The 71200-nt window shown below is 46.0% G+C and overlaps 2 protein-coding genes and 1 long non-coding RNA gene across 4 annotated transcripts; 2 read left to right on the top strand and 1 right to left on the bottom strand.

The window, feature by feature from the left end:
* Positions 1 to 31078: 31078 nt before the first annotated feature.
* Positions 31079 to 36469, bottom strand: LOC310748165. The gene is made up of 2 exons (XR_014541147.1): positions 36403 to 36469; positions 31079 to 32060 (listed from the first exon to the last, which is right to left on the bottom strand). It is a non-coding gene; the product is annotated as an uncharacterized lncRNA (long non-coding RNA).
* LOC310748007 (uncharacterized protein) lies at positions 32035 to 36444 on the top strand. Of its 2 annotated transcripts, XM_083583514.1 has the most exons (7): positions 32035 to 32219; positions 32320 to 32387; positions 32644 to 32860; positions 32994 to 33061; positions 34989 to 35133; positions 35714 to 35858; positions 36401 to 36444. In XM_083583514.1, the coding sequence occupies exons 1-7, from the start codon at positions 32036 to 32038 to the stop codon at positions 36408 to 36410; spliced, it is 837 nt and encodes a 278-aa protein (XP_083439640.1). In that variant the 5' UTR covers position 32035; the 3' UTR covers positions 36411 to 36444. The 2 variants fall into 2 exon arrangements, with proteins under 2 accessions (XP_083439640.1, XP_083439641.1); XM_083583515.1 differs by lacking the exons at positions 34989 to 35133; positions 35714 to 35858; positions 36401 to 36444 and adding an exon at positions 33178 to 33471.
* A 7190-nt stretch (positions 36470 to 43659) lies between the features above and the next one.
* On the top strand, positions 43660 to 45902 carry LOC310748126 (uncharacterized protein). Its single transcript, XM_083583720.1, has 5 exons — positions 43660 to 43820; positions 43910 to 44216; positions 44321 to 44397; positions 44928 to 44984; positions 45714 to 45902. Exons 2-4 carry the CDS (start codon positions 43952 to 43954, stop codon positions 44973 to 44975), a joined length of 390 nt encoding a protein of 129 aa, XP_083439846.1. The 5' UTR covers positions 43660 to 43820; positions 43910 to 43951; the 3' UTR covers positions 44976 to 44984; positions 45714 to 45902.
* Positions 45903 to 71200: the final 25298 nt, after the last annotated feature.

Raw genomic sequence — 71200 nt, forward strand, 5'->3', positions numbered from 1 at the left:
TGTCCCTGGAAAATAGGGACACCTGGAGGTCTGTACGCTGTATTCTATCTTGTACTGGCATTTGAAGCAAGCCTATTAGGCCTATTCCTTTATTTTTTTAAAAAAGTGTAATTTCACAGCAGACCTGAAGGAGCGTCTCCACCCCCATCGTTCTGCCCGGACACTGAGGTCCAGCGCCAAGGGCCTTCTGGCGGTTCCCTCATTGCGAGAAGTGAGGTTACAGGGAACCAGGCAGAGGGCCTTCTCGGTAGTGGCGCCCGCCCTGTGGAACGCCCTCCCATCAAATGACAAAGCGATAAACAACTACCTGACATTCAGAAGACATCTTAAGGCAGGGAAGTTTTTAATGTGTGACATTTTAGTGTGTTTTTTGTCTCTGTGGAAGCCGCCCAGAGTGGCTGGGGAAACCCAGCCAGATGGGCGGGGTACAAATAATAAATTATTAAATTATTATTATCTGATAGCATTAGAATATCTGCAACTCAAAAACCAGTCCTTTGTATTTGAGGATCTAGGTTGTATCTAGGTAGCATCTTGTTGCTTAGAAGATTATAGTTTAAGTTTCCCTTGAAGATTGATTCATACTCCTTGTTACTTCACATCTTCCTTGTTGTATTACTAATTTTGTTCACCTAGAGATTCATCTTCTAGTTATTTTGACTTAAGTACCTGAAGTTAAGTAAACAAAATTAAAGATGTCCACCCATATTTCTATCTCCCTAGTAGGTTTGAGAAAATGATGTTTTCATAAGGACAGACTCTATGGAAGAGCTAGTTACTGACAATTTTCAGGAACGAGAAAGTACGGTAATATTCTGCAGTTCAGAAATATTAATTATTAATTTTGGCAGAGACCACCAAGGATCAAAAGGAAGCAAATTTAAACACGGTCTAAGTTCAAAAGGTTTGCTTTGAAACCATAATCCATTGTTGGGAACTGCTGTTCGGGATTTCTTTCAAGTGAATGTTTCTCGCTGACTCATGAGATATTAGGATGTAATTTGAGACTGTGTTTCCATAGAAGTTAGTAAGCTAAGATCTGCTCCTCATCATGACATGCAGTAATCCTAACACGCAGTAGTTAACACCAACTGTGTTAAGATCCTGGATTAAAAACATGCTCCTTTAAAGTGGTTTGTAACACTTAGCTGATAGCCCTGCTGGTTACAAGTAAGTGCTCACACAACCAGTGTTTCCCCTGGAGCTGCGTAGCATCGATTCAGAGTACTCATGGAAGGCACAGACAATCCTATGAGCTTCAGGGCATGATACCAGCTCTGCAGAAGAATTTTATTGCCAGCTTCAGCAAAGCCCTAAAATACATTGCTTAAATATATGGTTGTGCAGTTGCAGCCCATGTTTGTTTTTTCAGGAATGCAGCTGTGGTTCCTCCTCTCCTTGTCCTGTTGGCTACCCGAATCTCCTACCTGCTGGAGCAAACAGAACTCTCACTTGGGCCAAAAGAGGCTGAGAGGAGCTCGGGTGAAACAGGCGTGTGCAAAGCCACAGCTGTCTCTTCTCTTGCAGCTATGCAGTCTGCGACAGAAGAAATACAGTAGCACCAGGCTTACGTTACCCTGGGGTAACATAAACTTCGGGTTGCAAAACCGCCACCCCCAGAAGTGTTCCGCCGCGCGTGCATGCGCAGAAGCGGTCCCTCCGGCTGTGGAAACCTTATTATTCAACCGGAGCACTGAAACAGATCCCATCCACAACCAAAGGTACCACTGTAATGAGTTATAAAACCGGGCAGCTATACTTTTTTAGCAAGGTATTTGGAAGGCTTTGTTTCAACTTTTACAGTTCTGTTTTATACAGTGGTACCTCGGGTTACATACGCTTCAGGTTACATATGCTTCAGGTTACACACTCCGCTAACCCGCAAATAGTGCTTCAGCTTAAGAACTTTGCTTCAGGATGAGAACAGAAATCGTGTTCCGGCGGTGCAGCAGCAGCGGGAGGCCCCATTAGCTAAAGTGGTGCTTCAGGTTAAGAACAGTTTCAAGTTAAGAACGGACCTCCGGAACGAATTAAGTACTTAACCCAAGGTACCACTGTACGGTATATAACTCAGTTCAACTCAAGCACAGGCACAAGTGATTTCTTGATTGTAATCAAGTCAACATTTTCATTCCATGTCTCAAAACTGGATTAATATATTGACCTTGCACTATTCCACTCTGACTTGATTACGGGTTGGCACTGGAGGAGGAAGAGGGGTGCGGTGAGTGCGGCCCACCCCAGGTGTCATCTAGGGGGGGGATGACATTGCTGTGCTGCCCCCCTGGGACGCTCGCTGTGGGCGGCACCCCAGCCCAGGATGCTCGCCACAGGCAGCTAGCCCCACCCCCGGGTGCACAGCATGTGTGCCGCTCCAGGTGCCAGAGCAGCTAGCTCCGCCTCTGCAGGTTGGAATGTACCCTTCTTCTTCTTCTTCTTGGGCAATAGATCTTACTATGGGACTACATTTCCCTTAGGCACAGTCAGAACAGCTATCCTGCTGTACTTCAGTTGTCAGAGCCCTGTTTGCATAAACAGGGTATACCGAGTCAAATGTGGACAGTTGATGAGGTTGCCATTTGAGTAAGAGGGGCTATATATTGCACTTCATTGCCCCATTAATACCCTCCTTATTCAAAGTGAAATGCCTCATAAGTCTGGGATATGTACCACGCTGCTTCAGGAGTGGTCTCTCGTTCAATAGAGCACAAGGATGTTATCAGCTCCTTGCGAACCTCAGCCAGGCTATCCCAGTCCAGAAACATCCACAGCTGTCCTACCAGGTGTCGCTGGTAAAAGCCACTCATAGCCACTGAGCCTCTAGTGACTGATGGGGTGGATCTACATACAAGGGGGGAAACGCTATAAATAAGGCAGAAATTAAATTGTTATAACAAAAGAAGAAAAAACCCTATGTAAAAATCAAATAGAAAAATTGTTTGCTCTCTGGCACCATCTGGTGTTGCATATTTATAATGCATTCAAAGCGGGTTGTGGTTTTTCTTACTAATGTAGCTCAGTATGGACACAGGAGCACCCCCAGACTATGAACCTACACATTCAGTGGGAGTATGACCTGCACAAATAAGTTATCCAGACTTGTAACTGCTCACCCACAACACCTCTGACTTGCCAGGATTCAGACTCAGTTAATGCACTGTAACAATTACATATAGTATATTGTAGTGTGTGCAGTTCAATCATCTGCTGCAGCTCTTATTGACCTCTATCTCTTCAGACTGCGGGTGGGGGAACTGCACGCTTAAATGTTTCCCCATAAAAAAGAGCTGTATACACTATAGATTAGCACTACAGATTATTAGCGTGTCAAAGAGAAGACTGGGCTAGAATCCATCTCCTTGACATGCTCATTTTAGTGTAAAGGATTTCTTCTTTTAAAAATACAGCACATTCAATAATGCAATTTCTCCCCTTTGTTAGAAGTGGTACAATCTAGCAAGAACTGTAGCACATGGATTCTACTGATTGTGGACTCAAGAAAGGTAGCAATTTAAAGGTATGCTCCAAGTAATTAATTTTTGTAGTATACCTTCCTAATTTGGAGTAAGTTTTCCTTTTCTGTTGTTTCTTCAAATTATATTTTCACAGTTTGATCACCATTTGTTGAATAGATGAAGCAACTGTATACTTTACACTCAGACCTTGAAGATATAAATTCAATACTGCTGTTTTCCCACTAACATAATAAATAAGCAGGATAATGAATCTCAAATGCAGAATTGTCTGGTGAGCTCAGCGACATTTACCAAAATTTAGTATTGACAGAAGCATCAAGGGAGAAGTAATAACAATCAACATAGATCAACAAATGGGAAAATTGCAATTTTAAAAATGTTGATGCAGAAAAGGGCCTGTGGTTATAAGAGAAAATAAAATGTGCATATAAGGTCACTTGGCAAAATAGAGAATGATTCCAAAATTATATTATAGACACTACACATACCAGAGAGAGAATGAGATTTTGTATGATTCTGAGTTTAGAACACCACATGCATTTATAAGTACCTAATTCAAAGCAAAAAGACAAGCCCATGACCAAGGGATGTCTAATACATGTATGTTTGTCACATGATGACTCAACAAGTGATGACTTGTTCCGGGAATTAATGGGTGATAACAAAAGTGACACCACTTTTCTTTCTGTATAAGAACAAGCATTAAAGAGGCCTCCTAGCCTGCTCACAGGTCCTTTATAAGAGAGTCCCATGGACTGCAAGAAGGTCAAACCTCTCCATTCTTAAGGAAATCAGTCCTGAGTGCTCACTGGAAGGACAGATACTGAAGCTGAGGCTCCAATACTTTGGCCACCTCATGAGAAGAGAAGACTCCCTGGAAAAGACCCTGATGTTGGGAAAGATGGAGGGCAGAAGGAGAAGGGGACGACAGAGGACGAGGCGGTGGGACAGTGTTCTTGAAGCTACCAGCATGAGTTTGACCAAACTGCGGAAGGCAGTGGAAGACAGGAGTGCCTGGCATGCTCTGGTCCAGGGGGTCACGAAGAGTCGGACATGACTAAACGACTAAACAACAACAACAACAATTGGAATTTTTAGTTTTGGGACTGTGCTGGCAGAAATCAGCACAATGATGCCTCTTAGAGCAACAGGACTCCCTCTCCTCCAGACATGCACCCCCAGCTGCTCCAGGGGGTTGGGAGAACCCCCATAACAGTGCAGGGGAAAGAAGAAAGCAGTGCCTTCTGTCAGGCAAGCAGAAAGCCTTGCACTGCAGAACTATCTCTTCAGCAGGGAAACCAAAATGCTTGTTTACAAAGCTATTGTACTACCAACCTTACTATATGCTTGTGAAACATGGACCACTTATAAACCCCATCTCCAACTCCTTGAAAGATTCCATCAATGGTGTCTCTGAAAATTTTTACACTTCACTTGGGAAGACAGGTGAACTATTATCAGTGTACTGGAAGAAGCAAAGATCACCAGTGTCGAAGCAATGATTTTTCAACATCAACTTCATTGGACTGGTCATGTTGTGCGGATGCCTGATGATCGTCTTCCAAAGCAATTACTCTATTCCAAACTTAAAAATGGAAAGTGTAATGCTGGTGGTCAGCAAAAGAGGTCTAAAGACTGTCTCAAGGCACATTTTAAAAAATGTAGTATAAACACCAACAATTGGGAAACACTTGCCTGTGTGTGCTCCAATTGGAGAATAGCCTTTACCAAAAGTGTCATGGGCTTTGAAGAGACTTGAACTCAGGATGCAAGGGAGAAATGTGCTAAGAGGAAGGCACACTTCCACACCTTTTTTCAAATCCCGCCCAGAAACCAATGTCCCCACTGTGGAAGGATGTGTTGATCCAGAAATGGCCTCCACAGTCACTTACGGACTCATGGTTAAAACCGTGTTTGTGGAAGACAATCTTACTTGGCTACGAGTGATCGCCAAAGAAAAGAAGAATAAAATAGCAGCAGCTCATCCCCACACCACACCCCAAACTTTTTTTGACAATACTCTTGATTTCAAAAGAGGTGTGTCACATGGGGTGGAGGGTTGTGGTTCAGGACACAAAAGCTCAGAAACCCCTTTGCAAGGGAGTCCGTTGACACTTTCAGCTGTGAGCAATCAAACCTTTCTAGGCGTCTCAGAATGGGGAAATGAGATGGCAACTGGGAGGAGGCAGCCAGACCTCCAATCTATGTGCATTAGGACATCTGGAGAAAGCCTGCTGTCCTCCTCTCATTATGCTCAGTTTTTGAACACCTGAAAAATTGAAAAATCAGCTGATGACAAACACAGGTGCCTGTCTAAACCAACCACAAGAAGTCAAGCGAAAGTGCACCACAGGTTTCTTATCATGACACGCATTGAAACCCTTACAGGAATGGTGGCAGGCAAAATTGCAGTGAAAATGTGCAATGGATTATGCTAATACAGACTGGTGGTGTGCCAAATATGCCCTGAAGTGAAAAGGACTATTGAGAGGTAAGTGCACCTGGAAAAAACTTCAAGGTTACTTCAAGTCTGCTGGTACTTCCTTCCTGTCCATGGGTGGTACAGTTTGGGCTACATTTGCACGAGCATGAGAAGATGAATTGTAAACAGAGGGTGAAGTGTAGGTGAGGTCCTACGAGGCACAACACAGGAACCTTTATTGAACAAGTAACAGGGTAACCTCCTGCCAACCTAGCAGTTCGAAAGCATGTCAAGTGCAAGTAGATGAATAGGTACCACTCCAGTGGGAAGGTAAACAGCGTTTCTGTGTGCTGCTCTGGTTCACTAGAAGCGGCTTAGTCATGCTGGCCACATGACCCAGAAGCTGTCTGCGGACAAACGCCGGCTCCCTTGGCCAATAAAGCGAGATGAGCACTGCAAACCCAGAGTCGTCTGCGACTGGACCTAATGGTCAGGGGTACCTAACTGGGTAACAGGGACAAAACAACTGCTTAAATATATATTTCTGAAAACCTGGGTTACGCCCACTGTGACTGGCTGTCTAAACTTCCAAGCTGCGAATCACGACACATAGTTCAAGGGCCAATGGCAGAGGCCCAAATCTTGAAATGTTCTGTGATTGGACATCAGAACACAGGAACTCAGATTCCTTAGTCCAGACTCAAGCTCAGGCAAACACAGACCACTGAATACATAACAGAGGGAATGGCAGTAGCTTTGAATGGTGACTTAACTACTCTAAGAGTTTCTGAAGGTGTGCCACTCTCACAAAAGGATGCAGTTTCCTCATTACTCTTCAACAGGCTAAATGTTTAAAAACCCCAAGGTTGGGGGCGAGAGAAAAGACTGTTGGTGTTAGTCACACTAGCCATGTCTGAGTCTGATAAGTTTTAAGATGGAATGTGGGAAGAGCTAGCAGACATGCCGTAACTTGCAGGTTTTACATTGCACTGTAGCCTCTTGGGTAGGAAAAAACCCACTTATTCATGGGTAGGCAAACTAAGGCCCAGGGGCCGGATCCGGCCCAATCGCCTTCTAAATCTGGCCTACGGATGGTCCGGGAATCAGCGTGTTTTTACATGAGTAGAATGTGTGCTTTTATTTAAAATGCATCTCTGGATTATTTGTGGGGCATAGGAATTCGTTCATTTCCGCCCCCGCCCCCCCATATAGACCCCACAAGGTCTGAGGGACAATGGACCGCCCACCTGCTGAAAAGTTTGCTGACCCCTGCTCTTATTGGTTGAGCTTCCATCTCTGCAAAAGCAATAACCAGCTGTTATGCAGTTCTGCCTGTATCCTTGAAAAAGCCAGTCTTGAAATTTATAGTGTACTTAACAATTAAATGTTTAAACTGTTGAATACATCATTTTTGCGCTTTTGCAGACAAGGAAATGCAAATTTGGCCTAGCTCCTAGATTTCAAAGAAGTGTATAGCTACAGAAAAGTTAAGGAAGGGGACTTAGCACCACACACACAAAATCCAGGCAGGAGTATTGATCATGTCAGCAGCGGGAGGAAAAAGATAGTGATCAACAAAATGGCATTCTCATTCCTTTTGAAATAATGGTTTTCAGCAGATAAACCGGATGAAGCCAAGGACAAAGGGTACTTTCAGATGGGTACACATTGTAGGATCAGTGATGTTCTTGCACACACATTTTTCACAGTATTCACAGAACATCATTGACATCAAAAAGGAAGATAGTATTCGCCATCCCATTTAATACAGATTCACTTGGGGGTTGGGGCGGGAATGTGATGTTAAAGAACCCTGTTGCCAGTGACCTATTTGCAATATCTAAATGATCCATTTGCAATATTAAGCAATATTAATTAACCATCTGGAAGCACCTAAGGTATATAATCTATGACATCATGTACAAACATGATCCAGCACCATCTCACTGTCCCATAGCTTTGGTTTGATAATAATAATAATATAATAATAATAATAATAATAATAATAATAATAATAATAATAATTTATTATTTATACCCCGCCCATCTGGCTGAGTTTCCCCAGCCACTCTGGGCGGCTCCCAACCAAGTGTTAAAAACAATACAGCGTTACATATTAAAAACTTCCCTGAACAGGGCTGCCTTAAGATGTCTTCTGAATGTCAGGTAGTTGTTTATCTCTTTGACATCTGATGGGAGGGCGTTCCACAGGGCAGGCGCCACTACCGAGAAGGCCCTCTGCCTGGTTCCCTGTAGCCTCACTTCTCGCAATGAGGGAACCGCCAGAAGGCCCTCAGCGCTGGACCTCAGCGTCTGGGCAGAACGATGGAGGTGGAGACGCTCCTTCAGGTATACAGGACTGAGGCCGTTTAGGGCTTTAAAGGTCAGCACTAACACTTTGAATTGTGCTCGGAAACGTACTGAGATACCATTAAGTTTTCACAATTTCTAGGACTATTAGTTATTTAAGTTATCTCATTAACTCAAATTGGTATGAAAAGGTTACACATCAAATTTGGAACCTATTATTAAAGAGGACTATCCATCAATTACGGCAAAACAAAGGTGTTGTTTGCCAGAAAGGGTAAACAGCACAACTAGACTATGGATGGACATAATATAGAACAATGCCGATCATATAAATCTTTAGGGCTTAGTTTTTCTGAAAATGCCCCATGGCACACCCACTTAGAAGCAATAACACTTTCAGCTACACGCTTTTGGGGGCCCATAAAGAAATTGTATCACACAGAGGCCACCGTTCAGTTGAACCAACATTTAAGATTTTTGTAGCCAAGATTGTGTCTCACCTTTTATATGGTGCACCAATCTGGAGTAACTATTGCAGGGAGGAACTTGATGTAAATCAATGTAAGTTCCTGAGTAAGATATTGGCAGTGTCACATAGTACACCTGAAATACTACTAAGGACTGAACTATGTCTCCCCTCTATAAAAGCCTGTATACATAAATCTATATTGTTGCACTGGGGGAAAATATTGCAACCAGAACAACAACACTTAGCCAAAAGATTCTTCTGGGGGGGTTTGCAGAACAGGGAAGGCTGGGTAAAATCTTGTAGAGGTCTGGTGCAGTTATTCAATCTCCCCAACTATCTGGTCACACGATACAAGATATTGTGTTTAGCGAAGATGGAAAAAGACATATTGAATGCATAAAAAATGTAAATCCTCTATTTGGTATATTAAAATTAAAACAGACCACAAAAGGGCTATGTACTTGCGAGAACTAACTCCCCCCCCCCCCCCGTTAGACATGCTTTCACCCAGCTCAGATTCCAGACTATGAATATCTGGCTGGGAGATATGCTAGCAGACCCGCAAGAGAGTGCCTCTTTATATGTGGTTCAGGGTCCTTTGAGGATCTTGTACATTATATTGCCCATTGTACGGGCAACTGTATGACTCACCCACTTCATGATTCACCCAGAGCCAAATTTATCTCCCCTTTTCAGACCGCCTTGGAAGGACAACCAGATGTTTTAAAAAAATCAATGGCTGCATAAAGGTTAGAGCAATCTTTATGGATAGTGCAAGTACCAAACCCCACGGATGCTGACCGGAAGGAATGTTTTCTAAATTCTGGACATTGTAGATCTGTCTTGATCTGGTGCATGTAATGTCTTTCATTCTGTAGTTGTGCGATTTGTTCTTGTATTGTGGTGGCCATTGGCTATATATAATAAAACAGGCAGAGAGACAAATCCAATTAAGATGTAGAACAATTCTGAATTTGGTTTCAGTATTTGCAAATAAATTACAATGCATGTTTATTCAGAATTCAGTTTGCGTTAAATGTGACCCCTTTTACATGTACTGCTATCAAGGCAGGTATACCTGTGCATTTGGTTTTGTTGTTGCCTAAGTGCAGAACCTTGTACTTGTCTCCATTGCACTTCATTTTGCTAGTGCTACATCCAGGTTTCTCATTCTGTTACAGTAATTTTGGATTTTCTTTTTTAGTACTAAAAGTGTGAGCTATCCCTCGTGGTTCTGTGCCATCTGCGCACTTGATAAGGACCCCCTTCACTGAAATGAAAAGGGAGGGGACGACCTTCCTCAACTCAAGGATTATATTCTCTTATGGGCAACCTTCCAAGAGCTACATGAAAAGGTCCAAAAAAAGCAGCACAGCCAAAGATGAGTGAGATGGGACTAAATGGGCATTTTGGAAGGATAAAATTTGGGGCTAGGAAACCAAGACGGGCAGTGCCTACAAGAGATTCATTTTGCTTATACCAATGACATTCAAAGAACACTGTAAACTGTAGGTGAGCTTTCATTGTTGGCATCTCGAGAGACATTGGAGTGCACCTCTGGGGATGAAGTCAAATGGCTGTGTTAGGAGCAAAGTGAGCTCCCCATGGTCCAAAGCCAGGCAGTGTGTATGGAGGCCCTGAGCTGCCCAGAAGACAAGACCCCCATTTTGGCCTTGCTGAAGTGGTCCAAAGGAAAGCAGAGCAATACGTCTGGTACCAGCTTGGCTGCAGGAGTTGCTGGAAGGAGGTGTACAAGGCGCCATCCAACTGTCTTAGGGTCTCCACTCTGGATTTGTGTAGGCTTTACTCCTTAGCCTTTTCTTCTCCCAAAGATATCCCTCAAGACAACAGAGGTTTAGGATCAGAGTTTTCTCCTAGATGGGCAGCCTTCCTAGGTGGATGAGCCCCATCTGTCTCTTACTTCCCTCTACAGCACAGAGCTTAGGACTTGCCGATCAGAAGGTCGGCGGTTCGAATCCTGGTGACGGGGTGAGCTCCCGTTGCTCGGTCCCAGCTCCTGCCAACCTAGCAGTTCAAAAGCATGTCAAAGTGCAAGTAGATAAATGGATACCGCTCCGGCGGGAAGGTAAACGGTGTTTCCGTGCACTGCTCTGGTTTGCCAGAAACAGCTTAGTCATGCTGGCCACATGACCCAGAAGCTGTACGCCGGCTCCCTCAGCCAATAAAGCGAGATGAGCGCCGCAACCCAAGAGTCAGTCACGACTGGACCTAATGGTCAGGGATCCCTTTACCTTTACAGCACATGCAGAAACCGCCTTTTTGACCGTTGGACCCACTATTGGTCTTGCCTGTTCAATCCACCAGAGCTTGTTGTGGCGATCACACAGGGTCCCCGGACGTTTCACCATCTATTGATCCCTGTGGCACCACTTTATTTCTCGCTGTCACCACCCAGGCCCTACCTGGTATAATACTCAGTCCAGTCAGGGTTAAATTGGAACATAAACTTTTGTTTATTTATTGCAGTTTAACAAGCATGTGGTTTCATAAACAGTATCAGTCAATTACATTCATGGGGTGCCTATCCAGACCTATAACTTCCGCTACCTGCTCTCACTCACTAAACCACCTCTCAGATATTTACTTGCCCCTAACTGTTCCTGACTCAGCTTATTTCGCTACACTAACTCAACCTACCCACAGACTCTATCCCAATTCATTCCCACTCCAACCAACCAGCCAACTCCCAACGAACTCCCCTTTTGCCCCTCCCAGAGCTGGTTTTATAGTCCCTCTGACTCCACCCCCTGGGTCCTGATTGGGTAACCTGTTTAACTATTTCACCTCCAGCACTCTCATATGTTAACGTCACAGGTAGGGGAAGATCCTAACTCATCCAGGGTTTGGGAGCAACCCTTACCAGGTTCAGCTGGCCAATCGAAATTGTTTCTTGGGGTGTGGCCGCTGTCCCATGCAGACAGCTTCTAGAAGCCACAGGTGAGAGCTGAGTGCAGGGAGGGGACCAAAGGTGAACAAGCCACCTCAGAAGAAAGTTTCCCCCTCCAGAGGTACTAATCCTGCCCTAACACCCCATACACTCTGTGTTTTGGTAACGCAAGGTATATTCAGTGGTTTAGAAATACTTCTGTAAAAGGCCTGATTGCTGCTCCTTTTCCTCCAAGATCCGCTTCTCTTCAGTCACTTCATCATGCCATTCAGGATCAATTCTGGGTCCAATTTTTTTCAAGTGGGATTTTAGGTATTAGGAGAGTGTCACTGGGCCCTGCTTTGAAAATAGACATCTCAGTTCTCCTGCTGTGTTTGCTGACTTCTATTTCTGGGTGATAGTAAGACATTATCCTGTGAAAATCTTCTGCTCAACTGACATTACCTCTTAATTATATCTCCATTAAAACTAAATTAGAAAGCAGTCAGGAATGTTAAGCCAATTGAATTGCTCATTTGTCTGAATATCCCAATGCTTCTTTTTTTGGGAGGGGGGATGTTGGCTGATGCAATAGAATGGTTAAAGACTTAAACCCTGTTATGAGTCTGGAGTTGACCTTTCTGTTTTCATTTTTAATTCAACAAGGAGATTTTAATATTAAGTAGGGCTTGGTGGTTGTTGTTTTTCCCCTCATTAAAAGGAGCAGCAGCAAATCATTCTATAGATAAGCCCCAGTATGACCAAGGAAGGCAAAGTAGGCCATAGAATTTTTAAGGCCCTTTGGCAACAAGTCCTGTTCCTCAATTCATGCTGAGCAGAGTCACAGCCAATGAGGGGAAGAGAAGAATAGGAATTGCATAAAACCCCCTATGATCCCATGCCATTGAAGGGGACTCCTGGGTAGCCCTCACTTCTTGCAGGTCCTTCCCATCAGAAGTAAATGACAGTATCACTGGCTTGGGCAGATTTACACCAAGAGGAGAGCAAAATGATCTCACCGCTCTTCAATAAATGCTCCCCTGAGCAAATCTAGATCCTGGTGTCAGGATGCTGTCAGCAGCTCCCAGCTGGTTGCCCAGGAAAGTATAAAGACAAGGGAAAGTTTCTTACAGTCCTTTTTTATTTCAGTCTTTACAGAAGGAGACTATAGATCCCAGCCTCTTGGATAATGGTGTTGTCCCAAGTGAATCTCCACCCCCGTCTCTCCGACTTCCTCATTCATCATTCTCATCACCTCCTCTATGGGTGCCGCTAATTGCCCTATGTCTTTGAGCTCTTTGCTCTCCTACTTTTAAGTCCCGCCGGGTTCTGTGAGATGGAGAGTCTGGGATGCTTTCTAATGACAACATGTCAGCCAGCTGTTGCTCTGGCTCTCCCATTATTCCCCAACTTTCCCCCTCATCTGCCTCTGAGCCGTGACCTCCCTCATTTTTAAAAAAATAATATTTATTACTTTTAAAGCTTACAAAAAAGGAAAAGAAGAGAAAAAGACAGAAGAAAAAAAACAAAAAAGAGAGAACAATACAATACAATATATAAACAATACAAACCACAGCACATTAAACTAAACACATTAAACTAAACAAAACCCTAACCCTAACCCTAACCCTAACCCTAACCCTAACCCTAACCCTAAACAAAACAAAACAAAACAAAACAAAACAAAACAAAACAAAACAATTTAAAAACATACATCACACCTTTTCCATACTCTATCTTTCATTCCCTTGTTTCATCGACCTCCTCTCACCTCCCTTTTTGTATTCCACTTCTATTAATTGTTTCAGCAAATCCTTTCCATCTTTCTCTATTTTCTGTCATATTATAAATATCTTAACATATTTTTAACCTTATTTTCCATTAAAACTAAAATACTTATATATGCTTAACTCCTTATAACATTTCTACTAAGGCCATAAAATTTCATTCCAACATTTTTCTATCACTCATTAATTTTACAGTATTTCTATATATAAACTTTAAATTTTCCAATCTTCTTCCACCATCTCTTCTCCCTGGTCTCGGATTCTGCCAGTCCTTTCCGTCAATTCCATATAAGATCAACCTGGAGATCTTATGTCCGAGGCTCTTAACTCTCTTCCAAGTCCCTTCTGCAGGTCTTCTTCATATTCTTTAGTGCTAAAGAGCAGATCTCGGGAAGACTCCAACCTAACAATGCTTTTATTCCTTCTCGACAGGTCAGCCAAATTTCCATAGTTAAAGCTAAGATCCATAAAGTGTTTCAGGACATGTTTCAAAATTCCTCCAAATCCAAAGGCCCCCAGAACTTCAATCTCCTCCTGACCCAAGTCCATGTCCCAAAAGTCAGTTAATCCCTGCACAGGGGGATCTTTCCAACTTTCCTTCTCCAGTCCAAGCCGGGCTCCGATCCTCAAAATCTGACTTTTTCTAGATTCAATCATAAAAGGCCTCAACTTATAGTTCTCAATTTGCTTCTGTAAGGCTAAGGATCCCGCTTGTATTACTTTTGGTTCAACAACCTCCCTCAAGCCCCTGTTGTAAATCTATACTGTCTTCCTCTTTCTCCTCCCTGGGTCAGGATGGGGAGGCGATCTCCACGATTCCTCCTCTGCCCAGTCCCTGACACCTCATAATCAACCAACCCTGACAACCTCTAGGGACAGCAATAGAGAAAAAGTGTCCTCTTGTGATATGAGTGCTCACACACCATCATGCACAACAACAGCAACCCCATTGTCTAAATTTGTTTCTTTTCCCTTCTTTTGTCAATAAATGTGGGGGATAGCTAGTTAATGGGAAAAGGTCAAGGACAAATTAAAAGGTAAAGGTAAAGGGACCCCTGACAGTTAAGTCCAGTCGCAAACGACTCTGGGGTTGTGGCGCTCATCTTGCTTTACAGGCCGAGGGAGCTGGCATTTGTCCGCTCCGCAGACAGTTTTTCCGGGTCATGTGGCCAGCATGACTAAGCCGCTTCTGGTGCAACAGAACACCAAAACCAGAGCAGCGCATGGAAACACCATTTACCTTATCTCCAGAGCAGTATCTATTTATCTACTTGCACTTTTGGGGGTACTTTTGAACTGCTAGGTTGGCAGGATCTGGGACAGAGCAATGGGAGCTCACTCCATCACAGGGATTCGAACCGCTGACCTTCTGATTGGCAAGCCCAAGAGGCTCAGTGGTTTAGACCACAGCACCACCCACGTCCCTATACAGTATAAGGGCAAATTAGCTGGGCTCAGTACATTGTAACCTGGCCTTTCAAGTCAAATTTATGGAAACTTGTCCTATCAGTGGCTTTAAGTTATGATAGCTAAATGGACTCTGCAGAGTGGGCAACCCAGTCATTAGAAACAGACAGATGAGTTAGTGACAGTGTGTAGAACGACAAGGTGAACTGTCAGCCTGGTGCCTAGATGCAGATGTGACATTTTGGACAATGCTGAGGATGAGTTGATGGTCATGGGACACATGGCTACCAGTTACACTGGAAATTGTCATTGTGTGGTGCTGGGGGGAAATTGTGGTTGCTAGGTAGGAAGTTGAAATCCAGGAGAGCTTAGAAACGTTACCTGTACCATGTGTAGGACCTGTGAGACAGGTGGAGCAAGGAAGTTTCAATGTGTGGATGAGATGGTGGTATCAAGAGCAAAGGTTTGGCATTAGGGAATATTTTGGGATAAGCCTGGCCTATACAAGAGAATCAAGCTCTACAATGTAGGTAGTGTTGCTGATAATATAAAAAGTGGCACTGCAGCTTTTAAACTGGCGTCTGAGGAAACAGAGACAGGAACTGTTGGGTATCCACTTCAGTAGGAATCATAAAAAAAAGTTTCTGATCATCCAAACTGGGGTGAGGTAGAATGGGAGCACAGAGTAGGACATGAGACTCAAAGGACCGTACAGAAAAACACACAGCAGAGATACTTGTTTATAAGCTAATGCTTGAAGTCTCCAAGCCAAGATGGAGGGGGCTGGAGTGCTTGGGATACATGGGTATAATGGGAATAATAGAAAACTGGTGAAATAGAGAGAACTATGTTACTCTGTACAGCAAAGAGAAGAGGAAATGAAACAAGCAAGAGATCTCAAAAGGGGCTGCTTTAGTCCTGGGACATACTATCATCCCCTAACCAAAATGCTCAGGGAGATCTGGAATGGAAGATGAAATAAAGCAATCACCTAGTGTTATAAGGATGAGTAACTTCAATTACCCTAATATAAAATAAATAGATTTTCTGGTCACAACAAAGAATTAAAATGCTTAGGTATTCAAAACAGTGTGCGCTAGAGCAGTTGGCCATGGAAACTGACCAGAGGGAAGCTGAATACATCCCTGAAAACCTAGAGAACATAAAAGATTTTTTGTGGAATGGGGTTGCAATAAATGTGAGTTGCGAGAGCTTGAGACTCTTAATCTCAGGATTGTGGGTTCAAACCCCATGTTGGGCAAAATATTCCTGCGTTGCAAGGGGTTGGACTAGATGACCGCTGTTGCCCCTTCCAACTCTACAATTCTATGATTCTGTGACACACAGCTCTACTTCTCCTTTAGATCTGCCAGTGTGGTAGTGGATCTTTAGGCACCAGGCAAAAACATTCCTCTTCTCCCAGCCTTTGGCTAATCAAACCATCTCTGACCTTTTGTTTGTTACTATATTATGTATTTTTGTGTTTTTATATTGCAAACCACCCTGTGGTCCTCGGATGAAGGGTGGTATAGAAATTTAATAAATAACAATAAAAAATAATATGTGAACAATTGCCAAGAGAGCCCAACACAATCGGATCTGATTTCAAAAACCCCTAATCTTTTTTTTTTTTTTTTTAACAAATTGAGGGGTTTGATGAAAAGGAATTTGAAAGGGAAATTCAAAAGAGTCAAATCTCCCCAGAATACTCAAGAGTTACTCAATAATAGAAACTACACTCACAAAATGAAGGACTCCCAGCATGAAATGTGGTCACACCTCACAAGGACCAGTGGCGTAGCATGGGGGGTGCAGGGGGGGCCGGCCGCACCGGGCGCAACATCTGGGGGTTAGGGTTAGGGGGCGCAAATCCACGGGTTAGGGGTTCAAATTACTTGCCTTACCCCGGGTTCTGACAACCCACGCTATGCCACTGACAAGGACTGGGGAACTGGGTTTAGCAAGAGCCTCACAAACCTGATCAAGAGGCCTTTAAACTAAACCCTGCAGGGTGAGGTAGCCGAAGGCCGGAGCAAAGTACTGAGCAAAGTCAAGGAGGAGGCAGCTAAAGACAGTGGCGTAGCGTGGGGGGTGCAGGGGGGGCCGGCCGCACCGGGCGCAACATCTGGGGTTAGGGCAAATCCACGGGTTAGGGGGCGCAAATTACTTGCCTTGCCCCGGGTGCTGACAACCCACGCTACGCCACTGGCTAAAGAAGCTTCTTCTTCTCACTAGTCCCCATTTTCTCTATGCAGATTCACAGTACAAACCAGGTGAACTTGAAATTCTGATAAAGCATGTTCTCCTTCATGGGGAGCATGTGTTGCGGTGGGGTCTAACAGGACACCCCCTCTTGGTTGCTGGGTGGGACCGTTTGGATGGCCATGACTGTGATGGGGCCAGTTTGGGTTGTTGGGGAGATTTTGATGCTACCATTTAGAGGGTTGGCCCGAAGGTTATATATTCTTGGCACGCAGCTTTTTTCAGTCTCTTTTGCTGCGTGCATCGGATCGCCCGCCCACCCTCCCTAATTTAGGGCTGTTGCGTTTGACCTTGCTATGCCTGTCATGGGGTCGCCTGCTTTTGGGGCAGGGGCCTGGTAGGAATTTTGTCCATTTGGCTGATTGGCTGGGGCCATTTGGTTTTTGCCTACTGCGTAGCAAATCGTCACAACTTGTAAGGTTGCGGTTAGGCATTGGTTATAAAAAATGGTGGTGGAGGGGTAAGGGTTGGCTGTGCCTGCCCCTCCAATGCTGCTGCTGCAAGGGAATTCCGTTAAAGGAATCCAGGGGTTTGCCATACATTTGTCCGTATCCCCGGCAAGGGGCTAGGGCCGCACGAGCCCCTGGGAGCATGCGGGGAGGGGTGATGGTATGGTGCCCAGCTCCATTCTCTCCCCGATATTGTTTTCCCTTACTGGCTTTCACTGGAATCCGGAAGTCAGTTCTGTCCCTGGGCGGGGACAGATAGTCGTAACCAATGCCTAAGCAACCACTCACATTATGTATTTTAATAAAGTTGTGGCCAAAATTATGCCAAAAACCTTAAACAAAAATTCTGTGTGAATTGTGATTTATTTAGGGGGTGGCTTGGGGACCTCGACACACAAGGGAGATGAACTGCACTGATTGGTATCTAGGGCTGGATTGAAAGAACGAGCCCCACTAACAGAAGCCACAGCAAGGACTTCTGCAAGCAAAATGGGTGACTTCCTCCCTTCTCCTGCCCCCTCCTCCACCCTGTGTGCCTTCTGCTCCCCCAATTTGGTTCAAATGGGAGTGGGGGGTGGGAGAACTCCCAGAACAGCCTGTTGGGGGAGGAGGGGATGATCACCTTTGTCTGGCAATCTTGCGTTGCCTGTGTCGACAGAAGGATTCCATCTCATGTTCTTCATTTCTTCCACTCCAGCTATTATGATTCTTTGAACTGTATCCTTCCTTTCTTCTTTTAAACACAACCTGTAAGCTTTTCCTGCTCATTTTCTCATGTGCGATACCTGATGTTACAGCCAACCAAGCCGCTTTTTCGGTTAGGTTGCTGGATAATCATTCTTGGTGCTCAGCTGGTGTCTTTCTACAGAGGCTAATTGGTGGGAGGGGATTGCTTAAGGCAGGGTGCTCAGACTAGGAAGGCCAGCAGGACATGGGAAAGGTGAGGCGTCCCAGCCGCTGTCACTGAAGGAAGAGAGCAGGTGTCTGCGTGTAATTAGAGAGAGCTGGAAAGCTGGCTGAAGGCACATTTTAGTGCAGGGATGAAGATCTGCTGCCTTGCAAGACTGCACTGCTGTTTTCCTTCAGCTGCATTCTACTTGTAGATGTGTGAATCAAGGGAATGTCACCAAAAGTGCTATACGTCTCACAGTGTTCTCTCTGCCAAAGGAAACGTGGGCCTGGATAACACTGCCCCTGGGGCCTTTCTTGTGCAACAACAGCCAGAGGTGTACCTAGGCTCCCTTGCATCCATGGAGCTGTATCAGTGCACCCAATCCCTTGTGTGGGAATGTTCAGGGATGCAGGAGAGGATATATTGTTTGATTATATCCTTTCCAACTTGTGTTAACAATTTAGCAGAGTAATATTCCCCTTTTTAAACTTGCACAGTGGATGCGTTTGCTCAGGCTCGCTAAAGCCTCTAAAATACTTTTTGTTGGTAATTCCCCATTTAAGGTAAAGGGACCCCTGACCATTAGGTCCAGTTGTGACCGACTCTGGGGTTGCGGCGCTCATCTCGCTTTATTGGCCAAGGGAGCCGGCGTACAGCTTCCGGGTCATGTGGCTAGCATGACTAAGCCGCTTCTGGCAAACCAAGCAGCACACAGAAACGCCATTTACCTTCCTGCTGGAGCAGTACCTATTTATCTACTTGCACTTTGACATGCTTTCAAACTGCTAGGTTGGCAAGAGCAGGGACCGAGCAACGGTGCTCACCCCATTGCGGGGATTTGAACCGCCAACCTTCTGATTGGCAAGTCCTAGGCTCTGTGGTTTAATCCACAGCGCCTCCCTAATTCCCCATTTAGTCCCTCATAAAAAGATAGACACGACACAGTCTTCTATAAAAGTATAAAAAGAGTTTACTCACACATTCTGTTCACAATTGGATCCCAGTAGGCAGACTTAAGTTACAAAAGTAATATACACCTGGATACTATCCCATAAGGAGACAGCTCCTTTGTCCTCTCTTGGCTGGAAGCCAAGACAACATCTTAGGCTAAGCAGATGTTACTCCTTTGACAAATGTGGTCAGAGAGAGAGAGATGGCTGACCAGTCCTGCTCTTTTGTTACCTGGGCAGGTGAGGTCACGCCCACCTCTAGTCACATGCAGAGGAAGTCTGTCCCAGCCTAGGAGAAACAGGAAGTTCTGCCTGGCTAGTCCAGACATCCCCTTTTATGTCCACTCTAGGGATGTTGTACTTGACTGTTCTTGTGCTTCACATGCCACACCTTACACCCTTGGCAACAAGATGTTTTGTCCCCCATCCCTTGTGTCCTCGCCAGAGGAGCCTGTGCTCCTTGTACAGCCACCCAGAGCAATGGGGAGTATGTGGACCGGTGGGCAGATTCCAAGCCAGAGTGGAGAGGCGGGGGCCAACCTGACCAAACCCTAGGTACACCTCTGACTACAGCATCCCTGACAGAGGCCAGCCAATCTCTGCTTCAAGACACCCAGTGACAACAGAGCCCGACACCTCCCAAGGCAGTCTGCTCCACCGTCAAACAGCTCTTACTGTTATGATGTTTCTCCTAATGTTTTAGCTGAAATCTTCTTTCTGGGATTAAAGGACATCGAGGCCATTAAGTTTACAGATAAAACAGTTTGATTTTAAGGTGGAGACTGATGGTGAAGACAGTATAAATGTAAGAAACTGCAGAAAGGGGGGGGGGAGTAGATGTATGATATGGAATAATTCAAATTTATGTTTTGTGCTTGCTGTAAAATGAAAAGCATAAATAAAATTTTGAAAGAGAAAGAGACTGAAGGCGAAGAACCATAAATGGAACAATACCCAAAGTGTTTAATTGCAAAGGAGATATGCCTTGGGACAAAATAAACCCTAACCACTTTTGTTTTGGTAGTGTCCACAACGACCATCATCTCGCTCTTCAGGCCGAGGGAGCCAACGTTTGTCCACAGAAGGCTTTCCGGGTCATATGGCTGGCATGACTAAACCGCTTCTGGTGCAACGGGACACCATGACGGAAGCCAGAGCGCACAGAAATGCCATTGTTATATATTATATTATTCTCACTCTCCCATCTGACTGGGTTGCCCCAGCCACTCTGGGCAGCTTCCAACATATATAACAACATAATAAAACATTAAACATTAAAAACTTCCCTATACAGGGCTGCCTTCAGATGTCTTCTAAAGATTGTATAGTTACTTATCTACTTGGCTTGGGGTCACATAACTCTATACCCTCCAACATTCCTCTGATGAAAATAGGGACATCCTAAGGGAAAGTGGGACATTCCGGGATCAAATCAGAAATCAGGACAGCATCTGTAAGTCTGGGACCTGTCCCTGGAAAATAGGGACACTTGGAGGGTCTGTCATCAGTTGGCAACACAGTGGAAGCACGAGTGCTAAGGCCCAAGCAAAATGTGACGCTAAAAATCAGGCTGCTTCAAAGTTCTGTGATTCTTTTTATCGGCTTCAAGTAGAATCCGACTTCATTCTGCAATTTTGACTTCATACAAAACGTTCTGGCAATTGTCCCAGATAACAAAACAAGCCCCCAGCAAGGCCACCCCACCCCACAACCTGTGCAAGCCTAACTAAAAATGCACCCTAATGTGTTCAGCAATTCTTACTCACTCTCTCAAATGCTGTTTCGAAGCACTACTAATCTGCAAAGAGCGGGAATATATCTGGCCTGCCAGATGTACTTCAGGGACTCAGTTGTATATTAAAAGATTAAAGCCCCGGACCAGATTTCTTCTTCTTCTAGATTTAACGTCATATGGTGTGATTGATATATATCAGCAAAAAAAAAAAAAAAAAAAAAGCCTTTTCTGTCTAATGGCTCCCCTCACCCACCCCCCGCATGGTAGATTTGGTTCTGTTCTCTCTGTGAGAATTCCTTGAGATTCTAGAGATTGAGATAAAAACTATTAGTACATTAGAGCTGCGGTTTTGATAAATGTCTACATTATCAGCTCTCATGAGGCAGCAGCTGAAACCATGAATTTTTCATAGCACAGCCAGTACAGTCACCCATAGATTACATTACTCTGTTCACGAGGAAAAAAATAGATTGGGCACAAGCTATTTATAGATTTCAAACATATATGTTCCTTTCCAAAGTTGAAGTTTTTGAAACGGACTGTCGTATACAATTCTTGGTATACTGGATTACGCTTGTCCCACGGCCAAGTCTTCATTTATTTGGTTTATATCAGCCGTTTCATCTCCAAGAGAACTGCATTCAAGATGGCCATTCTCTGAATGGGGATTAGCAAGACTTTGTGGATGTAGTCCAGGGAATGAACGGATGTATTTGCTTTTCCGGAATCCTCCAGAAGGTTTGCCAGGTTTGACCTCTGCAGTTTTGAAAGGGCAGGGGGGGAATGAAACCACGAGCCTTTGTTTTCCAAGGTATCATTTGAAGCTGACGTTATGGGGACTATGCTTTCGTCTAGGGAACACTTTTGTTATACAGTGGTACCTTGGGTTAAGAACTTAATTTGTTCTGGAGGTCCGTTCTTAACCTGAAACTGTTCTTAACCTGAAGCACCACTTTAGCTAATGGGGCCTCCTGCTACTGCTGCGCAATTTCTGTTCTCATCCTGAAGCAAAGTTCTTAACCTGAAGCACTAGTTCTGGGTTAGCGGAGTCTGTAACCTGAAGCATATGTAACCTGAAGCGTATGTAACCCGAGGTACTACTGTAAATGCAAACTATGTTCTCCACATGTAAAAGGTTCCAGTCAACAAACAGGCTGGGGTGCCATGAAGATTGAGCCCTCCACGCCTACCAAAATTTTAATAAATCCCCATGGGCTGCCTCTCTCCCTCTCTCTCTCTCTCTCTCTCTCTCTCTCTCTCTCTCTGTTGCTCCATTCATTCTGCCATCTGCCCACTCTTTCCTTCTTATTTTATAATTTTTTATTTAATTTTCAAAAATATAAACAAACAACAAAACCAATTCTGAATCCAAATGTCGAGATTGCCCTGAATATCCTGGCTTCCCTCCCATCCCTCCATGGGCCTTATTAATCCTATTTTCAACTGCATATCACTATTTCTCCAATTTGTTTAAATCTAAGTTATCCATGCACACTGTTACATTACAAGTATGTTTAAAATCCTGCCAATGTTTTAACCTGCTTAAAATAGTCTTGTGTATACATTATAAATTTTTCCCATTCTTTTTTAAAAAATCTTGTCTTCTTGATTCTTGAGCTTCTCAGTTAATTTTGCCAACTCTTTCCTTCTTAAGGCTGCATAAAAGGTAAAGGGACCCCTGACCATTAGGTCCAGTCATGACCGACTCTGAGGTTGCGGCGCTCATCTCACTTTATTGGCCGAGGGAGCCGGCGTACAGCTTCCGGGTCATGTGGCCAGCAGGACTAAGCCGCTTCTGGCGAACCAGAGCAGCACACGAAAACGCCGTTTATCTTCCCGCTGGAGTGGTACCTATTTATCTACTTGCACTTTGACGTGCTTTTGAACTGCTAGGTTGGCAGGAGCAGGGACGGAGCAACGGGAGCTCACCCTGTCGCGGGGATTCGAACCGCCGACCTTCTGCTCAGCAAGCCCAAGAGGCTCAGTGGTTTAGAAGAGTTTGGATTTGATATCCTGCTTTATCACTACCCAAAGGAGTCTCAAAGCGGCTAACAATCTCCTTTCCCTTCCTCCCCCACAACAAACACTCTGTGAGGTGAGTGGGGCTGAGAGACTTCAGAGAAGCTTTTGTGGGATGTGAACCACATACAGTAGCAGTCAAGTACAGCATTCCTAGAATGTACATGCTAGGACAGAGGTTGGCAACCTAAGGCCCATGGGCCAGAAGTGGCCCATGAGGGTCGCTTAACTGGCCCATGAGCCGCCCCCGAACTGAGCCGCCCACTCAGCGAGTCCCCGCACGCTGCGCTAAACCAGCACAGCGCGGGGACTCTCTTCCGCGGCTCCGGAAATCGCTTCTGCGCATGCCCAGTTGCCAAAAATTGCTTCTGCGCAAGCGCGATTTTCAGCATCTGGACATGTGCAGAAGCAATTTCTGGCGTCACAGACATGCACAGACGCGATTTCCAGCATCATGCTGCGCCGGCCCGACCCATGGAGGATCTGTGCAGGAATGATCCGGCCCATGCCCAGTAAGCCTTGCCAGCCCCTGTGCTAGGAGATGCTTTGTACCAGCCAGGAGAAAACTTCCTGTTTCCTCCTGAGCATGTGACTAGAGGGTGTGTGTGGCCTAATCTGGGGAAGAGGAGCACACCATCTTCTTTTCTTCCCCTCTTCTCCATTTTGTTTTTCTCTATGTGTGAGCAGAAGTGACTGCCTGTCTGCAGTCACTTGGGACTAACTCCCTTATGGCATAGTTCCACATGTAAACCCAAGTCTGCCTTCAGGGATCTAACTGTGAACTGAATGACTGTGAGTAATAAACTACTTTTATATTCACTTTAATAAGATTGTCGTGTATATTCTTTTTAAGGAGGGACAAGAAGGGATCTTACCAGGAATCTTATAGAGAGAGGTTCAGATGAACCTACAACAAGCAAACCACTGTGCGTTTAAAGGGGAATGTTTAAACTCTGCTAAGACATAGAACTTGCTAACGCAAGTTAGGAAGGATATCATTAAACAATATAACCTCTCCTGTCTCCCATAACATTCCCACAGCTTTAACCCACAGGGCTTCCCTTAATTTCTGATCAGTTGACTGGCACTTACAGTAAACCGCAATATGGACAGAGATTGGCAGCACTAGGGAGGTGGTAGATATGCTGTATTACAAAGTCTTCAGCAGACACTGATGGAAGCAGATACATTTCTTTCCGGAACAGGTGAATCCTTTCAAATAAGGGTTTCTAGCGCTACAGATGCAGAAGATGAAAATGCCCAAGTGCTGGCACTGGGAATTTCGTATCAGCTCCATATGCCAGTGCATTCCATAATCAGACATCTAAATGCTGGCATCCACACTCAAAGTGTACTCCAGTTTAAAGCTCCCAACATTTTAGGCTATTAAGAGGCCTTAGAGCAGAAAATTGATTCCTGTGCAACAAAGGTCCTGAATAATTAGAACGAAGAAAATGTTGCAGCATGACACGGTTCCGTTTGGGGTGCCAGCCAGCCAGCCATGCCCCTTTCCAAAATACTCCATTGCACATGTCTCCATTTTTCCACCCTGCCCTTCCCATTCAGCCTTCTGTCACCTGCTAGTGCTTAGCTGCTGAGTTCACCAAGAAGGAAATATATGGCACTGAAATGCATTTGTGAACAAATGGTAAAGTCAAATGGGATGTTATCTGTGCAAGCCCCAGGGAAATTAGAGGGAGCTGTGCCAGATTGCAAGTCTCATTAAAATAAAGCAATGGAAAATAGCCATGACTGGCTTTGCCAGACTGGTCTAAGTTTGCGATTCCTACATGGGGGTAAATCCTATTCAAGATGCATCAGCAGACATTGTAGAAAACGGCAACTCAAGCCCACTTGTTCTTGCTGTTCTTTTTCAGTGACAGGCTGTGTACAGACTACAGTTTAGTGTACATTTGGTGTGCTCCATGTGCTGTTTTTCTTTTTCTAGTGTTGTGCACACAACACCAGCCCCAATTCAGACATACCCATTTCTTCCATTGAGTTAATGTATTTTTTCACAAACCAGTTTTGATGCAGAAAGAGATTTTAAAGCTGAATAAATTATGGTGAGATCTCAGTGGGTGTACCACAGTGGAGAATCCCATTTCCTTTCTGCCCTTTGGGACCATCGCTTAGCTTCTGATTGTTCATTCACCTTCTGCTTTATTGATGACCTGCCGGTGACACATTTTTAAAATCCACATTTTGAGACTGCCTGATAGATCAAAAACCTTGTATCTCAGAATAAAATGATGCGCGCACACAGGTAAACCTAAACAAATACCTGCCCGCAATACTGGGCTACATGGACCAATGTTCAGGACTCAGCAGATGGCCATTTCCTATGTTCCAGACAGAGGGTATTAGTAGTGGCTTCTGCCCTGTGGAAGGAAACAAACAACTATCAGACTTGTAGAAGACATCTGAAGGCAGCCCTGTATAGGGAAGTTTTTAATGTTTGATGTCTTACTGTGTTTTCGTTCATTGGAAGCCACCCAGAGTGGCTGGGAAAACCCATCCTATAAATGGGTGGTGTAATGGCTTTAGGGGTTGCTTGTGTGTAAATAGCCGCTGCTCTGGGCTAGGTTGGCTGGTTAAACCATTTCTCGCTGGACAGCCATCCACTCCGTGGCTGTTCAGTCGCTGGCAGAATCCGTCAGTGGGTGTTTCTTAAACCTTTTCCAACATAAAAGTTGTTTGACGCCCAGTCTCCTCCTACTCTCCCTGCGCGGAAGTCTTCTGCGCAGGGAGGGCGTGGGTAGCGGAGGACCTGTGCTCTCCCCGCTGGTGTCCAGTGAAGAGTCCCGGAGCCTGCTCTCTGCTTCCCCCATTGGCCCCCCTCTATCCCTGGTGTTGCGCTGATTTTCTTCCCCAACAGGAGACTTGCCTCTCTCCCTGCTTGGCCCCTCTCCAGCATCGTTGTGGGGCCTCGCCTCCTCCTCTAGTTCCGATGGCAGTTCCCTGACAGGTGGCAAACAAACAGAATGGACAATGTGACATTTTGTGCCACCTCTCTGTAAAAGTGCTTGAAAACCATGGGAGCACTTTCACGAGAGTCCTTCACCTCTTTGGTCTTGAGAGGAAAATTCTGTTTCCTTTGTAACTTTGAAATAGTCACGAGGTTTGAGATTCAGTTCCGGATCCCAGGGGACAACATGTTTGTGCTGCGTAGTAATATTATGAGTTCTGTGTCTATAGCAGGGGTCAGCAAACTTTTTCAGCAGGGGCCACTGTCCCTCAGACCTTGTGGGGGGGCAGACTATATTGGGGGGGGGGGGGGATGAACGAATTCCTTTGCCCCACAAATAACCCAGAGATGCATTTTAAATAAAAGGACACATTCCACTCATGTAAAAACATGCTGATTCCTGGACTGTCCGCGGGCCAGATTTAGAAGGCGAGTGGGCTGGATCCGGCCCCCGGGCCTTAGTTTGCCTACCCATGGTCTATAGAAATCCATCTATTAGAAAAGCATAGACGTAGCCAAGGGGGAGCAGGAAAGGGCAGCTGCCCCACTAAATCAATAAAAATACATAAAAATATATAGCTAACTGATGTTCTGCCCCCCCCCCCAAGGCCTGCTACCCCTAACAAAAATCCTGGCTACGCCCATGTAGGGCAGTGATGACTCCTGAGCACAATCTGGCTCTGGGTGTGAGATGCTATCTGCAGACTCCCCCCACCTTCAGCAACCCCAGAGGAGAATGATTGACTGCTCCCCACATAAAATGGGGGGGCGCCTTTTGCGTGGTCACGCACAGCCCCCCGGATCACAGTGAGGCTCCTGGCAGTTTGGGCTGGCTTCATCCCCCCCAGGCTGGATACCTGGAGGTCTCCACCTACCTCAGCCAATCACCCAATCCCGCCTGGGGAGGCATTGCCAGGGGATTGGCCAGGTAGGGGGCGGGACCGCCCTGCCCACACAACAGAAGGTGAATCTTACCTGCGAAGTGTCAGTTGGCTCCAGAGCTCCTCCCACCCTGCCCTCCCTCAGTTAAGCCTTCTTTTGCAGGTTAACCTCTTCTCCACAGGTACGCAGGCATTGCTACATCAGGTTTGCTGTTGAAGGGTGGAAAGGAATTTTCCTGCATAGGCAGGTTTTGCCTTTCCCGTAGCAAAGCGTCACAACTTGGGTGGTTTCAGGCCTTGGGCAGAATCCTATGTTCCTAAAAGGTGGGGGCGTGAAGCGGTGACCCCCCCCCCCTGTGGCTGTGATCCCAGGGTTCCCCATGAAAGGGGTCTTGAGGGGAGGCATTGGCCATACGCCGAGAGGTTGTCCTTGCTCTCCTCTCCAATGGCGGGGAAAGGGGGGTGGGCTCTCTGCTTGAACATCTGTTCTCCAGAGCCAGCCCAACCCCCACACATTCTGGATAACCCTGATGTCTCCCAGATCCCCGGCTATGGACCGGGAAGGATAAACACCTAACGCCTGAGCCAAGATCTCCCTACACCTGAAACTTAATAAAGTTGTGGCCAATTTTAATCCCATAGCATGTTGTCTTGAGTCATTATTCTGCTCGGAGGTTGCCTGGGGTTGGGGGGACTCCACCTGTCCACGCAAATGTCAATGAGCAGCATCTTAGGCAATGCATTTGGATTATAGGATGTGTTGCATCGGGCTGGGGCCTTATTGCATTTCTAACTCAAATCACCAAACAACAGAAGTAATTGCTGACCAGAGTTGTATGTTAAAAAACAACAACAAGCACCATTTATTGCATTTTTAAATAAGTGTGAGACAGTTCAGACCTCTGAGTTTTGCAGGCAGATTTTTCACCTTGTTACTTATTTATACAACACATGTTGCTTTAAAAAAAGTGTGGGGGGTTGTATTTAGCTTTGCATTTCTCCTCAGCCTACATATTTAGTCCTTCGTCAGCTTGTGGGGGTGGGGTGGGGATACATTATGGAACTGTAAATCACTGCAAAAACCATCTCTTGTAACTGTCAAACTATATAATGGGAAAAGTCATAACTCTTAAGTAAGATGTTTCCCAACCTCCCTCTGCTGCCTTAAATGAAGATATAATTAACCAGTGATGTATTTTGAGTCAATTTGCTGTTTAGGAACTTCTCTGTCAAGAGCCCAGTGATTCACTGCTGTATCTTATGCATGTCTTGAAGTTGCCCGTTAAATCATCCCAAAATGAAATGCTTCTCTAGTGTATGTTGTAAGCTAATTGCTATATTAACAAAGCCATTAGTAGGGAATCCAACCAAATTTCCGAGCGATTTCAGTCATAGGCCTTATTAAAGAATAGTGCTTGCTTCCTTGATTGGAAATAAATGATCAGTCACTTTCACTGAATAACTGTTTCCTTATACTAATGAAAAGTCAGTAGAATTAGGATCATTTTCCCTGAGTCAAGTCCTACTTCAGAGGGACTTAAGATGCTGTCTTAATTAGAGGAAACTATGGCCAAGTCTGAGTCCTGCCCACACGAAGAAGGGGAAGAGGCACAAGGAATGGCAGCCAGGAACTACAGAGATGTCCTCTGATCCTTCATCCCAGGAACTGGAGCTGGAGCCTGATCCCGGATCTGAGACCGGGGTTTGATGCAAATGCAGCATGTCGCATTTTGGGATGTTTTTGGAGCACCACCACCTGGCAGGCACATTAGGATTTTGAAACAGCCTGCCTTGCTGTTACATTTCTTAAATAAAAAAAGACAAATTTCTAGTCCCCACAAGAAAATATGGTATATTTGGAGCTGCAGCTGATCATGGGTCAAGGGAAAGTGGGCCGTGTTTCCTGCACTGCAAGATTGCAGAGTCCCCTCCCCACATGAGACAGTCTCTGCCCCTCTCTCTCTGTGCCAACTCTAGGATGCATGGAATCAGACTGTGGGCCTTGGGTTCCTCATCCCAGCTGTCAACTGCCTGGCCATGGTTCTCCAAAGGGTAGCAGGTAGCAGTTGCTCACAGCCTGGCCTAGATATACCAAGGATTGAGCCATAGCTCAGCACACATGGAAGGCCACAGGGTCAGTCCTCAGCATCTCCAGGTGAGGCTTGGGAAACTCTGAACTGAACCCCTGGTGAGCTGCTGCCAGCCAGGCCAGAGGAAGACAGTCTGGAGCTCCCGGGACCCGGGATCTGGCTCCTGAGGCAACTGTCTATGCAGCCCAGTGGGTGAGGTCTTCTGCCAGGCAAAGGGCCAGGCGCTTTCCTGCATATTCACCTCTGGCAACTGAACACTCCGTGGCCGAGCTTCAATCTGTCTCTCTGTGCTCCTGTGTTGGGTTAGCACAGCGGGAGTGCAAGTGCTTCTTGCATCCTTAGAATCAAAGAATTGTGGAGTTGGAAAGGACCTTGAGGATCATCTAGTCCAACCCCTGCAATGCAGGAAGATGCAGCTGTGCCAGACGGGGATCGAACCTGCAAGCTGGGCCGTCTCATCCCCACACCTGAAGCCAAGCAGGGAGTTGAATCAAGGCCCTTCTGGGTGCCCGGAAGATGCTCTGCCACTGAGCCACAGCCCCTCCCAAACAGAAACACAGGAAGGGGATTTATATCCTAGATTGCGCCATCTACCTCAAAGTAGAAGACAGCCTCCAGATTAGGAGACCACCCTTTTCCCCCAGATGTTGCCCAATTGATTTTTTTGTTTCCTATATATTATATATATTATATTGTATTGTATTACACATTGAATTCCCTAAAACGATGCTCATCTTAAGTCTGCATTATACCTCCTGCAGTCCTGCATCAATTTTGAGCTTTTCCATCATGCCCCCTTTCCCTCCCCACTGCATCCCACCCTGTTACTGTCCTTCTCCAGGTTACTCAGAGTAATATTCCTGGGTATTTCCAATTCTTATTCACCACGTTGTGACATTGTAGGTGGTGCTGATAAAGATATCCCCGAATGGCAGCTTTCTTTCTTTCCCAGAAATGGACCAGGGCTCCTGCCCACCCATTCCTGCATCCACACAGCTGCAAGACGTCCAGGAATCAGCATCCCAGAAGGTGCCCGCTTCTTCTTGCACTGCTTCCCAATCAGCATCCCTCTCTTTACACACGAGGTGTCGGCTGCAGCAGGCAAGGGCGGCCCTTCCCTGGGCACACAGCAGCAAGCCATCTTAGCTGCATTGACGGGGGGGGGGGAGAGACTCTTTTCCCGACCAGAAGGGGAAAAGCAGGGGGAAAGTTGGGCAATAATAATAATAATAATAATAATAATAATAATAATAATAATAATAATTTTTTAAGGTGCTGGATTGGAGTTGCGGAGAATTCTGGCTGAAGAAAAGCACTTCTGCTCCCTGCAATCATCCTGTTAGAAGAAGCACTTCAGCTTCCTGTTCCTGGTTCCTAGAAATGGGCATGAGGAAGCTGCAGGTTCCTCATCCCTGGTCTAAAAAGCAGGTGTCTCCCCCCCCCCCCATGATCCTGGGAACTGTAGTTTGTTGGGGGCTCTGGGAACAGCTCCCATTAGCAGAGATCCATAGAGTCCTAGGAACTCAGTCATGAGGAGGAACCAGGAAGGTCGGAGGAGCTCAGATGCCCCGTTCTTGAGTTGGGGAGGGACCCCTTGTGTTCAAAATAGAAAACCATTGGGTGTTGAGTGTCCCAGGATTGTGCCTTGCCTTCAAGGGGGACGCCTGGGAGGTGGGGTTTGGTTCTGCTCAAGCTCTAACAGAAGACCATATATTGGAGGACAGGAAGGGATTCCCCTCAGATCAGATTGGCTCAGGCATATCTGAGAAGAGCCAGCAAATGTAGCAACAGCTAGACTGGGAGCAGCTGGCAGGACCACAGAACACCGGTCCTAAAGGATCTACGGTGGCTCCCAGTACGTTTGCTAGAACAATTCAAAGTGTGGATTCTGTATACCTGAAGAAGGGTTGCCAGCTGCTCCTTAAAAAACAGAATTTTAAAATCCCATCCTTGACAGAAACTTAAAAGGATAGGGATCAGGCTGCAAAACCTTGTTTTGAGCGTGTCCAGCCATGAAGCTAGCTGCCTTCCCTCACTTTTCCCCACTTAAGAAAGAATCAGGCATGAACATGGGAACTTTAAAAATAAGCTTTATTTACTTTATAAATCATGCACCAGTTCACATCAATAGTGGCATTAAAAACTGTGCAGGCAAAATAGTGTTATACATTTGCCGGAGACCCCCCCCCAAACCCCAGAAATATACAAAATGTAGATTTTTTATTAATTGGGATATCAATGAAAGTACAGGCTGCACAACTATGCCAGACAAGGAATTCCTGGGCTGACTTTTGCAAACTTGGCTGGCCCGTCTAGCAAAGGGCAAATCTGTTAACACACCTGCGCTTGCTGGGCACACGACCCAAGGGGAAGTGGGGATGAGCCCCAAAGGTGTGGTGGGTACACAGTCTATCATTTCAAGGGAAAGGTCTCTAGCAGGCTTTAGCTTACACGGGGCAGAAACGTAGTGAGATTTATTTTGCATTATTTCTCTGCACCATCACTGCGTGTGACCCTTTAAAAAGAGGTTCCTTAAACTCTTTAATTTGAGGCAAGGAGGCAACAGCGAAAGGCTGAGGATCCAGGGTGGTCCCCTGAGTCCTGCTGAAAGACAGAAACCAGGATCTGTCAGTTTAGACCTCTGGGTTCCCTGGCATTTCCCATATGTATCCTCTGTGACAACACTGGGCCTCCACTACCACGGGCTATTCCTGGTCTCAGTTCACATGTGACGCTACAGTTCCCAGATAGACGCAGAGTACAACTGCGAGCATTAAAACCTCAGGAGCCACCAGCAATTTCATGTTCTGCGAGTTTGCCCAGCAGCATGGTGTGGCGATGCAATAATTGGGGAATCTGCAGACAGTGAGAGCCCATTCACATGAGAGCCCATACTGTATCCTGCTTCCTCCACAGGGCCAGGCCTCCAGGGATGAGGCTCCAGATCCGGCACCCGGGATGAAGAACCGAACAACATCCCGGCGGTTCCCAGCTGACGTCCCTCGCACCTCTTCCCCACTGCCCCTTCTCCATGTGGGCATGGCTCCTTCCCGGCCCTGTTTGGCGCAGAAGCAGCAGCCAAGGTTTCCACCCATCAAAAACACTTATTCCGGAGCCGGGGGAGAATTTGGCTGCTGCTTCTGTGCCACGCCGGTCGGGACGGAGCCCAGACACCCGAACGGAGGAGTTCAGGGTGGGGCAGCTGATAAGATTAGGTAGAAGGAAATGCCCCTTCCCAGGTCCCCCTCCTGCCCCATACTGGGGTTAGCGTGGCTGGGAGCCAGGCGCTTGCTGATGTCTCAGTTTTCTTTGCAGGGAGGGAGCCTTTCCCCAACATATACTTTGTTCTGGTCAAATCCCTGGAGAGATGTGACGACCCTCAGGTACTGGGGCAGAGGGAACAAAGGGGTCCTTCCATAGTTTTTGGCCCATCAGAGGCCCATTCTCATATGATGTCCTGCTTCCTCCACAGGGCCACACCCCCAGGGATGAGGCTCCAGCGCCTGCTCTTGGGACGAAGAATGAGAGACCATCATGGCGGTCCTTGTGGAACTTCTTTTGGGGGGTCATCAAAAAGGGGCAGTAGTTTTTCATCCGCCCAAGCCCCTTCTCATCAGATGCTTCCTGCTTCCTCCACAGGACCACGCCTCCAGGGATGAGGCTCCAGCGCCTGCTCCCGGGACGAAGAACAACAGACCATCGTGGTGGTTCCCGGCCCCTGATCCTCGCCTGCCTCACCCTCCATCCGTTCCCCATGCGGGCATGGCTCCTCCTCCAAGCAATCAGAATAACAGAGTTTGTTTCTTCCTCAGGCGAGAGGCCCGCCAAAACGAGGGGGGAAAGGCTCCCACTTCAGGTAAGTGGAAATGCCAACTGAGTGCCCCATATTTTAGGAATGCTTCCTTCCTGTGTCCCCCCTCCCTCATGCGTCAGACTGGTGCTATCATCTAGGATCCAGTCGCTTGCTGATTCCTCTGTTTTCTCTGCAGGGTGGGAGCCTTTCCCCAACGTTTACTTCGTACTGGCGAAATCCCTGGAGGGACGTGGCGAACATCATGTACTGGGACAGAAGGAAGGGGTCTTTGTGGAACTTCTTTTGGGGGGGGTCATCAAAAATGGGGCAGTAGTATTTCATCTGCCCCAGCCCCTTCTCATCAGATGCTTCCTCCACAGGACCACGCCTCCAGGGATGAGGCTCTAGCGCCTGCTCCCAGGACGAAGAACAACAGTGGTTCCCGGCCCCTGATCCTCGCCTGCCTCACCCTCCGTCCGTTCTCCGTGCGGGCATGGCTCCTTCCCGGCCCTACTTGGTGCAGAAGTAGCAGCCAAGGTTTCCACCCATCAAGAACACCTCAAGAGTTATTCCAGAGCCGGGGGAGACTTTCGCTGCTGCCTCTGTGCCAGGCCGGAAGGGACGGAGCCCAGACGCCCGAACGGAGGAGGACAGGTTGGGGCAGCTGATAAGATCAGGGGGCCCTATGTCTACACCGCAAGAGGGTCCTGCTCTGTGCCTAACAGGAGAAGGAGAGATGTGGAAGAGTGAGCAAGGGAGGGAGCTGGGAAGGCAGACGGGGGGGGGGATATTAAGGGTGATGTGCCCCTGAAGGAAATCATTGAGGACGGCCCACGGAACCCTGTCCCCTAGACAGTACCATGTCCTTGTTCCTTCGCAGGGCTGTGGTTTGGGCAAACCGCAACCAGCCCAACAGCAGCCCAGAGGTGCAGGGAAACCCACCAAAATCCGGAGGTATGTTGTGACCTTCTGTGGCAGGGGAAGTGATTCCCAGTGATCTTGCCAGCTGGAGGAGGAAGGCCTGATTTAGAGATCCCTATAGTTTTATGGAGAGGGTTTCTGTGTGGTCCACCTGGCCAGGACAAGGAGTGGGATCCTCTGCCAAGGCTGCGCTGGGGCAGTTTTAGGCTGGCACGACTGGGGCGCTCACGCTGGGCACCACACTGCAGAGGGGGCTAAAACAATGCAGAACAAGAGGGAGGGGTGCCAAATTGTAGGGTGGTACAGGCAAAGCCATAGCTAGGGGGTGGTGAGGTGGGCCTCCAACAGGGGCGCAGGTGAGGGGTGGGGCACAAAATCAGCTCAAAAATATATCCATAAATATGTCTAAATATATAGATGATAATAATAAATATTATCATCTATATATTTATCTGGAACTCCTCCAAGCAATCAGAATAACAGAGCTTGTATCTTCCTTAGGCAAGAGGCCCGCCAGAATGAGGGGGGAAAGGCTCCCACTTCAGGTAAGTGGAAATGCCAACTGAGTGCCCCATATTTTAGGAATGCTTCCTTCCTGTGTCCCCCCTCCCTCATGCGTCAGACTGGTGCTATCATCTGGGATCCAGGCGCTTGCTGATTCCTCTGTTTTCTCTGCAGGGAGGGAGCCTTTCCCTAACATTTACATCGTACTGGCGAAATCCCTGGAGGGACGTGGCGAACATCATGTACTGGGACAGAAGGAAGGGGTCTTTGTGGAACTTCTTTTGGGGGGGTCATCAAAAATGGGGCAGTAGTATTTCATCTGCCCCAGCCCCTTCTCATCAGATGCTTCCTCCACAGGACCACGCCTCCAGGGATGAGGCTCCAGCGCCTGCTCCCGGGACGAAGAACAACAGACCATCACGGCGGTTCCCGGCCCCTGATCCTCGCCTGCCTCACCCTCCATCCGTTCCCCGTGCAGGCATGGCTCCTTCCCGGCCCTACTTGGTGCAGAAGTAGCAGCCAAGGTTTCGCCCCATCAAGAACACCTCAAGAGTTATTCCAGAGCCGGGGGAGACTTTCGCTGCTGCCTCTGTGCCAGGCCGGCCGGGATGGATCCCAGATGCCCATACGGAGGAGTTCAGGGTGGGGCAGCTGATAAGATGAGGTAGGAGGAAATGCCCCTTCCCAGGTCCCCCCCCCCCCGCCCCAGACTGGGCTATTGTGCCTGGGAGCCAGGCGCCTGCTGATGTCTCCGTTTGTTTTGCAGCGAGGAGAAGGTTCAGCCTGGGAGCTGCTGCATCACGGGAGGGACTGGAGCCCAGACAAAGGCCTCTCACCCCAGAGGTACTGGGACAGGGGGCAGTACAAAGTTCCCCGTAGGGAGGCAAAGTGTGGAAAGGCTCAGAGTTCAGGTAGGGGGAAATGCCAATTGAGTGCTGGAGTGGGTGGGGGGAGCAGGCCTGCCTCGCCCCAGCCCCTCACCCCCTCCTTCCAAGCCAGGGGTCAGGCCATTATGTGCCCAGGCAGGAGTAGCGATCGTTGGCAGCCAATGGGGACGTGGGCATGGGCACAGAGCCAGGCCTCCACAGGGCCAGGCCTCCAGGGATGAGGCTCCAGCTCCCGGGATGAAGGGCGAGAGAACATCCTGGCGGTTCCCGGCTGGCAACCCTCGCATCTCTTTCCCACTGCCCCTTCTCCATGCGGGCATGGCTTCTTCCCGGCCCTACTTGGCGCAGAAAGAGGAGCCAAGGTTTCCCCCCATCAAGAACACCTCAAGAGTTATTCTGGAGCCGGGGGAGACTTGGGCTGCTGCCTCTGTGCCAGGCCGGTCGGGACGGAGCCCAGATGCCCGTACGGAGGAGGTCAGGTTGGGGCAGCTGATAAGATCAGGTAGGAGGAAATGCCCCTTCCCAAGTCCCCCCCCCCCCGCCCCAGACTGGGCTAGTGTGGCTGGGAGCCAGGCACCTGCTGATGACTCTGTTTGTTTTGCAGCGAGGGAGAAGTTCAGCCGGGGAGCTGCTGCATCCTGGGAGGGACTGGAGCCCAGACAAAGGCCTCTCACCCCAGAGCTAATGGGACAGAGGGAAGGACAAAGACCCCCGTACGAACGCAAAGTCCAGAAGGACTCAGAGTTCAGGTAGGGGGAAATGCCAATTGAGTGCTGGAGTGGGGGGGGGAGCAGGCCTTTCTCTCCCCAGCCCCTCGCCCCCTCCTTCCAAGCCAGGGGTCAGGCCATTATGTGCCCAGGCAGGAGCAGAGATCATTGGCAGCCAGTGGTGACGTGGTCATGGGCAGCCTGGCAGGGGTGCTTGTTCTGTCCCCCTCCTTCCCTGGGTCAGCTGGCCAGACACCCTCGCCAGCACTCAGGTTGTCCCTACAGAAGTTTGGGGGCTGCTCCCCCCGGGGGCCCTATGTCTCCACCGCAGGAAGGCCCTGCCTCCACTGGCTTGCCTGCCCATGGGCTGCTGCTGAGGTGCTCTGTTCTACGCAGGAGAAGGAGGGAGGCAGCAGACTGAGGAAGGGAGGGAGCTGGGAAGGCAGACAGGAGGAGGGAGAGAAAATATTGAGTGGGCTGTGGCCCAGAAGAACATTATTGGGGACGGCCCATGGGACCCCTGCCCTCTAGAGTGGATGCCTATCTTAAAGAATACAATGTCCTTCTTCCTTCCCACATCTCAGACATCTTTGACGCAGAAGCACCAGCCAAAGTTTCCTCCCATTAAAACAGCATCTCAACTGATTTCAGAGAGCGAGGAGACTTTGGCTGCTGCGTCTGAGCTAGGCTTGCTGGGATGGAACTGAGACGCCCATACGGAGGCCAAGTGGGGAGAGCTTATAAGATCAGGTAGGAGGAAATGCCCCTTCCCAAGTCCCCCCCCCTCCTGCCCCAGACTGGTGCTAGTGTGACTGGGAGCTAGGCACCTGCTGGTGTCTCAGTTTTCTTTGCAGGGAGGGAGCCTTTTCCCAACATTGACCTTGTCCTGGCCAAATCCCTGAAGAGAAGTGACGACCCTCAGGTACTGGGAGGGAGGGAAGGAAGGAAGGGGTCCTTCTGAAACAGGTTTGGGGAGTTGTAGGAACACTGTCCCCTGCGGCTGTTGCCAAAGCCACCCTTATAAAAAGAACTGGTAAGAGGAAGGAAAGATTTACATGGGGCTGGGAGAACACCCTACAAGTTGAACGTGCGTGTTCATGCTGTGGCTGCGTTTCTGAAAAAGGCTTATGCTAATAAGACGGGTTTGGGAACTGGAGGCCCTCTTACAGGTATTTCTTGACTACCGCTCCCTTTGTCCTTAACCGCTGTCCTTTTTCTCCTGCTTTTCAGACAAACACCCAGGTGGCCACGCTGCAAGTTCTGCACCTTCCAAACCAAGGCTTAGTCCCAGAACCATTTTCATTTGTTGCTTTGAAATATTTTTCATTAAAGATTTTCTTGGTTTACGAAAGTACGTGAATTATCTCTTTTTTCAAGTTGAGTTTGCTCTGTGATAGCCCATTCACAAGTTCAGGGATTCTTCCCTCGAAGCAGCCCTTAGCCTAGAGTTCTGCCATGCTTCAAGGATACCTCCTTTCTTCCAGGATCTCCTTTCTCCACCGCTGTGGCTCCTGCAGAAGCACTCTGTGTAAAAAGAACAGATAACAGGAAGGAAAAAATTGCATGGAGCTGGGAGAACACCCTACAAGTTGAGTGTCAACAGAGAATGGGAGAAGAACCTTCTTGCATGAGAGCAGAAAGGAGATGCTCTCGTCCGGAAGTAGGTGGGCCAAGTTTTCTTGGGGAGCAATGTCAGGGCAGGGGCATTGGGCATCCATTCCCCACGTCTGCCAGGAGGATACCAAGTCCTTCTTCCTCCACAGGGCCACGCTTCCAGAGAATGGTCTCCGTTGCCAGCACCCAAGCTGATGGACACAGAGCAAAACTCCATCTTCCGTGGCATTCCAGTTTTGACTTTCTGGATTGTATTGTCCTTCCAAGTTGCTGGAGGAATCCATGCTTCTCAGTGCCTTGCATGTCTTCTGGGATGCCACGCATGCTGTCTGAATGTGCCAGTCCCTGACAAGAGGAGAAGGGCATCACTGGCTTAGGTTAAAGCTCAATGAAGAAATTGTAGGAACTGGTTGCCTGTGATATGCCAATGATTAAATAATATAATGTGATAAAGATTGTTAAAGAGTAAAACTAACAAGCAGTTTTCTTTCCTTCTCTGACTGCAACTGGGAGCTCTGCTTAAGAAGGGTGAAGCCAGCTGGTTCTCATCAGCGCTTTCTCCTTGGAGTCTTTGAAGCTGCAGGTGAAGTCACTCCCCCTTCTCCCCCTTCAGGCTGCTGTTCAGCAGGTGAAGCTGATTTCTGCCCCATGACACTATCCCCCTCCCAAGGTGCGCCTCCACCTGCCAGATGGGTGCAGCCTTTTGGGGAGCACAATTGTGGAAGTGTTGGATCAACCGGACGTTGGGGGAGCATGGACATGCAAGGCATCTTCCCCTGAGGATTTTCTATGAAGTCCATGTCAATGAAAATGACCATAGTCCTCCAATTTCTCTCATCTTCTTTGGCGATCACACGTAGCCGAGTAAGATTGTCTTCCATGAACACAGTCTTAAGAGTGAGTCCATAAGTGACTGTGGAGGCCAATTCTGGATCCACACATCCTTCCACAGTGGGGACATAGGTTTCTGGGTGGGAGTTGATCACGGTGAGGGTTTCCCAAGCTCTTAGCTCGTTTCTCCCTTTCGTCCTGAGTTCGAGTGTCTTCAGAGTCCATGACACTGTTGCTAAAGGCTGTTCTCCAATTGGAGCGTTCGCAGGCCAGCATTTCCCGATTGCTTACACAAGATTTCTTTTAGATTTGCCTTGAGAGAGTCTTTAAACTTCTTTCGTTGACCACCAGCATTACATTTCTAACTTGCTTGGGAAGGTGATAATCAGGCATAGCCCAGGTCTGTTAAGCTGCTTTCCAGGTTCTTGGAGAGGGTGGTGTGAGGCATCTGGGCATTAGGAAAACAAGCCTGGCTCTGTGGCCCTCCTAAATAGGGAAATTCTGTTTCTGGGCAGCTGGCAGAGCCCCTCTTTGCTGGGCATGGGACTGCCACATCCCATGGCCTCCACAGGAGACTCACAGTCCCTCTCTCTGCGTCTCTGTGCCTTTTTGGCCATTGTCAAATGAGGGCGATGGCGACTCTCATACTGATCCTAAGCTGAAGAGCTGCCCAGCCAGCTGACCTCCTCCCTCCAGAACCCACCGCTCTCAACTGACTCTCAACTGCCTCCCCACCAACATTCAAACTCCCTTTCGAAGCCTCCTCCAATCGTCACTCTCCCCCAGAATTCCACTCTCTCTCTTCCACCCTCCCTCCCTGCTTGACATTCCCTTGGGAATCCGAATAGAATTACCTTTGTTACAATATTGCACACAATATTGTTATAGATTGAGGGGGGACATCCCAAACCCTAGAAATTAATAAATGGTAGGATTTGGGATTATTTGGGATGTGAAGCAAGAAATGCAAGCTGCAGAGGAATTCATGGGCTAGCCTGTGCAAAAGGACCTGACCAAACTAGGACCATTAAGGATCAGTTGCCCAGAGGTGTGGACAAAGACAGTGGATTTGGAAGGGGGCCAGTATACAGTGGTACCTCAGGTTAAGAACTTAATTCATTCTGGAGTTCCGTTCTTAACCTAAAACTGTTCTTAACCTGAGGTACCACTTTAGCTAATGGGGCCTCCCGCTGCTGCTGTGCCACTGCCACACGATTTCTGTTTTCATCCGGAAGCAAAGTTCTTAACCCAAGATACTATTTCTGGGTTAGCGGAGTCTGTAACCTGAAGCGTCTGCAACCTGAAGTACCACTGTACCTGTGTGTGAGGTGACAGGAAAACTGAGGCTTGTCTGGAATCCAACTTGGGAAGGCTGGTTGCCCTGTTGTGGGGGACAAGTCCCTCTTGAAAGGACTTTGCTGTAAGATCTGGACTCCCTCCATGCAAACTGAAGGTGTAAACAGGTGAATAAACTGTATTTCTTAAAGGTAAGACAGTCTCCGCCATGTCTCAGTTCTCCAAAGGTGAGAGCCTGGAACCCCATGGACTCTTGCCAGTAGAGAGAGGGGAGGCACCTTTTGGAACAAAATTTTATAAGCCTGCTCTGACAAGTCATCCTGTTAGAAGCACTTGAGCTTCCCATTCCTGGTTCCTAGGAAATTGGGGAAAGTGTGCAGCAGGTACTCCCAGTTCTAAAAAGCAGGTGTCTTCCCCCAAACGATTCTGGGAATAGTAGTTTGTCAGGGGTTCTGGGAATTGTAGTTCTGCGAGAGGAAAGCCGCAATGCCCAGGATCATTTGGGGGACGTTGTGTGCTTTAAATTCTCATTGGATGCACTTTTAATCATAGGATCATAGAACTGTAGAGTTGGGAGGGAACCTGAGGGTCATCTAGACCAACCCGCCTCCCAAGGGATTTCTTCCCACTGTCAAGCAGCTCTTGCTGTCAGAAAGTTCTTCCTGAGGTTGAGTCAGAATCTCCTTTCTTGTAACTTGAATCCATGGCTTCAGGTCCTGAGGGCCTCTGGAGCAGAAGAAAACAAGCTTTCTCCTTCCTCCCTGTGACGGCCCCTGAGATATTGAGAGGGCTGCATGGCGTGGCTCTCATTTCCATGTCCTGAGGGACAGAGAGCAAAACATTTATCTCTCCCCTTTCTCCACCCCATGGAGAATTGCAAGGGGTCAGTGCATCTGGTTGGTAAGGAGAGGGTCAGAGTTTGGAGCCCAGCCAGGGCTGGCTATGGGCAGGATCCTGGCATTGTTAGGGGTTGGACTAGATGACCCTTGGGGTCCCTCCCAAATCTACCATACTATGATTCCACCAAGCAGCTAAAGGAACGGGGAGGGGAGCAAGATGCAGAACCAGGACAGGCACAACCACACACCCCAAGAGCACCCTCTGGCCTGACCCACGGGGGCCTCATCCCAGCACACTTTGACCTCCCTGATTTTATTTGTATTAATTCAGCTGCCTGGCAACCCAGCAGCCTGGCCCCTCTTTGCCAGCTGATGTCACAAAGTGCTGCTTTGCATGCAAGCCTTACAGTGACCTGCAAGAGGGATGCCTGTCAGATGATGGTGAGAGACTTGCTGAGACAAGTGATAATGAGAAGGAACTCTGAAGGTAGGAGGTGCTCCGAGGCCCAGAGGAGATGAGTGGCGTATAAATATTATTATTGTTGTTGCTGTTATTGTTATTAGTGTCACCTGTCACTGTGCACGGTGACTTGGCTCCCTGGCTTGACTTGTCCACAGCTGTTGAAAGCTTCGCAGGTCTTCTTCAGCTGTGGTCCATTCTCCAAAGGAACACGGACTCTGGGTGAGTGCCTGACCCCACCCCACCCCCGGCATCTTGCAGAGTGTGGGGATGACACCCAACCTTTGTAACAGTTCTGATATTTACTTGATAACCAACGCCAGGCACATGAGGAAGAGGCATGTCCAACACAGGTCAAAGGAAGAGAGAGGGGAACAATTTGCTCTTTTTTCTCCAGGAGAGCAGGGAAAGGGACCTCACACAGAGCCCTCTCTGCCAGGTGTATTTCTAAGGTCTGAGTCCCTGTCTCTCAGCAATGCAGCTCTGCAGACTTAGCTCCTTTTCATGCTGCTGGAGCCCCAAATGGATGGTTTGTGCACAGCCTTTGGTTTTAAGGGAAAGGCTTCTAGCAGGCTTTAGCTCAGGGCAGGAGCGTAGTGAGATTTATTTTATATTATATCTTCACTGCATGTGACCCTTGAGAAAGAGGTTCCTGCCCCAAGGGGCTTACAATTTTTAATTTGACATAGGGAGGGAACAGGGAAGGGTTGAGGTCCAGGGTGGATCCTGAGTCCTCCTGCGAGACATAAGCCAGGGTCTGTAACCTCTGGATTCCACCTGAGAGAGGGGGGAAGAGAGAGGGGGGAATTCTGGTAGAGACGGAAGGTTGGAGGAGGATTTGAAAGGGAGTTTGAATGTTGGAGGGAGGCAGTTGAGAGTCGGTTGAGAGCAGTGGGTTCTAGAAGGGGGGTTCTTGGTGGGGGACGTGAAGCTGGGCTGGGCTTAGGGCCAGTAGGACAGTCGATATCCCCAGGGGCATGTGGCAAAGAGGGGTTCTGCCAGCTTCCCGGGAACAGAGTTCCCTTAATTCAGGTGAGCCACAGAGCCAGGGCTTGGCTTGTACTGCGAATGGCCAGATTCCTCACACCACCCCCTCCAAACACCTGGAAAACAGCTTGACAGACCCAGGCTATGCCTGATTATCGTCTTCCAAAGCAACTACTCTGTTCCGAACTTATATACTTTATCAAGCATTGGCAAATACTGTTATGGATTTTTAGGGGACACCTCTAAACCCTAGAAATAAATAAATGGTGGGACTGTGATGATTTGGAAATTTAAGGAAAAGGCGTCTAGTGGACTTCAACTTGGATGGGGCAGGGGCCTAGAGAGATTAATTATGTATTCTTTCTTTGCACCATTGTTGCGTGTGACTCTTGAAAAAGAGGTTCCTGCCCCGAGGGGCTTACAATCTTTAATTTGACACAGGGAGGGAACAGTTTAAGTTTGAGGTCCTGGGTGGAGCCTAAGTCCTGCTGCGAAACATAAGCCAGGGTCTCTGAGTTTATGTCCCCGACATTTCCCATCTGTAACCTCCTCCTCTGTTTTTATTTTCCTTTCTGTCTCCTAGGTCCTAAGAGGCTTCTGTGGCGCCGGGAACAGATGGAGGAAGGGGAGGCGGTCACACTTAAAAATGGCATTTTGGAAGTCGTGGTATGTTTATTCCATGGGGAATCCATTCTCCACATGTTCCAGGAGGTTGTGGTGTCAACCTGAGCAAACATTCTGGTGAAATCCCTGGACAGGCGTGACGACGTTCAGGTACTGGGGCAGAGGGAAGGAAGCGGTCCTTCTGAAACATGTTGGGGGAGTTGTGGGAACACTCTCCCCATCTGTGGCTTCCAGCAAGTGCTTTTCAGCAGCATTGCTGCCTCCAACCGGGTTGCCTTGCACAACCCTCTGACCATGTAATTGTCTCACCCTCTTTGAAAGCCACCTCATCCAAGATGCTCTTGTGGGGCATCTGATTCTCCTGGGCTTCCTTGTTCCTGCAAGATCGGCCGTGTGATCTTGCTCACTCATCTAAAGAATGGAAAAGGGAGCAGAAAGCAGGCAGGTATCCTGGAAAAGAGACTTTGGCATTGCCACCCAGCCCTGAACCCCATGTGTTTTGACCCTGTGAGATTCTGGTTTGAGGTGTGAGCCCCAGAACATAACCCCCATGTCAGTGGCAGGCTTCCTGTTGAGAGCATCCACCACACCGGACATTCAAAGGCCTCTTCTACCACTTTCATGGACTTGGCTTCCACCAAGGAATCCTGGGAACTGTCCTTTGTCAAGGACCTACCATTCCCGACAGCTCCCATTCCCAGCACCCGGAACACACTACAGGATTTCCAGGATTCTCCATGATGGTGAAAGTGGAGAGAGAAGCCTTTGAATATTTGGTGTTGCTGAGACAGCTGAATGTGCGTCTGAGCTGACGTTCTGTCTGTAGTTTTGGGCCAGTCACAGCCCTTTCCCATACTGTATCCTGCTTACTCCACAGGGGCGAGCCTCCAGGGATGAGGCTCCAGCTCCAGCTCCCAGGATGAAGGACCAGAGGACATCCCTGCGATTCCTGGCTGCCATCCCTCGTGCCTCTGCCCCACTGACCCTTTTCTGTGTGGGCAGGGCTCAGTCTCAGCCATCTTTGACGCCGAAGTAGCAGCCATAGTTTCCTCTAATTAAGACAGCATCTCAAGTTATTTCAGAGAGGGAGGAGACTTTGGCTGCTGCTTCTGAGTGAGGCCGGTCAGGACGGAGCCCAGATGCCTGTACGGAGGACAGGTTGGGGCAGCTGATAAGATCAGGTAGGAGGAAATGCCCCTTCCCAGGTCCCCCACCCTACTGCCCCAGACTGGGGCTAGCGTGGCTGGGAGCTGGGCAGCTGCTGATGTCTCAGTTTTCTTTGCAGGGAGGGAGCCTTTCCCCAACATATACTTTGTTCTGGTCAAATCCCTGGAGAGATGTGACGACCCTCAGGTACTGGGGCAGAGGGAACAAAGGGGTCCTTCCATAGTTTTTGGCCCACCAGAGGCCCATTCTCATATGATGTCCTGCTTCCTCCACAGGGCCACACCTCCAGGGATGAGGCTCCAGCGCCTGCTCCTGGGATGAAGAATGAGAGACCATCGTGGCGGTTCCCGGCCCCTGACCCTCGCCTGCCTCCCCCTCTGTCCATTCTCTGTGTGGGCATGGCTCCTTCCTGGCCCTACTTGACGCAGAAGGACGAGCCAAGGTTTCCACCCATCAAGAACACCTCAAGAGTTATTCCGGAGCCGGGGGAGATTTTGGCTGCTGCTTCTGTGCCAGGCCGGCCGGGACGGATCCCAGACGCCCGTACGGAGGAGTTCAGGGTGGGGCAGCTTAGAAGATCAGGTAGGAGGAAATGCCCCTTCCCAGGTCTCCCCCCCTCCTGCCCCAGACTGGGCCTAGCGTAGCTGGGAGCCAGGCGCCTGCTGATATCTCTGTTTGCTTTGCAGTGAGGGAAAGACTCAGCTTGGGAGCCTTCCAATTCCAGGAGGGACTGGAGCCCAGACGAAGTCTTCTTGTCTCAGAGGTAATGGGACAGGGGGAAGGAGGGGGGGCTTAGGAAACACACAAGAAGGGCCAGCAGGATCAGGCCAAGGGCCCCTCTGGTCCAGCCTCCTCTTCTCCAAGGGGCCACCCAGATGTGTGTGGGAAAGCCGCAAGCAGGATTCGAGCGCAAGAGCCCTCTGCCCACCTCGGACTTCCTGCAACGGCTTTTCTGAAGCATTGTTGTCTCCATTAAGACTAGCAGCCTTTGACTGCCCTCTCCTCCGTTAAGTCGTCTAACCCTCATTTAAAGCCCTGCAGCCAGAGATGCTCTTCTGCTGCATCTCCTGGTCACCTGACTGTTTCTGCAAAAAGGCTGCTCTTGTGAGCTCTGCAGTGGGATCTGCTTTAAGTCCCTGGGGAGGGTGTGACAGCTGAATGGGCGTCTGAGGGGATGTTCTGTCCCTGGTGTTCGGCCTGTGATAGCCCATTCACATCTTTAGGGATTCTTCCCTCAAAGCAGCCCTTAGCATCGAGTTCTCTCCTGCTTCAAAGATTCCTTATTTCTTGCAGGAACTCCGGTCTGCACTGCTGTGGCTGCTGCCCAAGCCTCCCTTTTGAAATCAACAGGTAAGAGGAAAGAAAGATTTGCATGGGGTGGGGAGAACACACTACAAGTTGAGCGTACGTGTTCAAGCTGCAATTAATCCAGAATGCAGCAGCCAGACTGGGGACTGGGAGCGGCCGCCAGGACCACATAACACTGGTCTTGAGAGATCTGCATTGGCTCCCAGTACATTTCCAAGCACAATTCAAAGTGTTGGTGCTGACCTTTAAAGCCCTAAACGGCCTCAGTCCAGTATACCTGAAGGAGCGTCTCCACCCCCATTGTTCAGCCCAGGCACTGAGGTCCAGCGCCAAGGGCCTTCTGGCGGTTCCCTCATTGCAAGAAGTGAGGTTACAGGGAACCAGACAGAGGGCCTTCTCGGTAGTGGCGCCCACCCTGTGGAACACCCTCCCTTCAGATGCGAAGGAAATAAGCAGCTATCCTATCTTTAAAAGACATCTGAAGGCAGCCCTGTTTAGGGAAGTTTTTAATATTTAATGCTGTACTGTTTTTAACACTTGATTGGGAGCCGCCCAGAGTGGCTGGGGAAACTCAGCCAGATGGGCGGGGTATAAATATTAAGTTGTTATTGTTATTATTATTATTATTATTATTATTATTATTAGAGGCATTTCTTTAAAAAAGGCTTACACTAGTAAGATGGGTTTGGGAACTGGGGCCCTTCCTACAGGGGTTGCTTGACTACAACTCCCATTGTCCTTGACCAATGTCCTTTCCCCCCTGCTTTTCAGCCAAACACCCAGGTGGCCACGCTGCAGGTGGAAGTTCTGCGCCTTCTGAGGTCCATCTTTCAGCCTGCAGGGGAGATGTGAAGGGCCTTGCCTGGATGAGGACATGGTGCAGCTCTTTCGTCTCAGAACCTCTTTCGTCAGTTTGTTTGTTTTACCTAATTTTTATTAAAGATATTCTTGATTTCCAAAGTATGTGTATTTCTCTTTTTTCAAGTTGTGTTTTCTACAGTTCAGTTGCATTTGTTGTGAAACATTCGTGTTGTGTATAGTATAAGACTGGGATAGAAAAGTGGGGAGAGAGGAGATGAGGTGGGAAAACATATATTCTTTTACTTAGTGTATGTGTGGGTTTTTGTGTCAGCATCAACTGGGTAGCTTCTCTTTTTATTCGCTTATTATATTTCCTTGGTAGTGGGGGGTTAGGGCATGGTTGGTTGTCTTTTAGTTAACTGCAGTGAGATTTCCTTGCCTATGGGGGGGGGGATTGTTGGGTCAATATAGCCATATTGGTTCATATACTGTTGATAGATTTCTTGTTGTTTTCTTGCCCCAGAACCTCTTTTGAAATTCTGGCATCAGAATTTTAGAAATGCTTAGGTGGGGCATTGCCAAAAAAGGTTGGGAACAACTTCTAGAGAGCTTTCTGTCTAAGCTCAGAGACTCTGTAGCTGTAGCTGTTTTCCTCAGTGGATGCTAAACACAGAACCAGCTCTCTACACCTCTCTCTCTTAAAGCATCTCCCCATTTATCTGCTCACTCCCTCAGAAACGGCTCCTTTTATTCTCCTTCCCGAAGTGCTGGCTCCACCCTCCTCTGGTCAGCTGCCTTGGTAGCCAATCAGAGGGAGGTTCCAGCCCTCCGAAGCACTGCATCCCCAGACTCCAGTCTGGCTCAGCTGTCCATCACACCTGGCAAGTGAATCAGTCAACCATTCTGGGCTATTAAACAGCAAGCTGCCTAACAAAGGTTGGATAAGTGACAATATAACCTCATTTAAATAAATAAAACAAGTTTAAAGCACATACTTATGGAAGAGTTACACATATATGTAACACTGCTGCTTTTATGTCTTCAAAGGCTATGTGGTCCTCGTTCATAAACCGGCAGTGTTTTTAAATGTCAGCTCAGAGGGTCAGAGCCGTCTTGTGTGTATGTGTTGATACCTACCAGGCTCTATTGCACATTCTGATATCAGTGACATCTTGCCTCACCCTTGGGGAAACGGGGTTCTTTGGTCATATATCAAAGCTGTCATTATATAGCCTGTGCTGGCAGGCCTCTCCCAGAGACTCTTGAACCATATCTGTTAAATGCATTAAGAGTCTAAACAAATTCTCAAGCTTTTGGATAAGCACACAGTAAGTAGGTGAGGCAAATAGACTTATGTCACTCCAGCCGCGATTCACATTTCATAAACAGCACCAGAAAATCATTTGGACATTTCTGTTTGAAGTAATTCCTGGACCACGTGCCTTGTCTACAGCCCTCTCTTGGATTGCTGGAGAGGAATTAAGCAAGCATGGGAGTCCTGGTCTGTGGTGCTTCTAAGTTATGCAGTTTGTAGACAAGAGAATTGTGCAGGGGGGGCGGAGGGGCAGATAATAGCTAGGGAGACGACTAGCACTGGATGGAAGATGAATGACCTTCAAGGAAGACAGCAACACAGAAGAACAATAAATAAATAGAGGGCAGGCATAGCAAGTGAACCTCTGGAGATTGCAACCCACCAGGCTGGATGCTGCTCACTGGCTGCTCAACAAAACTGCCCACCCAAGGGTGTTATCAAGCAGTGCGCAGACCACAATACATGGTTGGTGGGCCACACTCAGCTTGATGGGTCACAAGTTGTGCTTTTTGTAAAGCTTTTTTTTTAAAAAAATCATTTTATAATGTATATAAACTAGATAGAGCAATTATAACAACATCTGGAAATTAAAGGATGAAAAGCAAAACGATAAAATAGGCATGTAGAACGAGTACACTCGTACATGGGTTAAAATAGCAAAGTCCAAGTAAAGACTGTCAACGTTATCAGATTATAAAGTGTAGTTCTAGATTTGCCGGGTTTGTGAGGAGAATGTCTTGAAAATGATAGTTCCACTGTATATGTCCTAAAATAATGCAAAATTATATAAAAAGTAAGTTGTGGAAGATGTTTGACACCAGTGTGTGTGTGTGTGTGAGAGAGAGAGAGAGAGAATATCCCATCTGAATATTTGGAGTTAATTGCAATGACCCCCCAATCCCAAACATGCCATTTCTGGATGCACCAGGCCACCTGACCAGTATTGGCGATTTCATTATCTCCAAAGTGTCAGACAGCAATGACAGGCTGCAGACGGGCAATTTTAATTTTGAAATTCGCTTACTGATGATAAATTCTGCATGTTCAAAGGTTACGCAGAGTTTCGTTTAATATTCATGAGCCCAACAGCAAGATGATCCTGGTATTTCAAAGGTGATTGTCAATGTGAGCCCGTGAACCTAAACGTACTGGGTCCCACCCATTGGAGGTGAACGCTGTAACCTTGAATTCCTAATGCATAATCTCACTGGGAGGAAGGTGGCAGAGGCTTGCCCCCTTAAATTAAATCTACTTTCTCAATCCCATGGTTCTAGAAGTGACACTGACATTCCCAGGACACCATCCGCTGGTAAGAAACCCCCGCTTGAAACTTGGCCATTACTTTGGATTTTATTATTCTGTGCAAAGGCAGAATTATCATTAATGTGGCTATTATTAATCTAACCAATAATTTATTTAATAGCATCAGACTGCATGCCTCATTCATGCTGTATGTAACCACAGGGATTATAAAAGTTGTAGTTAATTTAGCTTTAAATAGCTGATCTGGAGTCTCATTCCTTTTTTACCTTCATAATAAATTACAGCATTCCTCATCAAAATGCCCCATCGCCTGGGTGACATGGGTCCTATTTTACAAAAGACAGTCTTCTGTTTGATCGGCTGTCACTCCTCTGAACAGCTGTTCTGTCCAAGTCCAGTTTAAAAGTGAAGGACCCTAAGGAAGGAGAGCAACAGTAACGACTGGCCTGTTTGCTTAATAATAATAATAATAATAATAATAATAATAATAATAATAATAATATATTTATACCTGGCCCATCTGGCTGGGTTTCCCCAGCCACTCTGGGCGGCTTCCAACAAAATATTAAAGTACAATAGTCCGTCAAACATTAAAAGCTTCCCTAAACAGGGCTGCCTTCAGATGTCTTCTAAAAGTCTGGTAGTTGTTTTTCTCTTTGACATCTGGTGGGAGGGCGTTCCACAGGGCGGGTGCCACTACCAAGAAGGCCCTCTGCCTGGTTCCCTGTAACTTCACTTCTCTCAGTGAGGGAACTGCCAGAAGGCCCTTGGTGCTGGACCTCAGTGTCTGGGCAGAACAATGGGGGTGGAAACGCTCCTTCAGGTATACTAGACCGAGGCTGTTTAGGGCTTTAAAGGTTAGCACCAACACTTTGAATTGTGCTCAGAAACATACTGGGAGCCAATGTAGGTCTTTCAAGACCGCTCCCAGTTACCAGTCAAGCTGCCGCATTCTGGATGAGTTGTAGTTTCCGGGTCACCTTCAGAGGTTAGCCCCACATAGAGCGCATTGTAGTAGTCTAAGCGGGAGATAACTAGAGCATGCACCACTCTGGCAAGACAGTCTTTGGGCAGGGAGGGTCTCAGCCTGCGTACCAGATGGAGCTGGTAAATCGGGTCCTCCCTTAAAGAGGGCACATATTGTGGTGAGACCTGGAAACCGACACCCTGTGTTGTGGGTGGGTATGATTGGTCAGCCACAACACCCGACTGGTAGGTCCCTCATAGCGGGGTACAATCTGGCCAATGGGACGCAGTCCAAATGGTTCGAGGGACCTATTTATGCCCATGCACATGACCCAGAGCTTCCTCTTTCGGCGCGTGCATTCGGAACACCCGCCCACCTCTCCCTACTTTTAGGGCTTTGCACTTGACTTTGCTATGCCATCGTGTGTCATGTCTCGTTGGCACGGGGAACGGCAGGAATTTTCCCCACTTGGCTGATTGGCTGTTGCCATTTGGGTTTCGCCTGCAGTGTAGCAAATCGTCACAACTTGTAAGGTTGCGGATAGGCTCTGGTTCATGTGATAGGGATGGGAGAACACTCTCGCCATCCCTATGTGAAGGGTATTCCGTTAAAGGAATCCAGGGACTTGATGGTTTGGTCAACCCCTGAGAGGGGGTTGTGCCCATGCCCCAGGGGACATTTGGGTGGCAGAGTTATCCTGTTCCCGGCTTTCCGCTTATCCAGGTGTTCACCCTTGGCTGACCTATGCTGGAACCCTGGGTCAGCGCTACCTGCATGGCAGGGAGCTAGTCGAACCAGAGCCTATGCAACCAGTCACTTTCTGTAATCAATAAAGTTGTGGCCTAAATTCTGCCAAAAACCAAACCTAAAATTTGAGTCAAGTGTGAATTTATTTAGGGGGGAGGTTTCTGGGTCTGAACACACAAACAGCTGCCCCGGACACAGAATTGACTATGGTGAGATGTATGGTGTTTTCAATAAACGAGAGTAGTGCTCTCTACTTTTGCATTTATACATATAGATTAACATATGCAAATTTAATGCAAATCTGTGTTCTCCTTTGTTTTGTGATACATTTTCCTTTTTGGGGGTGATGCACAAACGGTTGCCCAAAAACCTGTCTTATACATTACCTTGAATGGTAGGCTGTCTCCAGTAATAAGACATTCTTTGGGCCATATTGTTAATATGATTAGCTTCTGCTCATCTAGCCAGTAACATGCTGGTGGCAGTGGCAGACCTTGGGGTCTCAAATTTCAGCAGTGCCCTGTGCCATGCCTAAATGTGGTGTGCCCCTTCACCTTCCATTCCACATCATAGACGCGGTACAAGGATGGAAGACTGAAGAAACCCCAACTAAAGAATCATGGCAGGAAAAATTGATGGACTATGCAGAACTGGCAAAACTGACATATAAGCTACGGGACAAGGATAACTGTGACTTTAAGGATGAATGGGAACCCTTTACAAAGTATCTGAAGACGCAACAAAGCAAACTGGACTCCTTGGCAGGTTTTGAATGAACATTCACAAACTTTTTATTGATAATAATCCGCTAAATAGTTTGAGGATCTATACAACTTTGTAACATGCAGAAAACAGCATTCTTAGAGAAACCAAAGACTGGAACTGAGGGAAGTCGGGGGGTGGGGTGGGAATGGATGGGTTTTGTGTGGGAGGGGGGAGGGAGGAAAAATGGGGGGGGGGGAAACAAGGATGATATGTTTTTGGATAATATGTATTGTTATAATTTTGAATAAAAAAAATTAAAAATAGATGCAGTGCCTCCAGGGGAACGTCTGGGGCTCTGCGCTGAGTGCAACTGAACTGCTCAGAAGTCCCCTAAATTTACCTCTGCTGGTCATGACCACAGCAGTGGGATATTTCCAATACACAACCATGTGCGCTACATATTCATGCCATAAACTGCAATAACAGAAGCAGAAGATATACCTATTACCAAAACCACAAACAATTCCTAATCAGGTTCCTTCAAGCATGAAAATGTCTGTCAGTCCGTGACTAATCTCCAAGACAGTAGCGCATGTTGAATTTTTCAACTTTCGAATTCCCAAAATGAGGGGTGCTAAAAAGTTGTAACATGACTTGGGAATTCAAAAGATATTTTGGTTAAATTAGTATAATATTACTTTTGCCTGACAAGTAAAATGTGCATAAAATTGCATAGATATCATCAGTGCTTTTTTTTTTTCTAAAAAAATGTTTAGGGTACTCTCATTCTGATTCAAGAAAATCACCATTTTATAGTTCAAATTGGGGGAAAATAAATACAGTAAATGGACCAAAGTACAAAGATTCACAAAATGTTTAGGGTTATGCATACCCCTGCATCCCTCCAGAAAAAAACACTGGATGTCATTAAAAATGATTGCTAAGTACTTTAAGTTATATTATATAAACATATTATTTTTATTTATGTATTTTTTGTTATTATTTAGCATCGCTTGACATTTTCAGAAGGTAAAATTATTATTATTTTTTGTTTTCCAAAAGCAGTTTATGTGCTTCTTCAGCAAACATAGACTTAGCAAGTTAAATGTTGCCCAATCACAAAAATAAAGGCAGATTTGAATTCCTGCCACCCAAGACCCCTCACTGAAGGAATTTGCAGAAAAATTCACCCCCTAAAATTACAAGCCCTCAACTAGGGAATCTGTTCTGGCGCAAGCAAATGAGAATCAAAAGGGCCAGAGGCAGATAATGACATCAAAGACATGCTGGAGTTTGTGATGGTCCGGTTCCAGAGCAGACAGCCTAGGAAAGCAAAGGGAGGAGACTGAGTCTGTGTGGATAGGTTGGGAAAGAAGCTGCAAAGCTTGGACCTCTGACTTTCATATAAAGTCTTTAAAACAGCAGGGTGCATTGAAATGGGCTTGTGAAGCCAGCTGACTATTTTCAGGCTGGAATTTCAATTGCTGAGAGACTAAAACACTGGTGGCACAGGTGATAAGCTACTAGGGAATGAATTGCTACTGAAGGTGCTGGTTCGAGTCTCTCTCTCTGCTAAGTTGTGGGTGAACATATCAGACGACACAGCAATTCTTCAGACAGCTTTTGTTTATTCACAGAACAGAACTGAACTGAAGGGTTCAGCCAACCTGCTTATATAGAGCTCAACTACAAAGCAACAGTAACAACTTTCTGTAACTATCCAATCACTGAACTTTCAATTCCTTATTTGCAAATGCGGACCTGAGTGAAAACTATCTACAGTATCCCCCTGCTGGCCCCACACACACTTACTTTGCCATATCTAAGGCCGGTATGATGTCAAGTCATCATTTGACAGAAAGACTGCTGAATTCATATAGCAGAAAAGTGGCACAACGTGGAATACCCATAGTGCCTTTGGTCCCATGGATCAATTTAAACTGATGGAATTTAAACTGCCAAGAAAGAAAAAAAAGACCAATTTTAATAATTGATTTAAATTAAGTTTGCCATTTTGTAAGGCATATGCTTCTGAAAAATATGCATAGCATTTTGTTTTTATTACAAAAACATATTGGTTTGCAACTAAACAGAGTCTGTATACTTCCTAGGGATGAATTACAAACACTCTGATCAGGCAGACCTCATGTTTTTGCACTACAGTTTGGCATCTGCTCAGAGACAAGGGAGGGTGGTGTGAAATTAATGAATTTCAGTTTAGTTTCTTCATATGCCTGCAAGGATAAGTAAGAACACTTTCAATTTCTGCACGCATATTACTTCCTGCATTAGGGATAACCACAGATGGAAATCAGATACACATACAGATGGGAATGTGTATTTGAGTGTGGATGCTGCATTGCTTTGGAATTCACTTTTGAACATAGATTCAAATATGCATCTCCTTCTACATTCTGCCACAGCTTGTTGTTGTTTAGTCGTATCCGACTCTTCATGACCCCATGGACCAGAGCACATCAAGCACTCCTGTCTTCCACTGCCTCCTGCAGTTTGGTCAAATTCATGCTGGTAGCTTCAAGAACACTGTCCAACCATCTCTGTCATCCCCTTCTCCTTGTGCCCTCCATCTTTCCCAACATCAGGGTTTTTTCCACGGAGTCTTCTCTTCTCATGAGGTGGCCAAAGTGTTGGAGCCTCAGCTTCAGGATCTGTCCTTCCACTGAGCACTCAGGGCTGATTTCCTTAAGAATTGATAGGTTTGATCTTCTTGTAGTCCATGGGACTCTCAAGAGTCTCCTGCAGCACCATAATTCAAAAGCATCAATTCTTCGGTGATCAGCCTTCTTTATGGTCCAGCTTTCACTTCCATGCATCACTACTGGGAAAATCACTACGTTCTGCCACAGCTAGTAGTGCATAAATGCCTAGAGTGGGAACTGGGAGTAAATTAGTAACAGTAGTTACCAGAACCAGACCAAAACATTTTGGCACCTGAGGCGAATTGCAAAGATACCCCTCGCCACCGGCAAATAAGGGGGGGGGGAGCAAAGATCTATGTTGGGAATGGGGGCAGGAATCAAAACAACCTTACCCAATGGTTGAAGTGGGGATCAAAGGCCATCATGGTCTAGGAAGGGGGGAAGGGCCCATTCTGAATCTTTCTAGGTGGATGCAGAGCCCAAGCGACCTCAGAGGGTCTCCTACCATTTCCTCCCTTAGAGGAGGAAGACTGAAAGCACCTCCTTTTCGCAAAGATGCCACTTTAGAGGCAGGGCTGCCAAGAAGGGGACAGTTCTGGCCTCCAAGGAGCATGCTGTAGCCACCACTGGACATTGATTGGGAAACAGCAAATTCTTACTACCTTCATCAAGCTCCAATATTTTTAAGTAAAAACCAAGACCACTGTACTGGCACAAAACTGATACAGGTTTGTAGTGCTGATCTGTTATACCTCAAAGTTGGCTTGTATTGTACAGTGGTACCTCTGGTTGTGTGGGACGCAGGTGGCGCTGTGGTCTAAACCACTGAGCCTAGGGCTTGCCAGTCAGAAGGCCGGCGGTTCAAATCCCCACGACGGGGTGAGCACCCGTTGCTCGGTCCCTGCTCCTGCCCACCTAGCAGTTCGAAAGCACATCAAAGTGCAAGTAGATAAATAGGTACCACTCTGGCAGGAAGGTAAACTGTGTTTCTGTGAGCTGCTCTGGTTTGCCAGAAGTGGCTTAGTCATGCTGGCCACATGACCTGGAAGCTGTCTGCGGTCAAACGCCGGCTCCCTCGGCTAGTAAAGCGAGATGAGCGCTGCAACCCCAGAGTTGTCTGAGACTGGACTTAACTGTCAGGGGTCCTTTACCTTTACCTTTTTTTTTTTTGAAATAATTTTTATTAGTTTACAACAAAAACAAAAACACATACTAATTTCACATCCAATTTTTCACAAATTATTTCTTTTCTGGACTTCCTTCAGCTTTTCCGTAAATCATCCATGGTCATTATTTAAGTTACGCATTCCTTAGGTTTATATTGTCATTATTTATATCTTTCTTTTCCATTCCCTTTAAACAATACTTCTCAATTTTTCACAGTGCTTCTTTAAATCCCTCTAGCGTTATCTGTCCCTCACTTATACTTTCCAGATATTCCACAAATTTCCCCCAGTCCTCAATGAACTTTTGGTCTCTTAAATATCTAATCTTCCCAGTCAATTTATCCAACTCAGCATAGTCTAACAGCTTCATTCTCCATTCTTCCACCGTCGGTATTTCCTGTTGTTTCCATTTTTGGGCCAGTAACACTCTTGCCGCTGTCACTGCATATTGGAAAAATTTACAATCCTTTCTCTTTATCTCATTTCCTAATATTCCTAACAGAAAGACCTCTGGTTTCTTTATAAATGTATATTTTAGAATCTTCTTCAATTCATTATATATCCTTTCCCAGAAGCCTTTCACTTTCTTACATTCCCACCACATATGGTAAAAAGAGCCTTCTTTATCTTTACATTTCCAACACTTGTTACATGTCTTATACATTTTCGCTAATTTTACCGGTGTTATATACCATCTATAAAACATTTTCATAACGTTTTCTTTTAACGTCATACATGCTGTAAATTTTAAATTTTCTTTCCATAGTTTTTCACAACCTAGAGCAGGCATAGGCAAACTCGACCCTCCAGGTGTTTCGGGACTACAACTCCCATCATCCGTAGCTAGCAGGACCAGTGGTCAGGGATGATGGGAGTTGTAGTCCCAAAACATCTGGAGGGCCAAGTTTGCCTATGCCTGACCTAGAGCCTCTGCTTCTAGGTCTGTTTGGAGTATTTCATATTTTCAAAGGTGCTGAGCATCTTAGAAACAGAAGACAGCACAATGTGTCTTATGAAGTTATTTGGATGTATCTTTGATGTTTTGCTTTGTTTTGAAGAAACTTCTGCAAGTAAAGATTTACTTAAGGGCCTTGACAATGTTTTATTTCCAAGAGGAGTAAGCTTCTATGCATCCAGTCACTTCAAACTGCACAATATTAACACCTGGAATAGTCCTGTGCCCTGGAGAACAGCCCTACATACATAAATGCAGAAAATGTTTTTTTCCCCCTTACCCAGTACTTCTTTTGATTCAGGAAAAGTTGTATATCTGGTGGCCTATAGCATTCTGCTCCGTGTTTATGTGTTATACCGTGTTTATTTGTTATATATTGAAAATCAATAAAATCTCTTACAAAGAAAACCCATCCTGCTGAAATGCTGTCATTTTTTATAGCAGCAATGTTCTGATTTATTTTTGTCCCTCCAGACAGCAATGATGTGGTTGCATGAGGGAAGCATCACTGAATAAATCCACCTCTTATGTACCATTATGGAATCAAGAACATGCAGCAGAATATAAGGGGTTGGCAGAGCAAATTTTGTGAATTTATAAATATGGCAAAATTGTCCGCAACTATAAGAGGAAAATCAAACCAAAATTTAAAAAAGAATGGAGTTGTGTAAAGGAATATATGGAAAAACATTGTTTCGGTATTGAAATATTGATATGAAGTCAAAAATATTGCAAGGAGAAGTGACAGAGTAATAACAGGCATAACAGAAATAGTGGTACAGTGGTACCTCAGGTTACATACGCTTCAGGTTACATACGCTTCAGGTTACAGACTCCGCTAACCCAGAAATAGTGCTTCAGGTTAAGAACTTTGCTTCAGGATGAGAACAGAAATCGTGCTCCAGTGGCGGCAGCGGGAGGCCCCATTAGCTAAAGTGGTGCTTCAAGTTAAGAACAGTTTCAGGTTAAGAACGAACCTCCAGAACAAATTAAGTACTTAACCCGAGGTACCACTGTATAAGATAGTATAAGAACACGAGACAAGTAAAATTTAAAAGGAAAAGTCACATACGGGTAGAGGGAAATAGTTTTTTTTTTTAATATGTCATCTTGATTTGTATTGATTATACTGGTCAACAACAAATTTGTTGTCTGCGTTTTTTCAGTTGATTTAGGACGAATCTGATGCACTGAATCCAAAAATCACGTTGGTTTTGCTCAATCAGGTCAAGTTTTTGAGTTATGGCCACATGTCTTTTTTTACGTTTTTGTTCACATGTACACTTGTGTGGAGCATTTTAGAAGAAGTTGGTGGGGGTAAAATGCCATGTCGAATAATTGTTTTGATTGGAAATGATTATTTTAATGACAAGAAGTATTCAGGTCCGATAGTTCTGGGTGATTATGTCGAAAAGGGATCAGTTTGAAGTCATAAAACCTCGAAATCTTCCATAAATTGGTGCGGCAAAGCATAAAGTTGCTTACCATGCTTATTTTGGTATTAAACTTGGTGACCAGGATAAAGCTTGGGCGTCACACATGGTGTGCAAGGCATGCACCGAGACTCTACGCGGGTGGACCAATGGCAAGAGGAGTCTGAACTTTGGAATTCCCATGGTTTGGAGGGAGCCGACAAACCATGTCACTGACTGCTACTTCTGCACTGTTGATGTGATTGGGATCAACAGAAAGAACCTGAGCAGCCTCAAGTATCCTGATCTTCAATCAGCACATTGTCCTGTAGCTCATTGTGATGAAATTCCAGTGCCTATCTTCAGAGAACTTCCTGACATTAGTGACGAAGATGCCTCCAGTGTTGAAGGACATGAAGAAGAAGAAGTGGTTCTTGAAGATGATGCTCCACATCCATTTTCCCAAAAGGAGTTGAATGATCTAGTTCACGCCCTCAGCTTGTCAAAGGACTCTGCCGAACTGTTGGCATCTAGATTGAAGGGAAAAAACCTCCTCTCTGACAGTGCTCGCATCAGCTTCTTCCGCAATAGGCATCAAAAGTACCTCCGTTTTTTCTCGGAAGAGAAGGACTTGGTGTACTGTGCAGATATTGCGCAGCTTCTGCTCAAGCTTGGAGTGCCACAGTACAAACCCAAAGATTGGAGACTGTTCATTGACAGCAGCAAGCGATCACTGAAATGTGTTCTGCTACACAACGGCAACCGGTTTGCCTCTATACCCCTGGCTCACTCGACTACACTGAAGGAGAACTATGAAGCGGTGAAGTATGTGCTGGAGAAAATTGGTTATGATCAGCATAAGTGGTTTATTTGTGTTGACCTGAAGATGGTGAACTTTTTGTTGTGACAACAGTCTGGCTTCACCAAGTACCCATGTTTTCTGTGCATGTGGGATAGTAGGGACCGTGCTCAGCGTTACATGAAGAAGGACTGGCCTGTGCAGGAGGAACTGGTGCCTTGCAAAGAAAGGAACGTCATCAACGACCCTCTGGTGGACAGAGACAGAATACTCTTCCCACCGCTGCACATCAAGCTCTGCTTAATCAAGCAGTTCACCAAGGCTCTGGACAAGGATGGTGACTGCTTCACTTACTTGTGCCAGGCTTTTCCAGGATTGACCATGGAGAAGTTGAAAGCTGGCATCTTTGACGGTCCTCAGATCCGTCAGCTCATCAGAGATCCAGAGTTCGGAAACTCAATGAACAAAGTGGAACTGGAAGCGTGGAAGGCATTTGTTCTGGTAGTGAAGAACTTTCTTGGCAACAATAAGGCCAGAAACTACACAGAACTTGTCAACAACATGCTGACTGCTTTCAGAAACCTGGGCTGCAACATGAGCGTCAAGATGCACTACCTATTTTCACATCTGGACCGGTTTCCTGAGAACCTGGGTTCAATGAGTGACGAGCAGGGGGAGAGATTCCATCAGGACATGAAAGAGATGGAGACCAGGTATCAGGGCCGCTGGGACGCAGTCATGATGGCTGACTACTGTTGGACTCTGAAGAGAGACCTCCCTGCCGCTGAGCATTCCAGGAGTTCCAAGAAACGGAAGTTCAAGCCCTGAAGTTTGAAAAATGGTGAAGCAACATGCAATTTACGTGTACTTACCTTTATCAATGCCCACCATTCAGTTTACAGTAATCAATGTTTCTATCAGGTAATCAATATATGTTGTTGGAAAAACATTTTTTTCTCTTAAAAACATATTTAGGATGATATGTGTTGACAAAAATCAGCTGATAATGCCACAAAAATGTAATCGATTTTGTCACAAGATCTGATTTTTTTCAAATCAACATAGCACAAAAACCTGACCTGATGGAGAGAAACGGATGCCATTTCCTGATTCAGCAGTGCAAAAATACCCTAAATCAATTGTAGAAATCTAGACAACATTCAAAAAGTAAAAAATTGTTGCCCAGTGATATATTCTACCTGATATGTTGAAATTTGATATTTATTTTTATTTCTGCAAAATAAATAAAAAACAACAACATGCAGCAGAATACACTCCCAATAAAGCAGCAGTCTGTAGGGATCCACACACTCAGCAATTTGTGATTCCAACAATCCACAGGATACATATACAAAAAACCCAACAATTTGCTTCTGGGCATGGCAGTCGGGCATACTTTGTGTGTTGTACTCCACTGGGGAGGAGGAGCTACGGTCAGAACACATGCACAGGGCTCCAGGTTCAATCACCAATTAAAATAATGTTGGGTAGCAAGAATGGAGGACCTCAAAGAGCCACTGCCGATCCAAGTAAGCAATATTGGGCTAGATAGTTCAGCAATCCAGTTTAGAAGAAGGCAGAAGGTTATCATCTACTTACTGCACCACACCACCTACCCACCCTGCCTGTGAACTCAGCAGTTTTGAAATGCTGAGCCAAGCTGTGCCACTTCAAATGCAAGTAGAAAAGATGAAACAACACCTCTGTGTACAGTGATGCTGCTTGCATTTTGTAAGCAATTGTGACACCTGTGCTGTCATTTTCATTTTTTAGCTATTAAAGTTGAAAGTAGAATTTTGAGTTGGGACCAGATGTCTCTGCAGCATCCCATAAACATCAAGGATCAATTCCAAAAGGCAAGTTTAATCCAGGAATATTAGATCAATCATTTTTAGTGGGGAGATAGTGAGGATCAGGTAGAAATGATAATTGTGGACAAGGCATCCAAATACAGTGGCACCTTGGTTCTCAAACTTAACCCGTTCCGGAAGTCTGTTCCAAAACCAAAGCGTTCCAAAACCAAGGTATGCTTTCCCATAGAAAGTAATGCAAAATGGATTAATCCGTTCCAGACTTTTAAAAACAACCCCTGAAACAGCAATTTAACATGAATTTTACTATCTGACAAGACCATTGATCCTTAAAATGAAAGCAATAATCAATGCACTGCACTATAAAATAAATAAAACAGTATTGTAGATGATGAAAATTAAAATTAAAAAAAATTCTTACCTGCACTGATGATAGTCATTGTTTGGAAATGGGGGGCTTTTATCCATTTCCACAGTCACACAATCAATCAATCAATCAATCAGTAGCTGAACTGGGATCTACACAGTCACAAAAACAAATTGACTGAAAAAGCCTCAAAACAAAAAATGCAAAATAAATAGCAAAAACAAAAGCACCAAATATCAGCTCCAAATATCAGCTTCAGAACACTGCAATCAGAAAATGAAGGCTTGAATTACAATGTGGGGGACGCAAATTAGCAGCGCAACAGGAAACACAGGGGGACTCAAAATGGAGCATGTTCGGCTTCCGAAAAAAGTTCGAAAACCTGAACACCTACTTCTGGTTTTGCAGCGTTCGGGTTCCAAGTCGTTTGTGAACTAAGCTGTTCGAAAACCGAGGTACCACTGTAATTGAGGAATGTTAAAACCTCTCAAACAAATCAAGCAACTCTTCACCTCTTCTAGAAATCAAAAACATCAAACCTCCATTCTGGATTCTACTGAGGAAGCATTTTTTTTTTTAACAGAACCCCAGTAATGGCTGGAGAATGGGGTCTCCAATTTACAGCAGCACATTTGGTGATAGGTCAGAAAGTGTCTAACGTTCTCCGTGGTTATTGTTCTTCTGACTTGGCCATCAGTTTCTGAGACTGAAATTAAAGACTTGAAATCATTCCTATTGGTAGGGAAGACCCCAGGAGAAGATATGATTCCCCTTAGTTTTTCCAATTAGACCTAACTGGTGAAATTATTCCCATCTATAAACTCAACTGATACTTTCCTCTAAGGATTGTCATTGAACTATCAGTTTCTTTAAAAGGCAATCCTTCTAATACAGGCAATTGTAGACCCATTCATCTCTGGAATGTGGCTTCTAAATTATATACATGGTTCTTCTTCAAAACTGCAATCCTGGGATTAGGAAAATGCCATTATTAATGAAGAGAAGTCTAGATTTTGAAAGAACTGCAGCACAATTGATCACCATTTAATTTCCAAGTATCTCAGGGGCCCAAATAAACATTTAATTGCAAAGCTCAATTATTTTACTTCAGTCTTTTATCCAATAAACAGAGAGATCAGTTATGGTGTACATTGGCTGCAACTAATATTGACAAATGATTGTTTTGGCTCACACAGGTATCACATCATAATACTACCATTAAAGTAAGGACTGGCCCTACTGATGTTTTAACACAAGTAATTCAGCTAATAATCGGGTTTAAACAGAATTGTATATTGTAAAACACAGTTATATGTCCTATTTCCTACACTCCCTGGCATTGAGGGAATGAAAGCTATAAGTCTTATTTAATGACACCCTCGTATTGTTATCCTTAAACAAATTGGATTTTAAAAGGCTGTGGCTTAAATCTGGTTTCCTATGCAGAAAGGCGAAGCTGGCTATGACAGAGATTATGTTTTTTAATAACCAATCCCAGAAATGAAAATAGCTGCATGATGGTCAGGTAATTTGAGTAAGTTCAAGCGTTTAGATATTTGGGACACAGATTTTAGGAAAGGTTGTCTTGGAAACAACAACTACCAGCTATTAACACATCAGCTGCTAGGACAGTTTGTCATCCTAACCCTAAACCCTTAACAATTTACGTTGGTTGGAACAATTGTGGATTGGGAGTTGGGCAGAGAGATGTCAAAACAAATGGCAAAATATGATTTAATTATTGAGGGACTTTGGGGATTAGGGCATCATTGCACCTTGGGGGAATGAGGTTTTTGACTATGACGTGCAGAAAGATGGTAAAGCTTTTTAAAACATGTTTTGTTGTGGTGGCATAATATTAAGAAACATCACGTCATTACTCTGACTCACCAACTTCTCATGCATTGTGCGTGGCCTTTACAGAACTTAAATCACACACAATTCCATCTGTGTAGCTTGAAAGAGGAAAAATGTGTTTGGATATAGCCAAATTGAAGATATAACTTAGGGCTTATCCTCACTTTCCTTTCTGCTCTTTCCATGAATGGTTCTCATTTTAAAGCACCCTGTCCCCCCCCCCTTTTTTTATTCCATAATTTGGGACAGAGCGCTGCAAAAGCTTAGTGTGGATAAGCTTGACGCTTTACTTATCATTTTGCACATTATGTGGGGAGCCAAGAAAAAATTGGGCAGGGGTGTGAATGGAGGTTGAGGTTGACGCAATGAAGAGCAATGGATAACATGACTCTCATCACATTAATTCAGAAGTAATTTGCAACACATGGGGGTGAAACTTAATCTTTGCAAATTTCTTCAGTGAGAGGTCTTAAAAATATGTTTTCAGTTGTGAGAAATTCCAATTTGCTATCATTTTTGTGATTGGACAACATTTAGCTTGCTGTCTACATTTGAGGAAGAAGCACATAAAACTTCAAGTACATGACAATTGTTTTTAATGATATCTATGCAATTTTACGGGACACGGGTGGCGCTGTGGGTTAAACCACAGAGCCTAAGACTTGCCGATCAGAAGGTCGGCGGTTCGAATCCCCGTGACGGGGTGAGCTCCTATTGCTTGGTCCCTGCTCCTGCCAACCTAGCAGTTCAAAAGCACGTCAAAGTGCAAGTAGATAAATAGGTACCGCTCCAGCGGGAAGGTAAACAGCGTTTCCGTGTGCTGCTCTGGTTCGCCAGAAGCGGCTTAGTCATGCTGGCCACATGACCCAGAAGGTGTACGCCGGCTCCCTCGGCCAATAAAGTGAGATGAGCACCGCAACCCCAGAGTCGGTCACGACTGGACCTAATGGTCAGGGGTCCCTTTACCCTTTACTTATGCAGTTTTATGCACATTTTACTTGCCAAGCAAAACTAAAATTATATTAATTTAACCAAAATATCTTTTGAATTCCCAAGTCACATTACAACTTTTTAGCACCCTTTCCTTTTGGAATTTGAAAGTTGAAAAAAAAATTTTTTTTTAAAGAATATTTTTTTATTAACCGACCAATCACATCAAATCAAACCAAATCACATAAATTCCAAATTACACAGCCGAATTTTAAATTTTTGTTGGGGGTACCCATATTTCAAGTTCTGAAGGGATCCAATCAACTTCTTGCTTCTTACTGCTGTTTTAATGTCCACAAATCTAACCTTATGATGTTCACAGTACTATCCAGTCCTTTCTTATTATTTTTCCACATCTCTTGTTGCTATTTTCATATATTTTTCCTTTCTCTTTGTGACCTCTGATAGTCTCCGCAAGCTGGTTAGAACAGTTTGTAATCCTGCGTGGATTTTTTTTTTTTTATCCAGTAGCCATATCCAGACGTCTTCTTTCGAATTAGGGGGTGATTTATGGGCACAGCAGGCAAGGGCAGTGTTCCCCATTTCCTTGGGGCAACAAGGGAGGCTGCCTACTCCCATAACAGCCTCTTAATTACCCCGGGTGGGTCGGAGAGATGGTATTGTCGGCCATCTTCCAATGCGCCCCCTAGTGGCCCCCGAAAGTTGAAAAATTCAACACGCCCTGTCATGAAGGGAAAAGAGAATGCTGGGTGCTTTCCTAGTTCATGAGATTCAAATGCAAATTCTGATAGGGCTACCCAGAGGTTCTCCAAATAAATTCATTCTGAAAGACACCTCAGAGTTCTGTGGCAGACTTGTAGGGATTGCTTTGCAAACAAATCAATTGAGGTTCCCTGAAAGGAAGAGATCTGAAATCCCCAGCCGTAAGCTTTTCAACAGCGACACATGATATTATCTTACAAAATGTTCAGCTGTGTTGCAAAACTATAAGCCAGTGGTTTTTCAAGATGAGTTCCAGGGAGCCTCAGAGCTCTTGGAAACTCATCGAGAGCTCAGGACTGAGAAGATCAGTAATGGGAGACAATCTTCCCCGAAAGACATAGGATCTAGGTCAGAATTATCTACTCCGACTGGCAGTGATTCTCAGAGGTGCTAAGACAAAATCTCCTCCAATTTCTCAAAAGTTTTCTTCTCCTAAGAAAGCAGCTTCTATTTTTGTGCCTTACTCTTTGGGCACGTTAGACTTCTTTAAGATCTATGGTAGGGTTTTGAGCTTAGATAATTGTTTGTGAATGCAAATTCTTTTATTGTTAATTGATGAATGGGGAGAACTGTTTGATGCACCACTTGTCCTCAGATAAACCTCTTTCGAAACACCTGCTACCCAGTTAGTTTACACTGGGAACACCCGGGACAGAACCTGGAACTTTCTGCATGCAAAGTATGTGCATCCTTCACTTTCTGTCAGTTACCACTGTAGCCTTATTGGAGTTCACCAATTGGGTCTGCATTGCTCCGGGACAGGAGGAAGGAAGTCAGATGACACCAAGTTGGTTCAAAGAAAGAGTTTATTCTGCTCTCCGGATAGCAGAAGGCACTTGCGTGATCAAGTCCACAGCAAGTCCAAAGAAATGAGAAGTTTCATGCAGTATATATATCCTCCAGACACCCTCTCCCCCTTCCCCAGTCACGTCAGCTTGTATACGCAGGTTGACATCACATATGTTCCTGCTCTGGTACTCTTAACCATAAAAGGATCTTCCTTCCTGTACTTCTGACCATAAAAGGAACTTCCTCTTCCTACTCTTATCTGGGAAGAGGTCATAATCTCCGGGAACACGCTTTTGGCGTTTTTCCCGGACATTGGTCCTCACGTATTTTGTGGTGAGCACATAAGATAAAGTATTGACGTGTTTTCTTTGTTCCCCTAAGGAGTCAGGGTCATCCCTTGCCGTGACTGATAAAGGAGAGAGATTGTTTATGCAATTGTGTCCTTATTTTGCTTTTGCTCGACAGCTCAAGTTTTACGCATTTTAAAATGCTCTCTTTTGAAAGAACAAAAGGGGGGGTTGAGTCAGTTTTAAACTTGCTACACAGAAACCCATTCCTTCACCATAAAATTGCCACAGCCACAGGATCACAAACAAAAGGGAAATGCCCCAGTTGAGTTTCTCTGCCTGCTTCCCTCGCTCCCCAAATACCCTCTGTAGACACATCAGGTGGTCTCAGGGGCCATGTGAGAGTGTAATGATGGCCTTGGAGACTGTGGTCACGATCTGCATTGTTTTGCATAGTGCCCAAACAAAGGGTCTTCTCAAGATTCAACCAGGTGGAATTGCAGGGTTGCGGGTGGGGTGGGATGCATGTTGTGTCAGGAGTTCATCCTACACTCAAGTAGGACCCTGGCAGAGACACATGCCCGACTGGCATGTTCCCTCCCTCCTGGTCGATCGTTCGAGAGCTTCAAAAGCTTTCTTCAGCCCAAACATCACAGCGACCAATGCCAACCGCCACCGCCACCGCCACCGCCACCGCCACCGCCACCGCCACACTTAGGGATCTGCAGAGTCTTTGCAGCTTGCATGACAGACCTCAGCAACTCAGCATTTTGGCTAATCTACTTTATTTACATATAAACACACATGGAACACTGCAACATGGCTCCCTCTCTCTCTAGCATCAGACAGCAAAGAGAGAGAACAAAGGACTTTAGTCCCACTTCACGGAACACAGTAACACAAACATCCTGTCTCTGTCATTTCCCATTTGAGTCAAAACATACACTGTCATGTGATAGACAACAATCCCATGACTGCAATCATGGAGCAGGAATTCTAACATGTTGATCAGACTGTTTTGCTCTTTTATTTAAGCTTTGGGAGTATTCATTTTAAAACCTTGTGCTTTATCCTGCAATAAGGGTGCTTTAGTGTTATTTCATGTTGTGCCTCATGTCATTTTCATCTTCCCTAAGCTTGGAAGATTAGCAAATTAACCATAGACAGGCAGAGTAAGAGGCATCAGAGAGAGCTGCTGAGTCTAGCCTGTGGCTTCATTTTGGGAATGCTGTTTCCTGGTGACTCAGTGACTTTTTGGTGGCTCCTGTCCTGAACCAAAGTTCAGAAGAGGTTCAGGTTCAGGCCTCATGCTAAGCCATGGATAGGCCATCTAAGGTCCGGGGCCGAATCCAGCCCAATCGCCTTCTAAATCCGGCCCACGGACGGTCCAGGAATCAGTGTGTTTTTACATGAGTAGAATGTGTCCTTTTATTTAAAATGCATCTCTGGGTTATTTGTGGGGCATAGGAATTCATTCATCCCCCCCAAAAAAAATAGTCCGGCCCCCCACAAGGTCTGAGGGACAGTGGAGCGGCCCCCTGCTGAAAAAGTTTGCTGACCCCTGTGCTAAGCTATGGTTAATGTAAACCAAGGCTTATAAATCAACTACAAACCTTGTTTAACTAGCACCTGCTCACCATAGTTAATAAAGCCATGAGACTGGGCTTTGATTATCAGTTTTAACTATGGTTGACTAAACCATGCTTTCTAAATCATAGCTTAGCATGACATTGGGCTATGGCGCATGGTAGAATGATGGCCACAGAGTTATGTGCTGTGTGCAGGGATTGCTTGGCTGACAAGCAAAAGTAGAAACCAGTATGTGAAGATAACTGAGAGAAACCCTATAAACTGAAGAATTGAAATAAACTGTCACAGGCCTAAAAGACAGAGGTCAAAGAGACAATCTCTCTCTGAGTAGAAAATTATTCAAATGAAGAGTCATGATTGCATTCAAAATGGTTTCCTATTTAGGCAGACTGGCCTGCCTGAAACCATTTAGATCATTGGTTTGCTACTGTGTCTTGTTCTGTTGTGTCAGTGTGTGTCTGTGGTATCCAATGTTTTCAGGCAGGTACATCAGTATTCGTTATATGCAATTAATTATTTTCCTGATTAAATGCTTCAGGCATCTCGTCAAGGAACAGGAACACTATAAATGAGACTCAACACTGACCACAAGTAACAAATAATTAATAGCAAGAATTGATCAATTTGTGGGAAGCCCCAGGCCTGGAATTTGCTTAGACATTTAACAATTACAACATAATGAATGGATTCATAATAATCAAAGTCTATTGGCTTATGTTTTAGGAACACAACAAATGCTACCACTCAGTGGATTTGTAACTGGCTGACTGACCGAACCCAAAGGGTGCTCATCAATGGTTCCTCTTCATCCTGGAGAAGAGTGACTAGTGGGGTGCCACAGGGTTCTGTCTTGGGCCCGGTCTTATGCAACATCTTTATCAACGACTTAGATGATGGACTCAAGGGCATCCTGATCAAATTTGCAGATGACACCAAACTGGGAGGGGTGGCTAACACCCCAGAGGACAGGATCACACTTCAAAATGACCTTGACAGATTAGAGAACTGGGCCAAAACAAACAAGATGAATTTTAACAGGGAGAAATGTAAAGTATTGCACTTGGGCAAAAAAAATGAGAGGCACAAATACAAGATGGGTGACACCTGGCTTGAGAGCAGTACATGTGAAAAGGATCTAGGAGTCTTGGTTGACCACAAACTTGACATGAGCCAACAGTGTGACGCGGCAGCTAAAAAAGCCAATGCAATTCTGGGCTGCATCAATAGGAGTATAGCATCTAGATCAAGGGAAGTAATAGTGCCACTGTATTCTGCTCTGGTCAGACCTCACCTGGAGTACTGTGTCCAGTTCTGGGCACCACAGATCAAGAAGGACACTGACAAACTGGAACGTGTCCAGAGGAGGGCAACCAAAATGGTCAAAGGCCTGGAAACGATGCCTTATGAGGAACGGCTAAGGGAGCTGGGCATGTTTAGCCTGGAGAAGAGGAGGTTAAGGGGTGATATGATAGCCATGTTCAAATATATAAAAGGATGTCACATAGAGGAGGGAGAAAGGTTGTTTTCTGCTGCTCCAGAGAAGCGGACACGGAGCAATGGATCCAAACTACAAGAAAGAAGATTCCACCTAAACATTAGGAAGAACTTGCTGACAGTAAGAGCTGTTCGACAGTGGAATTTGCTGCCAAGGAGTGTGGTGGAGTCTCCTTCTTTGGAGGTCTTTAAGCAGAGGCTTGACAACCATATGTCAGGAGTGCTCTGATGGTGTTTCCTGCTTGGCAGGGGGTTGGACTCGATGGCCCTTGGGGTCTCTTCCAACTCTATGATTCTATGATTCTATGAAATAAAAAGCTTAATTTAAAATATAGTGGAAGCAGACACCAGTAGCCAGCCCCATGGAGGATAGAAAGAGGGGTACTGCGTTTGTTGACTTCACAGCTGAGATATGGGAAATGAAAAAGTACACCTAAAAAAAATCCCAAAAATTTGGTTTTCAGAACATTTTTTAAAACTTGATTTTCTTCTTTGTACACAAACTTTTCAGTCTTCATTTTGTGCTTTGGGAAAAAAATGTAGCCCTTCAACATGTCTTCTTAGAATAGATCCCTTTAAATAAAAAGAGAATATACTCATAAATATGAATTGGGAAGCCCAGGACCCAGGGGCCTTTTTGTTTTTGAGAGAGAGAGAGAGAGAGAGAGAGAGAGAGAGAGAGAGAGAGAGAGAGAGATCCTTTTAAACACTGATTTCACTTGGAGTACTAAGTTTAATGTCATGAACTGAATATATATTGACTTCATGAAAGCTTCTCCTCCTCCTCCAAGTTCAGTGTGTGAAAGGAGACGTGAAAACCACACGTGTCTCTCTTTTGAGGAGCATCATTAAAAACTGGCGAAGATTCCATCATAGGCATAGTTGCCGGTGGAGACAGAAAGCTGCCTCTATGAACCAAGGCAAAGACCAAGGCGAAGTGGCTGTGGGAAGGTATTCCCTCCAAGGAGATTTGCCCTGTTATCTCCTAACTTCAGTGTAAGAATAAACAGACTGTTTCTTACTAAGCCCTGACATAATTCACAGCACCCTTGCTTCGGGCCAAAGACTGGGACTCCTGAAGCTTCTGCCACCTGGGCGAAAGTGAGGAATAAAAGGGAAAAAATGGTACCAATGGACCAGAGTTGAGAGAATTGCAGAAGCAGTGGTGTAGCTAGCTGTTCAGGCTCCTGGGGCAATGCAAGCTGTGCGGAGCCCCCACCTTTCCCTCCCCCGCCTCCCCCTCAGCTGTAGGGCAGGTGAGGGAGAGGCGGGGGCCAGACACTGCCATTTCAGGCAGCACAGAGCCTACAGGCACGCGAGCCACCGTAGTACTCCCAAGAAAAGCGCATGGCTCAGGCGCACTGCAGGCCAGGCCCCATGGTAAGTGCTGCCCCCCATGATGTGGCACCCAGTGCACTCTGCCCCCCTGCCCCCCCAGCTACGCTTCTGTGCAGAAGCAAAAAAAACTGGTTGAGGTGGAAGAGATTTGACAACATAAATGTGCCAGGCTCGGGGATGAAATTAACAGCTGGAGCCAAAACTGTTTCCTTGGTGAAATAGAAAAGCTTTATCATTGCAACATAAACCAACTATGCCATTGCTCTGTAATGTTCCTGAAGGAAATGGAAGCATAAGATATGGTCTTGCTCCTATCAAGCTCAAACGCAATAGTATTTCGTTAACATTGTTAGAATCATTTTTAAATAGCTCACGGTGAATGATGATAAATATGTGAGCAATGATAAATTAAGTTAAAGGGAATTAAAAATACACCGGAAAGCAACCAAATTCAATAACAGTTGTTTCGGCTTTCTTCAATTCAGTATTAGTGCCTATGTCCACAAGGACCCTTGCCTTTTATTGTTCATATTGCTAGTGTTTTCTGTCAAAGGCGTTAGGGCTGTGGGAATCAAAGAAACTGAATCAGCTAAGCTACCCTACACGTTTTTTCTTCTTATTTACTTATTACATCTTGTGGAACAAGGAAAACGAAAGGAAAACAAGAAGCTTTGCATCTAAATTTTAAATTAAACTTGGATTGTTTTAAAGCAGGGCTAGCGAACCTTATATCTGCAGGCAGTGTTAGAAACTGAGATATGAGCTAAATGGCACCTTAAACCTAGGTTATGGGCGCAACTACAGAAATTGAAAATGTATGAACTGCAGCTAAAATATTATGTTCATTTTTCACATGGTCTAGTCCTTCCCCTGCCCTCCCCACTAATAGTCTTAAGACTTTAAAGAGTAGCTGGAACTCTGCAGTTTTCATCTGAAATCTTAGGCGCAGTACTGCTCCTTGAGCTCAGAAACTGCTTGCACTAATGAAATTCCCTGTCACAAAAATGCCTAGAACAATGGGAGTTTAGAACACTGCCTGCAGGTCTCTGGGCAGTTCACAAGATAAAATCACAATATAAAAACACAAAACACATAATCAAAATGAAAACAAAAACAATCCAAGAACCCCACCTCAACATATTTTAAAAGGGCACTGGATTTCCATCAGCCAAAGGCCTGGTTAAAGAAGAACGTTTTTGCCTGGTGCCTAAATGTGTATAATGAAGGCACCGGCAAACCTCCCTGGGGTGTGCATTCCACAAACAGGGAGCCACTGCAGAAAAGGCCCTGTTCTCATGTTGCTACCTTGCAGACCTCAAGTGGAAGAGACACACAAAGAAGGACCTCAGATGATGAATGCAGAGTCCAGGACAGTTTATATGGGGAGAGGAGGTCCTTGAGGAATCGCAGTCCTGAGCCATTTAAGGCTTTATGGGTCAAAGCCAGCACTTTGAATTGGGCCCGGAAACTAACTGGTAGCTAGTGCAGTCAGACCAGGATCAGTGTAATACAGTGGTACCTCGGGTTAAGTACTTAATTCGTTCCGGAGGTCTGTTCTTAACCCGAAACTGTTCTTAACCTGAAGACCACTTTAGCTAATGGGGCCCCCTGCTGCTGCTGCACCGCTGAAGCATGATTTCTGTTCTCATCCTGAAGCAAAGTTCTTAACCCAAGGTACTATTTCTGGGTTAGCGGAGTCTGTAACCTGAAGCGTATGTAACCCGAGGTGCCACTGTATGCTCAAACCGTCTTGCCCTGGTGAGCAACCTGGCTGCTGAATTCTGCTGTAGCTGAAGTTTCTGAACCCTCTTCAGAGGCAGCCCTATGTATAATACATCACAATAATCTAACCTTGAGGTTACCAGAGCATAGACGACAGTAGTTAGGCTATCCCTGTCCCGATAAGGGTGCAGCTAGGCCACCAGCCAAAGCTGAGCCACTTTAGCCTCAAGTAACAGCAGGAGTACCCGCAAGCTACAAACCTGCTCCTTCAGAGGAAGTGCAACCCCATCTTGAGCAGGCAACATCCCAGCCATCCAATCTAGGGAACCACCCACTAACAGTGCCTCAGCCTTATCTAGATTGAGTTTCAGTTTGTTGGCTCTCATCCAGTCCATTATCAAGTCTAGTGGGGAAGTGTGATAGAAACAGCAGCTTGAGAACCCCAGGTTCCCCAGCCCTGGTTTAAAGAGCAACACATCTATGCATTTTCCTTGAGTGCA

Source organism: Podarcis filfolensis, assembly GCF_964270895.1.
Source record: "Podarcis filfolensis genome assembly, chromosome: 13".
Classification (NCBI taxonomy): Eukaryota; Metazoa; Chordata; class Lepidosauria; order Squamata; family Lacertidae; genus Podarcis; species Podarcis filfolensis.

Coding starts and splice junctions, on each gene's coding strand:
- LOC310748007 (XM_083583514.1), top strand. CDS start 32,036: ATGTGGGCATGGCTCCTTCCCGGCCCTGTTTGGCGCAGAAGCAGCAGC. Junction 32,388..32,643: donor AGAGATGTGACGACCCTCAG/GTACTGGGGCAG, acceptor CTTCCTCCACAG/GACCACGCCTCCAGGGATGA. Junction 32,861..32,993: donor GGGAAAGGCTCCCACTTCAG/GTAAGTGGAAAT, acceptor TTTTCTCTGCAG/GGTGGGAGCCTTTCCCCAAC.
- LOC310748126 (XM_083583720.1), top strand. CDS start 43,952: ATGAAGAATGAGAGACCATCGTGGCGGTTCCCGGCCCCTGACCCTCGC. Junction 44,217..44,320: donor GGGGCAGCTTAGAAGATCAG/GTAGGAGGAAAT, acceptor TTTGCTTTGCAG/TGAGGGAAAGACTCAGCTTG. Junction 44,398..44,927: donor GAAGTCTTCTTGTCTCAGAG/GTAATGGGACAG, acceptor TATTTCTTGCAG/GAACTCCGGTCTGCACTGCT.